Below are 69,544 nucleotides of genomic sequence, written 5' to 3'. Positions count from 1 at the left end.
AAATCACAAGAGAGAGCACAGGGAGTTGCAAGGAAAGGGGGAATCCTTTTCTAGCACTACAAATAAGACCTGCTATGTAACGTACAAATCACACCACACATAAACCAGTTCCTTGAAAGAAATTACCTTTTAAAACATTGCTAGACACTCAGAAATAAATGGACTGCTCCAAGCCCACCAGCACCATCAGCAGAAAGATAGAGAAAACAGAGAGTTGACAAGTGAATGGGAAGGGGGCTGTAAAGAAAACAAGGGAATATTGCCCTGAGAGCAAATTCTACTATCAGGAGATCAACAATGGGCTAGAAGCAAGGTGAGGGCTGTCACCTTAACATTAACCCAGGACCTTCAACAGAATATATATATCTGCCAACAGAGGCTAAAGTGATCCCAGGTTACTGGTATCCCTTGATCCCTAACAAAAGCAAATAAATCCTCTGAAGGACAGAATCCCCAAATTAGGCACTCAGGATTCCCAAAGAATACACATATAAACCCACTTTAAAAAAAAAATAATCAAATATACAAGGAGGTGAGAGTGAGCAGAAACAACAAACAGTAAATTTAAATGCCTAAGAATGTCAGACATTGTGATTGTTAAAATATATAAAATACTAATTGAATTTTTTTTTAAAAGATAAAATTATAAAAGTGGTCAAGTAATACAAAACAATAAAAACAGACTAGTCAGATCTGTAATAGGACAAACTAGAACTTTTGGAAATGAAAACAATAACTGTTGAATAGCATATTCGACACAATCTAAGAGACGAGTAGGTTAGAAGATAGAGCTGAAAAATTACATAGATTGCACCACAGAGGTAAGCAAATGGAAAACCTGAGAGAAATGAAAAGCTATGGTGGACAGAATGAAAGTTCCAGAAAGAGAATAGAGAAAGAATATTTTTTTAATTTAAATTCTTTATTGTTGAAAGTATTGCATATGTATCCTAATGGGAAGAGGCAATATTTGAAGAAATAATGGCTGAGAATTTTTCAGAACTGATGAAAGGCATGACTCCGCAGATACGGGGATCATAATCTATATCTAATGAGCTAAATAAAAAATAAAAGTCCACATCTAGTCACAGTATGATAAACTGAACTAACACCAAAGACAAAGATCTTAAAAGCAGCTGCATAGAAAAGACAAAGAAAAGATCATTAGCCATCAACACACCTCACCAAAGCATTTGTGAAAGCCAGAAGACAGAGACTACCTTCAGAGCCCTGAGAGAAAATAACTGCCAACCTAGAATTGTGAACTTAGCAAAACTGTCTTTCAAGGTTAGAGTGAAATTGAGATTTTTCTTTCTTTTTTTTTCTTTTTTTTTTTTTCAGAAAAACAAAAAGAGTTTGCTATTGGGAGATAATAGAATATATATATTTGCCATAGATTCCTAAGCAATAAGAGCATTAGAAGCATCTTTTGTTCTAATGAGGTGATTCTGGGTGAGCTCCTGGATGGTTCCTGGATGCAGATTGGCCACCAGAAAGATCGTGCCTGCATAAGGAAGCCTCCTGAAATCCCCAAAGTCCAGCATTCAGCGTTCGGAGCTTCCAGGTCTGTGGACACGTCCATGTGCCAGAGGGTGACACGCCCCAATTCCCGGGACAGAAGCTCCTGCACTCAAGACCCTCCCAGACCTCACCCTATGTATGTCTTCACCTGGCTGTTCATCTGTATCCTTTTATAAACCGATGAATGTAAGTACCTGTTTCCCTGAGTTCTGTGAACTGCTCTAGCAAATTAATTGAACCCAAGGAGGGGGGGTCCTAGGAACCTCCGATTTGTAGCCACATCGGACAGAAGTTGTGGGTAACCTGGGGATCTACTACTTGTGATTGGCATCTGAAGGGAGAGGTGCAGGTAGACTGAGCCCTTAAGCTGTGGGATCCGACATTATCTCCAAGTAGATAGTGTCAGAATTGAGTTAAATTGTAGCTGGTGTCATGGACAATTGCTTGGTTGGGGGCTGGGGGAACCTCCACACTTTTGGTGACCAGAAGTGTCCGAGTGAAGTGTTTGGTGTGAGTCGGAAAGAAAGACACAGGAGTAAGAAAGAAATGGGGTTTTCCCTGTGTAGGAGGGAAAACTGGGTGGTTTCCTACAGCCATCAACAAGTCTTTGCCAAAGGAACCTCCTGTGGGGAGCCGATATAGGATTAAGCCTCGGACTGACCTGTTAGCAAAGTCACAAACAAGTCCCAGCTTAGAGGGCACAGTCTTCTTAAGCATAATTAGGCTTGACCTTATGAAGCTCCCTAGATCTTATCTGGGAAGCTAATGGGCTGAGGGAAGTGCAGCAAGAACAAGAACAAAAACAAGTGAAACTTACAAGAACAAAAACAAGTGAAACTCACAAGAACAGTGTAATTATGGTCAAAACAAGCGAAACTCACAAGAACAGTGTAACTATGGAAACCACTACCTTGTTTACCTCTGACTATAAAATAAAGGCTCAGCTTGCCTCGTGGATCTTTCTCTGTGGCCTCAGCCAGGCACAGGAAGATCCACGGAGACTAAAGAGAGCTAGAGAGTTCTGAACACTGTCTCTGTGTAAAACATTCTTCGCTGACTCTGTCCACACCTTTGGGAACCCTTGGACTGCTGGGCCTGGACCCCAGCACCCCAATATTTCCAAATTATCTCTTGTCTCTTCTCTTTCATTTGTGTGCAGCTCCTCTTCCACATCCTGAACCCTGAACCACGCGGGACGTGGAGGGAAACATTTACAACAACCTCCGAAAGGTGTGCTATAAGAAAAAGTGAAATCAGACATCCCAGAAAAAGGTCTGGTGTGCAAGAAAGAATGGTGAGCACACAAATTGCTAAACAAGTAGACAACTCTACACAGGCATTGTATAAGATAATCACAACACGTGAGAACGGGAAAAAACTAAAATGCTGCACAAAAAGGGCATGCAAATCTGGAGAAGATCAAATTTAAAGGGTTCGAAAGTCAGTGAATGGTTTGGGAAGGGTTTTTAACATACCCATATCCTTAGACTTCATTAGGCATGCAGGACAGAGTTTCAAAAGCAACCATTAGAAGTATAGAAGTAAAGTATATAAACTCCAAAACAATAAAAAGGATAGGAGAGGACAGAATAAGAAAAGAAACAGACTCAGTAAATCCAAAGTGGGGAGAAGCAAGAAAGGAAGGGGAGAAGGCACTGGGGGTGGGGGCAGTGTAGATAGGATATATATAAGAAAACAAAAGCAGGTCAAAAATATCAATAATCACAATAAACTTAAAAGGACTCAATGTGCCATTTTAAAGACAGCGTTAAACTGGATATTTTTTAACCCAGCTCTTTCTTGTTTAAGTGGCACATCTAAAACATAAGGAGATGGGTGGAAAGACCACACAAACACTAATAGAAAGCTGGCAGCTACACTAAAGTCAGGAGGAAAAAAGACAAAAAGCATGATTTGGTATAGGAAAGGTCAGTGCATAAAGACCAAAAGTTCACTAGGAGACACAATCCTAGATCTGCATGTACCTAATAAAATAGTCTCAAAGATCAGAAAGCAGGGGAAATAGAAAAACCCACACTCATGGGAGTAGATTTGAATATTCACCTCTCCATTAGGTCAAATAGAAGAAAATTAGCCCAAGAGGATTTGAACACTATAACAAGCTAGGTTTAATGGAAATTTATGGAACTCTGCATCCAAGAATAGTGACCTAACTTCTCAAGCACACAATTTATTTATTTTTTAATTGATTTTTTTACAGAGAGGAAGGGAGAGAGATAGAGAGTTAGAAACATCGATGAGAGAGAAACATCGATCAGCTGCCTCCTGCACATCTCCCACTGGGGATGTGCCCGCAACCCAGGTACATGCCCTTGACCGGAATCGAACCCGGGCCCCTTGAGTCGGCAGGCCGACGCTCTATCCACTGAGCCAAACCGGTTTCGGCTCAAGCACACAATTTAATAAGTTATTTTAACTAGTCACATATGAGGTTATAAAGTAAGTCTTAATTACCAAGCATACTCACACAAGTCGTGTTCTCTGACTATAGTGCATTTAAATTAAAACTCAATAAGAAACAGGTCTATTTTAAATTCCCATACTTTCGGAAATTTTAAAGTTTTCTTCTGAGTAATTCATAAGTCAAAGAAGAAATCACAATAGAATTTAAAAACACTTAGAACCAAATAGTAATGAAGATAGTGCCTATCAGAACCATGGGACAGAGCCAAAATAGTACTTTCAGTAAAATGGACAGTTATGAAATTTCTGTTAGAAAAGATGAAATGACAAAAAAATTAATGAACTAAACAACCAACTTAAGTTATAAAAAGAACCATAGAATAAACCCAATGAAAACCCCCAAAAAGTAATAAAGCTAAGAAGAAAAATTCATTAAATTGAAGCAGAGACAGTAAAAAAATAAAGAGTCAAAAATTGGTTTCTCAAAAAGACTAATAAAAAGACAAATCTCTGGCAAGCTTGATCAAAAATAAAAAGAGAAGTCACCAAAATTTTGTATTAAAAATTTGTTTAAGGAATATATTTCGAAATTAGAAAGACAGAGATTAAAAGACAGAAAGTGAACACTATGAATGACTCTGTTAAAGATCAGATCATTCCAACTTATACAAAGTCTTTCAGAGAATAGAAAAAGACAGCACACTCCGCAGTCCATTCCATGAGGACAGTATAACCTGGATTCCGGTATCTAACAAAGAGAGTAGGAAAAAGGAAAATTATAGGCCAATTTTACTCAAGAGCATAGATGCAAAAAAATCCTAAACAAGGTAATAACATAGAGACTATAAAAATATTGTATCATTTTTCAGCACTGAATCCAGCAGTGCTGAAAAATTAGACTATATTATGACCAAGTTGGGTTTATCCTAAAATTGCAAGGCTGTTTTAATATTATAAACTAGAGGCCCAGCGCACAAAATCGTGCAGGATCCCCGACCCACCATGCTGCGAGATCCATCGATGCACCTCCTGGTGACCGGTCATTTGGTCATTATGGCATTACGGCCACTGGCCTTTTATAATATAGATCTATAAATGTTAACTTAGAGAAACCACATTATTTTTCCAATAGATGCAGAAGAAGCATTTGATAGGACTTAACACTTGATTTTTTTTTTATTTTTTTTTAGCTCTTAGCAAACTAGGAGTAGGAGTGAAATTTCTTAAATGATAAGGTTATCTATCTAAAACCTTTAGAAAACTTAATGGAAAATTTTAGTACTTCCTTTAAAATAACGAACAAGACAAAGATGCTCATTATCACTGCTTCCCTTCAAAGCCAAATGGGTAGTCCTAGCCAGTGCAATAAGACAAGAAAATGAAATAAAACATATGAAGATTAGAAGGGAAGAAATGTGCATCACTCACAGATATGTTTATTTACATAGAAAATTCAAAAATCTACAAATAAAGTGGTAGACTAAGAGATTTAACAAAGTTGCTTCATTTTTTAAAAAAATATATTTTATTGATTTTTTACAGAGAGGAAGGGAGAGGGATAGAGAGTTAGAAACATCGATGAGAGAGAAACATCGATCAGCTGCCTCCTGCAAACTCCCCACTGGGGATGTGCCCGCAACCAAGGTACATGCCCCTGACCGGAATCGAACCCGGGACCCTTCAGTCCGAAGGCCGACGCTCTATTCACTGAGCCAAACCAGTTAGGGCAGTTGCTTCATTTTTAAAACAATACTTAAGAAGGAAGGAGAAAGATATCTTTTCCTGTAGGGGAAAAAGGTCAATTATATTTAAGAGGTTAATTTTAAAATATGCATTCTTTTAAATTGCAACAAAAACATAAAGTGATCAGGACTAAAACACTTTCCTGAATAGGGAAACTTGGTATGTAAAGATGTCAATTCCTTCTATAAAAACAATACAATTCCAAACAAAAACACAAGAGGATTTTTGTGAATCTAGACAAGCTAATTCTAAAATACACTGGAATAGCAACAGCCCAAGAAAAGAAACTGCTGGCACAAAAATAACAATAATAATAAAATAATGGGACTTGCTCAACCAAATATCAAGACTTTACAAAGGTAAAGCAACTGAGATAGTGTGGCATTGGCACAGGGATGGTCAAATGGGCCAATGAAAAAGAATGGAAAAGCAAACCACAAATATATGAAAATTTTACACATAATATTACAGATCCCCAGGGAAAGGGAGAGCTAGTCAATAAGTGATAAATTTCACATCCACATAGAAAAAATTAAATAAGATCCTTTCCCCAATCATAAGTGATATCAGTCCCAGATGGATGAAAACCTTAAATATGAAAGGTAAAACTTTTAGATTCATTGAAAAAAATACAAGAGAATATCTTTATGATCTCAGAACGGGACAATCTTTTTTCAACAAAATAAGAAGCAGCAACCATGAAAGAAAAAATTCATAAATTCAATTACATTAAAATTAAACTTTTGTCCATAAAGACTTCACAAAGGAAATGAAAAGACAGGCCACCCACTGGGGAAGTTATTTGCAACATACACTACTGACAGCCCAGTTGAAAACATGAGCTAAAGACTTGAACAGGCATTTCTCAGAAGTGAAACATGAAAGACCAATCAATATATGAAAAGATCAACCTCATTAATGCAAATGCAGACAACAGGAGCTACAATTTTACACCATGTTGGCAAAAATGAAGAAGTTGGACACACTGGAGGTTTGTAAGGATCTCATCAACAGTAATTTTTACACTCAGCTGGGGGGAATGTAAATTAGTGCAAGCATTTTAGGAAACAAGATGGTACCACGTGCAAGTGTGAACATTTGCATATCCTATCTGCCCAGCAATTCTTCTAAAGAAACTCACGAACTTACACATCAAGAAAGATGTACAAGAGGGCCCTGGCTGGGAAGCTCAGTTGGTTAGAGCATCCACCAATACACCAATGTTGTGGGTTCAATCCCCGGTCAGGGCAGATACAAGAAGCAACCAATGAATGCATGAATAAATGGAACAACAACTGTTTCCCTCTCTTTCTCTTCCTCTCTCTTTCTAAAATAAATAAGGGGATAGATAGATAGGTAGATAATATACAAGAACACCAGTCATATTGGATACTTCAAATTAACTTAGTCACCTATCTCCAAACACAGTCCCTTTCTGCTGGAAGTTGGGACTTCACATAGGAATTTGCAGGAGGAACACAATTCAGCCCATAATAGATAGATCCATACATGATAAAAAGCAAATTTAGTAAAACATTAAGGATTTGGGTGAAGTGTAGACAGAAGTTTTCTGAACTATTGCAAGTTTTCTACAAACCTAAAATGATCTCAAAATTAAGAGCTTAAAAATACATAAATACAAAAAACAAAACACAAAACCCATACATACTAGTATATAGCTACATACACTTATATTAAGGCTGAAAACTATAATTACACGTTTCTTTTTTAAATATATTTTTATTGATTTCAGAGAGGAAGGGAGAGGTAGAGAGAGATAGAAACATCAATGATGAGAGAGAATCATTGACCAGCTGCCTCCTGCATGCTCCTCCCCAGCCCCATTCCCAGGGACAGAGCCTGCAACCCCAGCATGTGCCCTGACCAGGTTCATAGGTCAACGCTCAACCACTGAGCCACGCCGATAGGGCCAATTACAACTTTCTAATGATATACTTCAATACAAAGTTTCCCTTTAAAAATCCATTAAGTCAAAAGGAACAGGAGGTTGACTGGCAAATCCAGCAGCCAGCTGAGTAAGGACTGAGAAGAATGTGGTCATCAGAAGAGAAGGTGAGTAACCTGGAGAGACACGTTCCTATGGAGAGAGGTGGGGGGAGCCAGGTCAGATGGGGTGGCAAGGACGTGGAAATGGCAAATGCTGACAATTCTTCGCAGTAATTTGGCTGAATGGGAGGAAAAAGACAGGGCAGTACCTAAAAGGAAATTATGTTGAAGGAACGGAAGAACTGGATCAGGGCGAAATGCCGCAGCATGGGATAGACCCCATGGCTTTGCACAGAGAATCGGCGTCAAGCTGCCAGGGTTCAGAGCCAGGCTGTGCTGCTTTCCAGCTCTCTCAGTTTCCCATCTTTGTTATGGGATGACAACAGACCCTCCCCCATCGAGCAGCCATCAACAGTAAGTTTAGGAATGCAAAGGGCTCAAAGCAGTCCATAACACTCAGGAAGCGCTCAGTAGAGGAAGTTGTGATAGTTACCGTTAGTACAAAAGCAGAGGGAGAAATGATGGTGAAGATCGCTGGGGAGATGGGAGGTGATGGTGAGGTCCATGTTGTTACCACAGTATGGGTGTCTGAAGTGGAGAAGCCCCTGGAGATGACTGGGCAGAGCTGGACATCCAGGGTGTGGCGCCTTATCCATGTGGCTGATAAGGCCCCCAGCTGGTGTCAGGCTGATAGTGGAGAAGAAGACTATGGGGCAGACATCCAAGTCAAGAGAATGAAGCCAGCCCTGGCTGGTGTGTTCAGTGGTTAGAACATGGCTTGTACACCAAAGGGTCATGGGTTCAATTCCCAGTCAAGGGCAGGTACCTGGATTGCAGGTTTGATCCCCAGCCCTGGTCCAAGTGTGCAGGAGGCAACCAATCGATGAGTCTTTCTCACATGGATTTTTTTTTTCTCTCTCTCTCTCTCTCTCCTTCCTTCCCTCCCTTCTTCCCGCCCTCCCTCCCTTCTACTCTATCTGAAATCAATGGAAAAATATCCTCTGGTGAGAATTAACAAAAGAGAGAGAAACCATCACAATCTGGCTTCTTATTCACACACTCTCCTCATACCCAAGTGCAGGGTCTGATTGATAGGAGGCACTCAAAATTATTTGCTGGGTTTGATGAGTCGGTCATTGGATGGATGGGTGGCAGATGGATGAATGAGTGGGTGGTTGTGATGAATAGATAGATGGGTAGATGGATGATGGGTGAGTAGGTGGATAGATGGGTGAGTGGGTGGATGGATGGATGAGTGAGTGAGTGAGTGAGAAGATGAATGGAAAGAAGAGTGAGAAAGTGGGCAATGGGGTGGGTGAATAAGTAAATGAATACATTTAATAAACTGGACATTCCAGGAAACGTAGGAGAACAGCCTGGGAAGTCAGAGAGCTGATAGAGATAACATATCGGGCCTTGCCCCAGAAGTCTAACCCACTCATTAGAACAGCTATAACCACAAGGAGATTGCAAAACCCACCATCTCTCTGCTCCCCGGTGCCCCTCAGCCCAAAGGCTTATCTGTGGGCAGAAACCCCTATCTGTGGTCCCTGGATCTAGACTGGAGGGCAGGGGACATGGGACCGAGGGAGCACTGGCTACCTCTGGGGACCCCTTTCCTCTCAAGATCCGGGCTGGACACCTCAGGAGCTGGGGAGAATGCCAACCCCAGTCATCACAGAAGTTATGGACCTGCCTTGACCTCTCTTGCCTTAAGCAGGTCATTTGACTTCTGGCCACTACTCCTAGTGGGATTTTTAGGGACAATGCCCCTGTCTTCTCCCTCCCCCTGCCCACCTCAGTGCTATGGGGACATGAACCAGCTGCCTGGAGCCGGCTCCCTCACCAAAGGAAGCCCATGGTCAGGGCTGAGGCTGGCCTGGGCTGGGGACTCTCGCTTTATCGGCTGCCCCCCACCTCATCTGCCAGCCACAGGGTTGCAAGGGAGAGAGGCTTCCTCCAAGCCAAGATAAGCATCTGAGCTTTATCTCACTTCAGCCTCTGATCCCACCACCACCAGGACCATCCCCCTCTCCAGCCACACCTTGGCAGGCCAGGCCGGGGAGCAGAGATAAGGCCCTCCTGGCTAGCGGACCACAGATGGGGGTTGGGAGGTCTTCCCTTTTGCCCCCCGAAGCTAGGGCTCTGCTTCCTCCCCTAGCGGTAGGCCCGAGAGCACATCTGGGCAGCCAGTCCAGCCTCTTGGCAGCCTGGGGCCTGCTTTTCACCCTCCAGCATTCAGCATTGATTACACCCTAATTGACTCATCTCTCATTTGGGGGGCACCCATCAAAGAGAGAAAACCTGCCCGTCTGTGCACCAGGGAAGCAGGGGAGTGTGGTGCTGGCGGCCAGGGGTTGGAAGAGACTTCTCCAGACCTCCTGACAGGTAACCTGATGGCCCCTGGGGACCCCTCAGGCCTGAAGACCCAAGTCCAACATCCACATTGTTCAGCACCTTTCACAGAGACCTCCTCCACGCCAGGCACAGGGTACTGGGGCCACAGATCAAGTCCCTGGCTTCGCAGAGCACCTTGGAGCCCAAGCAAGCAACACCTAGCCCACCCTGGGAAATCCAGGGAGACTTCACAGAGGAGGTGGCATTCAGCTGGGTTTTTCGAGGATGAAAGACACAGAAGTAAGGAGAAGGGCACTCCAAGCAGAGGGAACAGTGTGGGAAAGACCTGAAGCCAGGAAAAGGAGCACATACATGATTGGACAGTGATGGTACACGGAATGGCCGGAGTGAAGGGGAAGGGGAGGCTGGGAAAGAGAGTGGGGAGAGAGGAGGCCCCAGCATCAGGAGGATTAGGGGCTGGTTTTGAAGGGCCCCAAGGCCACGAGGAAGGCCGGAACTTTATCCCATGGCAGCGAGGAACCAATGGAGGTTTTTCGGTTGGACAGTGACACGCTAGCACTTGTGTTTTGGAAGAAGCTCTCTGTTGAGTATAGTAAGGTGGTGTCCCAGGGACAAAGTCAGGGAGATCAGGAGGAGGGCCCTGGGTCATCGTGAAGAACACCAATGGCGGCCTGACTGCTGAGATGGCAGTGAGGTGGGAGAAGACGGGCAGCACCCACAGGGAGGGCGACGGGCGGGATGCGGGGCTTAGGGGCCGGGAGAAGTCCAGGTCAAGTCGAGGTTTCCGGATCCCGCTCGCCAGGACAGAAAAGCAGGTTTTCAGGAGAAAATGTGGAGGAGCTCAGTTGGGGGTCTGTTTGGGTTGGGTTATCTGTGGAGTACCAAGGGGGAGATGGGAATCCGAGAGGCAGGGCTGCCCAAGGTCGCGCAGGGTCAATGTCATCTCTGGGTCTGGAATGCAGGCTTGCCCCTACCTATCCCCACCCCACCTTCCCAGGCCTGTGCTTCCTCCTCCTGCCTCTTTAGTGGCCTCCATGCATACCCTTCCCATCCCGGCCTCCATGCCTTTTCTCCTGCTGTTCCTTTGCCCAGAATTCCCTTCCTTCCTCTGTACAAATCCCGCCCATCCCTCAGGTTCCAGCTGGAGTCCCAGCCCACCCCGGTGCCTGCAGTAAAGACCCAGGGTCAGAGGAGGCTGGGGTATAAGGGAGAGGTGGTGATTGCGACAGCAAGTGCAGGGGTCTGATTCACAGCCCAAGCTGCTGCAAGCTGGCTGTGTGACATGGGATAGGTCACTTTCCCTCTCGGGGCCTCAGTTTCCTACCCCTTCCAAGGAGAATAAAGGAAGACCCATGTCCTCAGGGAGCTCACAGCCTAGAAAGGGTCATAAGGTAAAACCTGACCAGTGACTTCAGGGGTGTATCAACGGCCTTGACTCTGCACCTGAGAAGAAGCTTATGGAGAAAGCCTTGAAGAATGGATAAAATTACAACCAGTAGAGATCGAGGCAGGGGAGAGCACCCCCGGCAGAGGAACCAGCCTGTGCTGGGAGGCAGAAAGTTCAGGGGGTGTTCGAGGAAGAATGAATGTCTAGATTCTGGTTTCTTTCTGAGTCAACAGCTCGGATGCTTTTTGTAAGCTGGCAGCCCAAGCCAGGCAGCCTCCAGTAAACACCTGTTTACACAATCGAGGTCATGCACAGGGACGTGTTTGCACAATGACCTGTTTGCACAATCTCAGCCGACAGAGTATCCCAGCCAGGCCAACCCCTGCTGGATGAGCACAGCCACCACTTCCGGGTACTCACCCTGGCTGACCCACCCCGCCCTGCCCTGGCCCGGCCCCCTCTAGAACAGGCGCCCCCCCACCCTTGACCCACCCAGCAGCCCCACACGTCAGGGCAATAACAGAAACTGAAACGATCTGACCCTCAGCAGGGCTGCTGAGAATGGGGCTCCCTCCCCAGGCCTCTCTGTGGGGTTTCCAACCCACAGAGGACACCCTGTCCAACGGAGGAGGGGGTGGGGCAGAAGAGGTGGAGGAGGAAGTATCCAGACTGGAGGGGTGTGGAGGGGATGACTCCACATCCGCCTCCTGCTTTTCAGCTCACCAGAGTAAACATTTATTGAGCATTTACTATGTACCTGGCTCTGTTCCACGGGGCCTCACCTGCATAATGTCACCGATTTCTCTCAAGAATCCCATGAAGTGGGTTTTATTATTGTCATTTTAAAAATGATGAAACTGAGGCTCGGAGAGGTTGAACAACTTGCTCAGGGTCACACAGCTCGTATGTGGCAAACCCAAGCAGACTGACTCCTTAGCCTCTGCTCTTAACCTTTCTACATACTAATGACGCTCCCTTTAAAAAGTCCTTCCTTACATCTAACTTTCACTTGAGCTGCTGCAGCTCCATTTCCTGGTGCAGGTCAGCAGTGGAGAATGAAGCACAGATGAGATCAGTAAAATTTCTTTCTGAAATATTGAACTATGTATGCAGGGGGTAAAAAAGAAAGACTTTTATTGAACACCTATTATGTGCTGGTTCATGTGCAAGGCTCCCGTAGCTCACTGAATTCTCACAAAACCCGCAGGAGGAGTTATTATCCCAGTGGCAGATAAGGAAATGGCTTAGAGAGGGCAAACAACTTCTCCAAGATTCCGCAGTCCGGTAGCCATGCACTGAGAGTCCCCCGTGTGGCCTGCACTGTGCGGAGGCTGGAGGCAGAGATGAGAATATGGTTTCTGCCTTCCGGGAGTTCACAGTCTAATGGAGGAGGCAGACGGCCCAGGCCCACTGCAGGCTCACGGGAAGGACGCTCAGCGCAGGCTGGATGTCTGAGCTGTGACAGAGGCAGGACTGGCTAGCCTGGCCGGAGGTGATGGGATCAGCAAGAACAAACAGTGTTCCAGAGCCTGAGGCAGGCAGGGAAACAAGCAAATTCGGCATGAAAAGCATGACAAGAGCATGAAGTGTCCACCTGGGGAGATGGAGTCAGATGAGGCAGCAGAGGGAGGCAGGGCTGGAGGAGCCCAGCGGGCAAGCTGGCACATCCAGGCGAAGGACACGGTGACCTGACAAAGGCAAAGAGGGGAGATGGACTCATGAGGTGGACAAGATAGAGCTCTATTAAGGCAGGAACCAGAGCTGCTTTTGTATATCACTGTACCCCTGCACCTGCTCTAGGCCATGCTTTCTGAATGATGAACAAAAAGGCCCACCCGTTCTCCTTCATTCTGAACTGATTGGATGTGGGACTATGGAGAAGAGGTGTGAGGAATGACTCCTGGGCCCCTGGTCAGGTGACTCGGGGAGATGGGGATACTGGACTAATTTACCAAAGTGAAGAGCGTGGGGGTTGGGAATAGGTTTGGTGAAGTAAAGGAAGGTTCATCCATTCAATCCATTCATTCAACAAATATGAACTGAGGGCTCACTGTGTGACAGGCAGTGTTGTATACCCAACAGATGATGTTTTAAACAAAACAGACTGAAACCCTTGCCTTCATGGAGCTTCCATTCTAATGGGAGATGAGGACAGGGGCAACCAATGTCAGATGTGAAAAGGGATACAGGGAGGAAAGAAGTAAGGAGTAGGGCTTGCAGTTTCGTGAAAGGGTGGTTGGAGAAACCCTTGATGTGAAAGTGATATTTGAGCAAAGACCTGTTGATGGGGGGGAGCGACCCATATCATTGTATTTTGGGGGGAAGAGTCCAGGCAGAAGAAACAGCAAGTGCAAAGGTCCTGGGGCGGGAGGGAGCCTAACCAGTTCAAGCAACAACAAGGGAAGCAGAATGGCTGAGCGGAGCAGAAAGGGAGAGAACTATAGGAGAGGGATCGGGGAGCAACTGGGGGTGCTCCAGGTAATGGGAACTTGCAGTTCATTGACAGGGGTTTGACTTTGACGCTGAGATGGGACCAATTGGGGATTTGGGCAGTGCATGCTGGGAACCAGCTTCTGTTTGATCAGCATCGCACTGGCTGCTGATGGACCTTTAATTAACAGGTGGAGGGACGAAGAAGAATGGAAGTAGGAGACCTGGGAGGGGGCCATGGCAATCATCTAGGTTTGTATGATATTTATATCCTCCAACTATTTATCATGAAAATATCCAAACAGAGCCACGTTGAACTTTACAGTGAGTATCTGTCTACCCAGGATGCTGGTTCTATTTCGAAAGAAGAATCAGTGGGATTCGCTGAGCCTGCAGGGGCCTATGGGACATCTCGGGGAAGTAACCGCAGACAGTTGGGTATTTCGATCTGGAACCAAAACTGCAGCCCAGGTCGACCCCCTCACCCCAGGCTCAGAGAGCCCATTTTTTTCTAAAAGGATTATATGTTAGGGACACTCTGCTAGTCAGGTGGGACCTAACCTTCCTGGGTCATAAATCCAATAAACTATGAACAGAAAAATGCACAGAAAATTATAAACAATTGCAGGGAAATCATGGATATAGACCAGTGATGGCGAACCTTTTGAGCTCGGCATGTCAGCATTTTGAAAAACCCTAACTTAACTCTGGTGCCATGTAACATATAGAAATTTTTTGATATTTGCAACCATAGTAAAACAAAGATTTATATTTTTGATATTTAGTTTATATATTTAAATGCCATTTAACAAAGAAAAATCAACCAAAAAAATGAGTTCGCGTGTCAGAGGTGTCATAGGTTCGCCATCACTGCTATAGACAATGAAAGACATAAGATGTAGTCTGTTCCACGCCCTCAAAAAATGCCCATTTAGCAGAATCCTTGTGAGTAAACATGACTAGTTTCTGCGGAGCCTCTGAAGACCCTGAACCTCACAGGTCTTCCCTCTGGGGTCCCAGAGTCCCCATTTCTCCTCTGCTTGGCCACAGGCAATGGTAGGGGATACTGTGGTGAACAGCGGAGCAGTGAGGAAGGTGCTGCATGACTAAATGCCTGTAACCTGGAGGCTGCCCCTGAGTATTGTGCGGATCAGGGCCCCAAGGCTGGTGCCAAAAAGAGGCTCAGAGCTGAGCGAAACTTCCAGCCAGGGTCTGTTCTGAGCGATGCTCCCCAAGGCAAGGGACCGGGGAATGGCACCCGGCTGGGTTGGAGCCTGGGCTTGGCCGGGCCTCAAAGCTTTGAGGTCAGGAAATCCGGAGACAGAGGAGGGGGACATCGTTGCCACATCCCCCAGCCCCTTTAAGACCCCCAGGGCAGGAAGGCTGCCCAGCCTCACCAGCTTCCCTCCCAGGCTCCTTCCTGGGAGGAAGGGGCTGCCTGCCCCGCAGCAACAGGGCAAGGGAGGGAAGGAGGCTGGGCAGGTGTTGCAATCCACAGCCCCTGGGTCTGTCAGAGGCCAGGAGCCACTAACGACAGGCTGGGGAGAGAAGTCAGAAGGCGCTGTTTTCAGGAACTTGCCTGCAGAAGAGAGCGGAGACCCGGAGACCCAGAGGCCAGGCGGCGGTGGGGGCTGGCTGCGGGGCTGCAGGCTCCAGGGTGAGTAGGGGAGCCTCAGGGAGAGCTGAGCCTTGGCCTTGATTGGGGCTTGGAGTGCCGAGGCCATCCCCTCCCGCCCACCCCGCCCCCACCCCCCAGCTCTGCCAAGTGCCAGTATTCAGGGCCGGAGGCCTGGGACCAGAGCTTCTGCCTTTAAGGTTTGTCCCTTGGACCAGGGACCCTAAACACTGAGTCTCTTTTCCCAGAGATGTCCCCGCTTGGGGTGGGCATCACAACCATCTGGGCTCAGGGAAGGGCCTCCCTGTTAGTCCTCTCAGGCCTCTGCCTCTCAGAGGTGTGTCTCCACCTCCGTCTATTTCACTCTCCATTTCTCTTCCCGCCCCCCGCCCCCCAGCCCCCCAGCCACTCTCTGGCTTGCCCGGGGCTCCGAGCCTCTCTCTGTCTGCCTCTCTCTGTCGCTCACGTTTCCCTGTCTTTAAATCTTAAACTCTCCTGGGTATCAGACTGCATCTCAGCCTCCAAGCGCCTCAGTCTCTCTGTGTCAACATCCTTGTCTCTCGGGCTCGTCTCTCCCTGACTCTCAGCGGCTCCCCTGCCTGACTTTATCTCCATCGTGTGGGTCTGCCCTGCGTAACTTCACTTTCTTACTCTTTCTGCCTCGATTTCTGCCTCGAACCACACCTGGGAAGGCCTCTCCCTCTGTTCGTTCCCAGCTCCCTCCTCCCTCTCATCCTCCTGCCATAGACGCACCTCCAGGTGAACTAGAGTAGAAAGAACAGGGAGAGGGGCGGGAACTGGAGAAGGTGGAGGGAGGGGAGAGGGAAGCGGAAAGAGGGGGTGTGATGCAGGGCTCCCGGGGGCAGCGGGTGTGCTGGGACTCAGAAAGAGCCAAAAGTGCCCAGCGGAGATGGCTGGAGCGAAAGGAAGACGTGGGGGGCCAAGGAGCTGGAAGTAGGGGACCCAGAAGGAGGCCTTGAAGCCATGCAGCATGACACAGACAAAGCAAGGTGGCCGTCCCAGGCGGCGGTGACCACGCAACCTGCAGGCGGGAGAGGCGCTGAGCCCTCCCGTGTTCCGTGAGGGGGTGAAAATAACTTGGTGATTGAGTTCTTTCTCCTGGCGGCTCCGGCTCCGCGCCAAGTGTTTTTATCAGGGTCGTCTTGTTTCATCCTCACCACAACCCTGAGAAGAGGATGCTGTTCGTATCCCTCCTTCACAGATGGGGAGACTGACGCTCAGAAAGTAACTTGTCCAAGGTCACCAGGCTGGTAAGTGGCCGAGCTGTGGCTCAGACCAGCTGGTCTACTCACAGCTGGGCTCCCAAGCTCTCTGCACACTGACCCCAGGAGAGGAGCCCATGTTCCCACAGGCCCCAGTTCTCACTCACCGGGGCTGGGAGGCACCCGGGCTGTCGTGGGGGACCAGGGGCCGATGCCAGGGTCCCAGTACCCAGCAGCCCAGGGGGGAGGATGACTGGCCTCTTGGGGTTTGGGGGTTGGTTGCCCACTCTGAGCATGAGCCAGTGGTGAAGTGGTCCCTCACCGGGCACAGGCTGGGCCTGAAGCTGCCCCTGCTAGGGCAGCAGGGCTGGGTAGCACATGGAGATGGACACCAGTGTCCCAAAACCTGGGCCAAAGAGGATAAATCTTCCCCCAACAAGTGTGGGGGGGGAAAGGGGGTAATCAAACCAATGTGCTCTAGGAAGAAGGTTGCCAACCACTGAGTGGGGCGCTCTGAGCAGCTGTACACAACGCTACAGGGCTGAGGGGCAGGCGGAGGCTGAAATCCAGCTTGTTCTCCAGTTACCAGGTCCTAGTGCGGGCTGCGTCCAGATTAGAGGGGGAAAAAAAGTAACTTATGGGCTAGCCACCTGGTATCCTGATACTGTGACTATGTGGGGATCCTGGGGTCTTAAGGCCCCTACAAGCGGAAAGAGCCTTGGGTATCTGGGCAGTTGTTAGTCACACCTCTGTGTGGGAGGGAGAGAAGCCCTCGCCCTCCTGAGCACAGAGGATCTGCTGGGCCACCACCTATGTTTTTATGAATGTACATGCTGGCTGGTCAGCGATTCCCACTGACCTGCCACCAAGTGTCAGTTGGTGCTGGAGGGTCAGGTGTCTGGCCCCCAGACCCCAACAGGACCAAGTGGAGGGTTAGGCTGGAAGCCCACCCCGGCATCCTTCCTGAGAGGGGAACTAATGCTCCCTCCACCCAGGCACTGTCGCCCGGGGAACATCTCCGACACTTCTGGCATGACTCACCCAGCAGAACCTGCCTCACACTCATGCATGTGCAACCTGGATGTGCCAGGCAGTTAATACCCCAAGGGACATCCCTTGACCAATGGGGACAGGAGTCGGTGCATAAGTGTTCCCATCCTCCCTCCCGTTCAAAGGGTAAACTGTCCCTTGGGTGGACAGTTCTGAGGCATGTACACGGCTCCTTGGAAAGTTCCAGCAGGATTGAGTCCTGGTTGTCCACAGAGGTGACATGTCCTTGTGTTGGCTTTCCTTTCTTACCTGTTTCATTCTCCCTACTCCCTTGCTCTGTTCCTGGGATCTTCCTAAAATAAACTGCCTGCATGCGAGCCTCATCGCAGGCTCCTCTTTGTGGGGGGAGGGGGAAACCCAGCTAAGAAAGAAGGGCAGGGGGAATGCTGTTCCTTTCTGCTCCCTTCCCTGCTCACTCTGGAAGACAGGACAATAATAACAGTGCCTGTCACTTACAGTCATTTCCCATGTGCCCTGTGGAGTAGTGTGGGCTGTTACCTCCATTTTACAGACGGAGAAACTGAGGCTCACAGAGGTCAAGTAACCTGGCCAAAGCCACACTGCGGCAGAAAAGCGTTAAGCTCCGCTCTGACTCCGAAGTCCAAGGCCTTAACCTCGCCCCTCTGCTTCCAGGTGAACAGCAAGTTGGCACGATGGTGGTGGGGCTGGGAACCTGGAGCCTGGCCAGAGCTGCTCTGATCATCCTACTGCTCCCCAGAAGTGAGTGCGGCCGGGGTGGGTGCTGTGGTGAGAGGGGAGCTACAGGGAGAGATTTCAGGGTTGGAGGAGAGAAGCATGTTCCTGCGCTGCCACGCGGCCCCTGGGGATCCTAGAGAATCCCCAGAGAATGAGACTGGGCCACAGGTGTGGGGTAGCTGGGCTCCCATCACGGACTTCTGCAAGCCGCCACCCAGGAGGAATGGTGAGGGGACCTGAGCTGGTCAGCCTGGAAAAGGCTGGGGGTCGGGGGTGGCAGATCTTTCTGCTAATCTCTGCCAGGCTGTCAGAGGAACCTCTGGCTTCTGTGCAGTCTTCACGGGCAACAAAGGGATCGGGTAGGTTTCCTCCTGAAATAAGGAAGCCCAGGCAGAGCCCTCCTACTACGGAAACTCTGTCTCGAGAGGTGAAGACCCTCCCATCTCTGGGGGCATCCAAGTCGAGGCCAGGATTGACAGGGACGCTGCACAGCAGGGCTTGGCAAACTTCATCCCACAGTAACGTTCAGGCTCTGCAGGCCACTGGCAGTGTCTGTTGCGTGTTCTTATTTGGTTTTGGTTTTGTTTGTTTTTAACCCTTTAAAAATGTAAAAACCCTTCCTAGCTGGCAGGCCATACCCAAACAGGGGACCCTGGCCCTGCTGTAGAAGACGTAGCATCAGGTGTTGCCTTGAAGTAAACAGTTTTGCAAGGCTCCTTCCAGTCTGAAATTCTGAGTCTGTGAAGTGCTAGGAGTCCCACAGATTTGCTCTGTGACCCTGGACAAATTGTTCCTGCTCTTAGGGCCTCAACATCCCCAACAGGAAAATGGGCCGAAGGACACCTGAGAGAGGAGAGAGGTTATGGCGGGCAAAGCACAACACTTTATTCAATACATGTTCACCGTGGGCTACTCTGCTAGGTGCTGGGAATACAGCAGTGAGCAAAACAGCAAGGTCTCTGGCCTCACGGAACCTCTGGTCTAGCTGGGGAGACAGACAAGCAAATAATCACCTGGCTATAAGTATGAAGGATAATAAGAGCTTTGGGAAAGTTCAAGGGGCTTGGCCTGGTCTGGTTACAACCAAGATGCCTAAATGTTAACCAGGCGAAAGAGAGGTGGGAGGAAAGGAGCCTCTCAAAAAGCAACAGCAGGTGCAAAGATCCCGAGATTGGAGAGGGCCTGGCATTTTCAAGGAATTGCAAGAAGCCAGGGTGATGGAGCTGAGAGAGGGAGGTCTGAGCTGGAAGTGGGAGGATTAGGCAGGAGCCAGGCCACGCGGGCTGCGAGTTGCTCTGGGTCTTTATCCTGGCAGCAAACACTCACTGTTCTAAGTGCCTTACACACGTGATCACACCTAATGCTTCCATACCAGGGTCACATAATTAATAAGCAGTAGGATCAGGCCCTAAACCCAGGCAGTCTAGTTGCAACAGCCTTGCTCCTACCTGTCAACCACACTGCCTTTCGGAGCAATAACGTGCCACTGCAGTGCTGAGATCAAGGTGCGGAAACCATCAGATCTGCATTCTGAAAAGACGGCTGTGGCTGCGGGGGCTCTTATCATTCTAATCACAGCTTTCTTTCACCACCCTGGGGGCTGCTGGTGAGCCGCAGCAGGCCTGTGGGAGCTAACTGTGCACAGCTCTCCCCAAGTTCCCCTTCAGGGATTTCAGGGATGTCACACTGGTAGCTTGCAGTCAGCCACGGAGGGAATATTCCACCAGGGAAAGCAGCCGTACTACTAATCAGGATGGGTTTTTCTCTGCACAGCCGGTTGATAAACTTTTATGCACACATCGCTGTCTCTGTCTCCTCCGCAAGAGCCTCTCACAGTCCCAAACGCGGCACCCCACTCCAGCTCCCACATCTTGGGAGTGGGGGAGGCCCTGAGTCTAAGTACAAAGGCCTAGCCCAGTGATGGCGAACCTTTTGAGCTCGGCATGTCAGCATTTTGAAAAACCCTAACTTAACTCTGGTGCCGTGTCACATATAGAAATTTTTTGATATTTGCAACCATAGTAAAACAAAGACTTATATTTTTGATATTTATTTTATATATTTAAATGCCATTTAACAAAGAAAAATCAACCAAAAAAATGAGTTCACGTGTCACCTCTGACACGCGTGTCATAGGTTCGCCATCACTGGCCTAGCATATAGCCTGGCTCTGCCAGGCAGAGGAGTCACCCGTGGCCCATTCTCTTCCCCCACCCCAGGCCTGGAGGAGTGCGGCCGCATCAGCGTCTCAGCCCCCATCGTCCACCTGGGAGATGCCATCACGGCCTCCTGCATCATCAACAGGACCTGCAGCCACCTGGATCCAGAGTCACAGATTGTGTGGAAACTGGGGACAGAGCTTCAGCCCAGGGGGAGGCAGCAGCGCTTGCCAGATGGGACCCAGGAATCCACCATCACCTTGCCCCACCTCAACGACTCTCGGGCCCTTCTCTCCTGCTGTCTGCGCTGGGGCAACAGCCTGCAGATCCTGGACCAGGCTGAGCTGCAGGCAGGCTGTAAGTCTCCTGCTCTGCCTCCAATGCCCCCCTGAGATACTAATAAGAACTCCTTTTCCTGGAGCTCTTGCTCAATAGCACTTTATGGGCTCGATATTAGGTCATCCTCCCTACCAGTGGGTAGTGCTGTTTGGCCCCATTTTACAGATGAGTAAACTGAGGTTCAGAGAGGGTAAGTAACGTACTGAATGAAGGTCCCAAACTAATAAGGATGGAGCGAAGATTTAAACCAGGCAGCGTGGCCTGAGAACCGGTGTAGTAACTGCTACTCTATATGGCCGCCAAGTAAGCCCAATTCCCCACTCTCAGGCTTCTGCACAAGCGGCAAAGAATGGAGTTTGTGCCAAGCCGATGCATAAGAAAAAACAAACAAAGACAGACCATGGTTCTTGTGTAAGAATCAACAATAGTGCTCTGAGCACTTTACATAGAAAGTCGTTCCGCCTTCACAATAACCTAGGCAGTGGTCGGCAAACTGTGGCTCGGCAAACCGCGGCTCACGAGCCACATGCGGCTCTTTGGCCCCTTGAGTGTGGCTCTTCCACAAAATACCGGCTCTTCCACAAAATACCGACTTCTGCACTTGGGCCACGAAGTTTCAATCGCACTGTATGTGCGCGCCCGCACGTGGTATTTTGTGGAAGAGCCACACTCAAGGGGCCAAAGAGCCGCATGTGGCTTGCGAGCCATGGTTTGCTGACCACGGACCTAGGGGACAGGTACATTACCATTACCCCCATTTTACAGATGAGGAAACAGAGCCCTTACGTGACTTCAAAATCACACAGCTAATGAGTGGCAGAACCAGTGAAACCCAGACACTACCTGTCACTGTTAAAGGGTTGGAGTTGAGGGGGTTTGAGGCTCTGTGAAGCCTGTCCCTGTGGGTGCCTGCAACTCGGTGTCCCCCGGGCTGCACGGAGACAGGCGAATAAACAAAGTGGCCCCAGAGGGAATGACCCAGAGCAGGGAAGCAAGCCGGATGGTCCCAGTGGGAGCTTTCTGAGTTTCCTACCCAAAGCCCTCACTCTCCTCACCCTGTGCACAGACCCTCCCGCCACACCCCACAACCTGTCCTGCCTCATGAACCTCACCATCGAGAGCCTCATCTGCCAGTGGGAGCCAGGACCTGACACCCACCTGTCTACCAGCTTCACCCTAAAAAGCTTCAAGTGAGTAGGGTCTCTATTCCAGCGCCATCCTGGGGGGGCAGGGCATAGGTAGGACTGTGGGGATGGGGGAGACAGAGGCAAAGATGGGAGGGAGAAGGGAGCCTTGCTTTCTTCCTCTGCTTGACACCCAAGCCTGGCCTATTGGCAGGAGCCGGGGCAACTGCCAGGACCAGGAGGAAGCCATCCCCGACTGCGTGCCTGAGGACGGGCAGAGCCGCTGCTCCATCCCACGCAAACACCTGCGGCTCTACCAGAGTATGGGCCTCTGGGTGCAGGCAGAGAACGTGCTGGGGACCAGCGTGTCCCCGCAGCTGTGTCTGGATCCCATGGACGTTGGTGGGTGATGCCCTGGGTATAGGGGAGGGAAGACGCTCCCACAAAGGGTAGACCCAGGGAGGCACAGAGAGGGAAACACAGACCCAGAGACAGACAGACAGACGCTGGAAGACCTAGGGATGGAGGAAGAGAGACAGAGACCAAGTGAGATGCAGTTGGAGACAGAGCTATGGAGACACAGGGACGTGGAAGAAACACAGACACAAGGAGACACATTCATTCCTTGGGCAGGTTTCTTGACGTGCCCACTGGGTGCCAGGCACTGTACTAGGTGCTAGGGATGCAGCAGTGAACAAAAGAGCAAAAACACTGCCCTGGAACGTTACCTTCTAGTGGGCAAAATAATTAAAATAGGCTGTCAGCTGGTGATCAGTGCGTTGGGGATGTTGAAGCGGGGAAGGGTGTGAGGGCTGGGGGTGGGGAGCAGCTGCTATTTCAGTAAGGTGGTCAGGGAGGCCTCACTGAGAAGGTGACATTTGAAAAGATCCTTGAAGGAAATGAAGGAGCAAGACACTGGGTCTGTGGAGGGACAGTGTTCCAGGCAACAACCAGTGCACCCTGGGGTGAGAGTATGAAACAGACCCAGAGAGAAACAGACACGTACACAGAGACAGACCCGCAGAAACGTGATAACACAGAGATGAAGAGACAGAGCAAGAAAGAAAGACACAAGACCCCACGGATGGAGACCCAGGGAGAAAAATGGAACCACAGACAGGGAGAAGAGGGAGCTAAGGCAGGGCCTATCAGATGGGGGAGGGAAAGGGTCTGACAACCCCTCTCCCTGCAGTAAAACTGGAGCCCCCCACCCTGTGGGCCCTGGACCCCAGCCCTGAGGTGGCCCCACCCCAGCCAGGCTGCCTACAGTTGCATTGGGAATCATGGAAGTCAACCCAGTACATAGACCAGAAGTGTGAGCTGCGCCACCAGCCACAGCCTGGAGGAGCCAACTGGACCCTGGTGAGGTGGAGGGCAACCTCGAGAGCCTGGGGTGGGGGTGGCTGAGGGGAGGGTACGTTGAGCTGGCCCTGAAGGGCACAGGAACCCAGGCTCAGAGCCACGCCTTCCTCCCCCAGGTGGGCCCCCTGCCCTCCAAGACCCTTCAGCATGAGCTCTGCGGGCTCCTCCCATCCACAGCCTACACCCTGCAGATGCGCTGCACCCGCTGGCCCCTGCCTGGCCACTGGAGCGACTGGAGCCCCAGCCTGGAGCTGACCAGCGCGCAACAGGGTAAGCGGGTGGTGAGGGGCTGGGATCGGCCGTCAGGACCCAGTCCCACCTCGAAAGCCCTCCCTGACCAGCACCCCCTCCTCTCACTCCATCCACAGCCCCCAATGTCAGACTGGACACATGGTGGCGGCAGAGGCAGCTGGACCGCAGGACAGTGGACATGCAGCTATTCTGGAAGGTGACCACCTCTGAAGCCACCTTCAACCCACACAGACCCCTGTGAGCTGGGGCTCAGGACTCCACCAGCTCTGAGTGGCTTGGATGCATTTGTGTGTGATCTGCATGCACTTTGCATGTGCTTTGGAGACTTCTGAAGAAGTCTCTGTTAGCAGACACCGAAGGGTCTACCTGGCTCATACTAAGGCAGAACTCACCGATGGCAAAGGGTTGGCTCTGTGGATAGTTAAGTGCCTGCTGCACACACCAACTCGCTCCTTCCTTCTCTCCCTCCTAGGACCTGGCACAGGGCAACAGAGGGAAGCAGGGAGGAAGGGAGGGAGGCTGGCCTTCCTGGGGGGGCTCCGCTCCTGCGGTCCATCCACCCCATCGAGAAGCTCTCCCCCACTCAAGATGAGATGTGCATCCCCCTATCTTTTTCCTCCTCTGCCCACCACAGCCAATGCCCGTGGAGGAAGACAGCGGGCAGATCCAAGGGTACCTGGTCTCCTGGAGACCCTCGGGCCAGGCTGGAGCAGCCCCACCCCTCTGCAACACCACCGAGCTAAACTGCACCTTCCACTTGCCTCCGGAAGTCCGGGAGGTGGTCCTTGTGGCCTACAACACCGCCGGGACCTCCAGCCCCACCCCAGTGGTCTTCTTGGAGAGCACAGGTAAAGGGCTGGCAGCTAGTAGAGCATGGTGGTTAAGCATGTACATTTGAAGGCTCGACTGCCTGGGTTCAAACCTAGTCCTGTCACTTGCTAACAGTGTGGCCTGGGCAAGTTACTTAACCTCCCTGGCCTCTGTTTACTCATCTAGCAACTGGGGGTGATACAGCACCTACCTCAAAGGGTTGTTGTGGAGATTACCAGTTAAGACATGTCCCTGGCACATAGTAACTGTTCAGTACGTGTTAGCTATTATTATCATGAGCCAGAACCAGGTTAAGCTATGGTGGTGCCTACACACACACACACACACACACACACACACACACACACAGTCCATTCTGCCAAGGAAGATGGTAGAGAAAGCCCTACGTTTTTCCAACTGGAACACGAGGATAGACTCACAGAAGGACTGGCAATGTGCTTCTGAATTGATTGGTCATTCTCCAGGGATAAGCCACCACCAACCCCAGGTTCCTCTGAACATGGGTCCTCACAAGATGTGACTAACAATAACAATAGCTAATATTCCCACTGTCTGGCTACATACCTCAGGTGTTACTTAACCTCTCTGTGTCTGTTTTCTCATTGATAAAACGGGGACAGTAGCAGTGCCCCTGTCATGGGACTGTTAGCAGACACCAAGGACTCTACCTGGCACATACCAAAAACTCCACAGTGTTAGCTTTTGTAGACTCTATAAGGGAAGAACTTTTATCATCATTTCCATTTCACAGATGAGGAAACTGAGGCTCAGATATTGACTTGTAAGGAGCAAAGCCAGGATGTGGACCCAGGCTTCTGGCTCTAGGGCCTGCATTCTTTTCACCTTCATCCCATCTTCTCCTACTCTGTCTCCAGGCCCACCACTGGGCAGACTCCATACCATGGCCCGAGACCCTCACAACCTCTGGGTGGGCTGGGAACCCCCCAGCCCTCGGCCTCGGGGCTATGTGATTGAATGGGGCCCGGGTCCCCCCAGCCCCAGCGGCAGCCATATGACTTGGAAAATGGAGCATAATGGAAGCATTGCAGGGACCCTGCTACAAGGTGAGGCAGGCCTGGGGGAGCAGGCAGGTGGGCAGGGCTGGGAGACGGGGAGGCAGTGGGCCAGGGGCAACCTGAACCACCCTGAACAAAGAGATTCCCAAGTCTTTCTTGATCCTTCACTGGTCTCACCTCATATCCGCAGAATCAGGAAGTTCCTCTTACAGTCTAACTGGATCCTCTCTTGCTACAGCTCTGACTCTGCCACCTTTCCAGCTCTCTCTCTCTTCCACTTGTTTCCCCTTACCCCCACCAAATGATCTGAAGAAGAAGCTAGGCCCAGGTTAGCCCCTACTAGAGGTCTGAGGTTAGCTCCTGATCATCAGCAGAGGTTGCCCCTAACCAGGGTGCCTCCCCATTTTCTCTCCACAGAGAACATCAGGCCCTTCCAGCTCTACGAGATCACTGTGACCGCCCTGTACCAAGACACCCTGGGACCCTCCCAGCGCATCTACGCCTACTCCCAAGAGACGGGTGGGTTCGTCAGCCACCAGGCCCCTCCTCAGAATCTCCTCGATCTCAAGGCCTGCATAGGCCCCACCCACCAGCACTAGGAGGAAGCATTTCCTTCTTCCCCAACCTCTGGCCCAAGGAGGGGTCCCCCCTCCCCCGAGTCCTAAGATCACCCCTGGCTTACACTGGACTCCTGTGGCTACAAAGAAGTCAGGTGGTGGGGTGATAGAAATTAGGCAGTGGGTTTGGCGGAATGCAGGGAGCAAGTCTGGCAAAACTCAGTCCATTGTCCTGACAGAAATAAGGTGTCACGTGTGATAGAAATAGAGAGAGGGCCTGGCATAGATTCAGAGAGTGAGGGGCAGAAATCGAATAGTGAGTAGGCCAAACTCAGGCCTGGGAGGAATCAGGGAGTGAGGCTTTGGAGTCAGAGAGAACCAGGTGCAGATCCTGACTGGGCCACTTATTAGAAGTAGATGGGATTCGGTCCAAGTTCCTGAGACAGTGAAGCTAGGATGGGCATCCCCTCGGACTCCCTGATGTCACCCACCTCTCAGTGTGTCCCAGTTCTTGGGTCTGAGGAGCCACGAGAAGTCCAGCCGGGCTCTCCACCCTGCCCCTGTCAACCTGCACCTCTCTCTTCCGGCAGCCCCCTCCTACACCCCGGAGCTGCATCTGAAGCACATTGGCAAGACGTGGGCCCAGCTGGAGTGGGTGCCCCCAACCCCCGAGCTGGGGAGGAGCCCTCTTACCCACTACACCATCTTCTGGACCAATGCTCAGGGCCAGTCCTTCTGTGAGTCTATCCTCAGCCCCAGGATGCCCGGGAGGGAGCAGCCTTGGCGGGAGCCTCGGCATTGGGGCCCAGCCGACCATTCTCTCTATTCCCAGCCACCATCCTTAATGCTTCCTCCCATGAGTTTGTCCTCCCCGGCCTGGAGCCTGCCAGCTTGTACCACGTCCACCTCATGGCTGCCAGCCAGGTGGGGGCCACCAACAGTACAAGCCTCACCCTGATGACCTTAGCCCCAGGTAAGAGGAGGAAGGGGCTGGCCAGACAAGGCTGTTGGGAAGGTGCCTCAGACAAAAGATCTCCGTTTTTAGAGTAGACGAGGCTGGCCTGGATCTCCTCCAGGTCCGAGGGAAGAGACCTAGCCTTGCGCTTGGATCCTAGTCAGAGAGAGGAGGACCAAACTTACTCACATGCACTCTAATCTCTCCTGGCTTTTCCCTCACCCCAGGGGAGTTCGAGCTGCACATCTTCCTGGGCCTGTTCGGCCTCCTGCTCTCGCTCATCTGCCTCTGTGCGGCTACCCGGTTCTGCTGCAGACCCAGGTGAATCCAGAGATCTGACACCCAGATACCCCTCCCCACAAGGAACTGCAGGCCCACCCCAGCCTTCTCAGGCCTCAGGGCCCGTTTCTGGGAGTCAGGCCCTCCACCTTCTCTCTGCACTAAGCAGCCATGCCTTCAGCTGTGGAGGGAGAGGGGGTTGAGGGGCGGGGGGCGGAGACAGGCTGGAAAGATGGGAGGGCACGCCTGGCCCTACCTTTACCTGCCCCCTTCTCCAGCAGGAAGAATTCCCTCTGGCCAAGTGTCCCGGACCCAGCCCACAGCAGCCTGGGCTCCTGGGTGCCTAGCATCCCTGCGGAGGTGAGAACCCTGGAGGAGGAGGGAAACGGGACTGGGGGTGTGGGCCCAGGTTCAAAGTGAAGAGCTGCCCCTCTGAGGATGAGCACTCAGGCCTCCCCTTCACTTCCTAGCAAGATGCACTCCCTTTGGAGTAAAGCAGACCTGAGTTTACCCAGTTTATCCCAGCTCTACCCATTTCAAAACCTCAGACATCCCCCTGTGAAATGAGACTAATCAGTCCCACACAGAACTGCTGGAGAGATTCACCAAGATGAGCCTGAACAGCACATAGCACATAACACGAACATATGAGGAGCTTCGCAGGTGCAAATCTTTGAGTTTCAACAGACAGCTGCAGAAAGGTCCCCACACTGACCCAGCTCAGGCAGGGACAGCGGCTGGGGCAGACATCTGAAATGAATCGTGCCCTCACCCCATGTCCTGTGTCCAGGAGATCTTCCAGCTGCCCAGCCTTTGGGACACCAGCATGCCACCCATCACCAAGATCACGGTGCTGGAGGAGGAAGAGAAGAAGCCTGGGCCCTGGGAGTCCCATGAGAGCTCAGGAACCTGTGGCCTTCCCGCCCTGGTCCAGGCCTATGTGCTCCAGGGGGACCCAAGGGCATCTACTATCCAGCCCCAGTCCCGGTCAGGCAACAGTGACCAGGTCCTTTACGGACAAGTGATGGGCAGCCCCTCCCGCTCAGGACCAGCGGACTACATCCGCTGCGACTCCACTCAGCCCCTCTTGGGGGGCCTCACCCCGAGCCCCAAGTCCTATGAGAACCTCTGGTTCCAGACCAGCCCACAAAGGACCCCAGAGCCTCTAGTCCCCAACCAGGAGGATGACTGCGTCTTTGGGCCACTGCTTGACTTCCCCCTCCTGCAGGGGCTCCAGGTCCATGGGGTAGAAGGGCTGGGGGGCTTCTAGGGCTTCCTGGGATGCCCCCGCTGGGTCTGCCTCTTGAAAGGCTGGGGCCATCAGAGAGGAGGCGAGGGTCAGAAGGCCCGTCACTAAAAAACCACCGTGCCCCAGGAAAGGCAGGAAGGCTCCCGGTTTCCCGCTGTCTGAGGCCCCCAGCACCCCTCCCCATGTGCCCAGTACCCATGGGCTGGGCCTCCCACCGCAAAGGTCAGAAACGGCTTCCCCCAGCCTGTCCACTACAGTGCCTTCTGTGCTTATTTCCTGTCATTTCCGTCTCTTAAACTGGTCCATGGTTCCGTTTGACTTGGTTTTATTTTAAGAAACTCTTCTGTGTGCCTGAGTCTCTGTTCTTTTCCTTTTCAGGGCCCTGGCAGTTGGGGGTGGGGGTCTGTACCTCTCAGAATTGTTGGTGGTTTGATTTTTTCCTTCATTCATTCAACCAGAACCCTACTGGCAGCAGGGACTAGAAAATGCCTTGGCTTAGTAGTCCATTCTCAGAGAGCTCCATTTTAGTGGAGAGTCGAAAACTGACCACTAGGACATAGTGGCCAGGGTTACCTAGAGGGAGTCACAGAGCGCAACATAGGGATACAGACCTCAGAAAAAAAGTAACTTCTGTTGGGGAAATATAATTCAAAACAAAATCTCCCACCAACCCAGAAAAACTTCTCTACAAAGGCAGAAAATGAAGAAACCAGTTTTATTACTGAATGAGCATTAAACCAGAATGTGATGTGCACCACAGGCAATTAGCTAACGGGCTTGCAAAGACGGGAAGAAATCATACTCTTGCCCGGCTGGTGTTGCTCAGTGTGTGAGCGTTGACCTATGTACCAGGAGGTCACAGTTGATTCCCAGTCAGGGCACATTCCCAGTGTGGGGCAGGCAGGAGTCAGCCAATCAATGACTCTCTCTCATCATTGATGTTTCTATCTTTCTCTCCCTCTCCCTTCCTCTCTGAAATCAATAAAAAAAAAATACATTTAAAAAGAAATTGTACTCTTGTATATAGCCAAGTGGATCTGACTTAATGCATATATTTTCTCAAGATAAACAATAACTAGTTCTTAAGCAAGAGGACCTGACAGCATCATTTGTCACACAGGGGTCATTCTAAAGTCACCTGATAAATGGGGTAGTCACCTGTATTTGCTAACTGCATTTATCCAAAAGAAAAATAAATTTCTCATCCTATATAATAAAAGCGTAACATGCAAACCTACCGAATGGTGGAACGACCGGTCGCTATGATGCATACTGACCACCAGGTGGCAGATGCTCAATGCAGGAGCTGCCCCCTGGTGGTCAGTGCGCTCCCACAGGGGGAATGCCCTCAGCGAGAAGCCGGGCTCACTGTTGGTGAGCACAGAGGCGGTGGCTGGAGCCTCTCCTGCCTCCCCTGCAGGCAGGCGGTAAGGAGCGAGGGGTCCCAAACTGCGAGAGCACTGGATTGCGAGAGGAAGCTGGCAGGTGGGCATCCTCCCCCCTCCCCCCGGCCCCCGGCGGGGTCCCTGACTGTGAAAGGGCACAGGCTGGGCTGAGGGACGCCCCTCCCCCCACCCCACCCCAGCTTTCCAAAGTGCACGAATCTTGTGCTCTGGGCCTCTAGTATCTTTATGAGAGGACGTAGGTTTGCAACTTGGAGCTAGGGCTAGGCACTAGCTGAAGTTAGGCTCCTAGCCTGCCTCCCACAGAAACTGGGAGGGAGATAGGAGCAGATCTTCCTTAATGACTGCATTTCAAAGAGATGGCTTCGAGGTCCTAGAGAAAGGCATTCCTGGGTTGTAAAACTGGCAAGAGGCTTACTTAGCTTTTAAAAAAAATGTACACACATTTCAAAAGGGCAGAAAGAATTCACAATTAACAAGTATTCTTTTCTCTTTTTTGCCACAGGGAGAATTAAGTTTTATTTTCCCTGCTTTTAATTTGGATTTGTCCTTACATTTCACAAATATTATCACAGCTACTACTTATTGAATGTTCACTAAATACCAGGTGCTTCGCACACAACTGCCTCAATTAATCCTCTAGCAACCTAAAGGATAGATACTGTTACTGCCATCCTCCTCTGATGGATGAGTACACCGTGGCCCAGAAAGGCTGGGTGGCTTGTCCACAGAATCACGTGGTGAGTGAAGGGCTGAGGTAGGATTCCAGCCCAGAGCTGTCTGACTCCAAAGTCAGCGACCTTACCCACCAGGCTACGAAGCTGCCAGAGAGAAGGCTGAAACCCAGGGCCTCATCCTGGACTGAAGGGGGGGGGGGGGAGGGGGGGGGTTGGAAGGAGTGAATATTAGGTTTGGGAGAGAAGGCTACAACAGACCCCACGGAAGCCCCCAAAATAATCGGGGCCGAGATGAGAAACGCAGAGTGGGATTCAGGGCGGGGTGCGCGCCCGAGAAAAAGGGGCATCTTAGAGTGTAGATGGCACCGCACCCCACTAACGCGGTCGGGCAACCACCAAGTCCCCCACCTCCAGCGACCACTAACCCCACCTCCCCGCTCGCGCCGGCCCGCGTCATCGCCGAGCCCCGCCCCTGCGATCAGCCGCTCGGTCCTCCTCTGCTCCGGTCTCGCGGCGGCACTCGATTGGTCGAGCCTGAGCCAGCATGGCGGCGCCCATGTAACCCGCTCCGCACCGCGAAGGCCACGGCGCCGCCACCCGCTGCGGTCAGAGGCCACCATGCTGAGGGCGGCGCGGAGGGTGCTGAGTGCCGTCCGGACCCAGGCCCCGGTCCTCGGGCTGCCGGGGGGAGGGTGCGCCCGGCTTCCTTCCGACCCCCGGGTCCTCCCTTCCCCTCCCCGCGGTGAGGAGCTGAGAAACGGGACTGCAGGAGTAGGGGAAGGGTTCGGCGGAGGTGGAGGCGGGTAGGGGAGAGAGGAAGGGTGGAGGGTGGGGAAGGAGTGAGACGGGGCGGGGTGGGGGGGGAGGCACAGGCAGCGGGGTGCAGGAGCCATGGACGGCATGTAGGCGCAGGGGTGCAGGAGCCGTGGGATGGCGTGTAGGCGCAGGGGGCAGGCACCTTGGAGGAAGGGCCGTAGGGAGGAATCGAGGCTGGACTATTAAGGCGATGGCCTAGCCTCTCTTTTCTGCACAGGTCTCCTCCCGGCCGCCCGCGGCTATGCCATCCAGAGACCAGGTAGGAGCTCTCGGACGGGACGCGGGCGGAACTTGGGGCGGAAGAGAGTGTGCCCCGAAGGCTTGGGGTGGCGGAGAGGCCGCAGGCGGCTAGGTAGCCACGAGGTGGAGTGGGCCCGAGGTCCTACAACAACCGCGTCCACCTTGTCGCAAAGCTTCGGCCTGAAGCCCGCGTGCGGGGCGGGAGGAGCCGGGGCGCGGGGAGCCGGGGCGCGGGAGCAGGAACCTTCCGCCGGGGTGAGAGTGGGAGGGAGCAAGGCAGGGGGGCCTACCTAGGAGACAGCCAGCCCTTGCCCTTCTGAGGTGCAGGGGGGTTTCCCCTCCGAGGCAGTCTGCACGTCGGTGAAGAGTTAGTGATACTGGGCAATCACTTCCTCGCCCAGTCTCGTTCTAAAATGAGTGGGGGTATCTATTTGAGCGGATCGTTGTTGGGACTCGATGATGACACATGAAAAGCATCCTTAGTACTGTGTGCAATAAACGGTAGTATGTATCTGTATTTATTGCTATTTACATAGCGGCAGAGTAGGTTCTGACCGGAGGGGACAGGTTGCTCTCCCCCATACCTCTCCCTCTCCCTCACCTCCAAGCGAAGACAGGGATGCACACACCAGGGCTCAGGGTTTCCTGTATTTGGTGCTTACAAGTGTCCTAAAGCTAGGGTTCCCTCCTCAACCCCCTTACTTCATTCACGCAGTGCGCGGGCAGTTGTTTTGTTGAGTGCCTGTTCTGTGCTGGGCTATGGATCAGACTGGGGGCAGGAGGGAGGGGGGATTCAAAGGAAGTTACATTCAATCCACATCCTGTTGGGGATGTGATAACTGTAGAGCCAGACAGGTGTAAGAGGTGACAATACAGGGTCTTGGGAAAGGCCATCTACTCCCAGCGTGAAATATCGGGGCAGGTGCCCAGGGCGTTTGCAGAGGAGAAACCGAGCCCACAGATGTCCACACGTTGCTGGAGACCCTGGGTGTCTCTGATAGAGCTGGTGAGAAGAGTGAGGTCTGGGAGGATGGGCAGTGAGAGTTAACTCTGGGTGTTTTCCATCCCTCCACTTGACAGTCCGTCCCAGCCAAGAAGATGACCCGCCCCCTTCCACGCTCCTCAAAGATTACCAGGACGTCCCTGGAATTGAGAAGTAAGCAGGGAAAAAATCTCTTCGGTGAAGCAGGGGGCCCTGGGAGGATTGGCGAGGAGAGGGGGAAGACAGTGGCTTCGAGGCCCAGCCTGATCTAGCTGAAGCTCAATTATAGAATGGGGCCGAGAACTGTAGCAGCCCAAGCATGGTGAGGGTGAGTGGGCAGCCGGGACAGGTGGAGCTTATGGGACTTAACTGATTACTCTTTTTGTGCTCTGGGTGAAGACCCTATACCAGTGGTCGGCAAACTGCGGCTCTCGGGCCACATGTGGCTCTTTGGCCCCTTGAGTGTGGCTCTTCCACAAAATACCGACTTCTGCGCATGGGCCACGAAGTTTCAATCGCACTATACATGCGCGCCCGCACGTGGTATTTTGTGGAAGAGCCACACTCAAGGGGCCAAAGAGCCACATGTGGCTCGCGAGCCGCAGTTTGCTGACCACTGCCCTATACTATTAGATACCAAGGAGGTAACATGCCTCAGGTTTTTTTAGAAATCTCTCATGTCTTGATCCTCTCAAAAATCTCTGTAAGGTAAGACATACTATCCTCATGTTATAGGTTATCAAGCTGCCCAATGTCATACAGCTCCAATGGGACAGAGCTAGGGTTTGAATCCCCGGCCAAACAACACCAAGGCCAGGGTCCTTCTGCTCTGCCCCTGTTGTACGGTGGTAGCTGGGCAGTCCCTCTTGCCCCTCCCACTGTGCAGTGTGACTTGAGAAAGAAACAATGATTATAGAATTGAAGTGTCTCAAAACAGATTGAACCATATTCTAGCTAAAATGGAAATCCTCCTTTACCCTCCCTATGACGATCCTGGAACACTCGAGCTGACAGCCTCAGTTTTCTGTAGTTATTACATCATTCCATGTTCTCAGCCCAGCAGGTCAGATGCGGGTTGACTTCTAATCTGTGGGAGATGGCTCCCGACTTCCAGAGAGACTCGTTTGTTGTAAAAGAAGTTTTTAATCATCCTTGCTTTGCCAACTAAAATGAAAACAGCATTGCTTCCCTTTTCTCCTCTACCCTAACGTCTCTCTCTCATTGCTATGACTTTTCCACAGGGTTGATGATGTCGTGAAAAGACTCTTGTCTTTGGAAATGGGGAATCAGGTGAGTGGCCTGTGCCAAACCTTGGCCTCCCTCAGTCCTCTCCTCTGGGACTCCCTCCTATCCTGATAACACCTCCCATCCCATGCTTTTCAGGTAGCAGCACTTACACCAGTGTCACTCTGTGTCTGCTTGTTAATACCTCGAGACTGAGCGCCTCAAGGGCAGGGACAGTCTTGTTCCCCATTATACCCCTAGCACCTGACAAACAGTAGGTGCCCAATAAAGATCTGATGTCTGAATGAATGAGCAAGCTTTAGGGACATTCATCCAACTAGCCATTTCTCCTGTCAGTAGCCTTGGCCTTGGGCTCACCTAGATGTGAATAGCCGAGTGGTTGGCAGAGGCCAGGCCCTGGTAGCAGAGTGAAGTCAGGCCCTGAGCTTATGGCCTCGTTGCTGTGACTGAAGCCCATGGCCTTGGGGGTGTGAGGACCAGTTCTTATGATGGGGTAGCAGACTTCATAGACTCTCTCTATCTTCAACAGAAGGAGAAGCTAAAAATCAAGAAAGAACAATTGATGAACAAAGTTGTGGCAAACCCTGAGGACACCAGATCCCTGGAGGCTCGAAGTTGGTTAGGGGGCCCTTGGGGAGTGTGGGTTAAGGGGGGCTGCTAGCTGGTACTTGATCCAGGGCCCTCATCTGCAAGTACATAGGGATTAGATGTGGCTTATTAAAGGAGAGACAGAAAGAACCATGGATAATGAAACTGGACTGTGTATCCTGAGCTGTATGATGTTGTAGTCCAGTGATTCCCAAAGTGGGCGCTACCGCCCCCCCCCCCCCCCTGCCGTGGGCGCTGCAGCGATCCAGGGGGGCGGTGATGGCCACAGGTGCATTTGAGGGCGATGAGTAACTGCTATTAAAATTTTTAAAAAATTAATTTCCAGGGGCTGAGTAATATTTTTTCTGGAAAGGGGGCGGTAGGCCAAATAAGTTTGGGAACCACTGTTGTAGTCACTGCCCAGATCCTGCTTCATAGCTCTATGTGAGCTCAGGCAGGATTCCTCAGGAGCCCAAGTTTCTGTTTCTCTCTCTCTCTCTCTCTCTCTTCTCTCTTCTCTCTCTCTCTCTCTCTCTCTCTCTCTCTCTCTCTCTCTCCCCACTTTGCAGCTAAGGTGGTGTGAAGGGACCGTGTGGCCAGAGCCAAGGTTCCCACTGCCCTGTCTGAGGGCTCCCAGAACTCAATGTGTGTACAGAAAGGGCCTACCATACTTACAACCTCTCCTTAGGGCCACCTTCTGCTTTTGCCTTTGCCCACCTTTGCAGGAATCAAACAAGAGGATACCTGAGGAAGGATATGCTGGGGCTTTAGGAGATGAGTGGGAGTTGATAATTCTGAAAACTCATTTGTTAAAAATAGAGATAAGGGTGGTAGCTGGAAGGGGAGAGGCAAGGAGCAGACCTTGGCAGTTCGGGAATTTCATCTTATTGCATCGGCTAGGACCTCCAGTGCAGTGTCGAATCATTAGCCATGATAGCATGCATCCTAAACTAATTCCTGAATTTAATAGGAATGCTCTAAAGTTTTACTGTAAAAATGCTATTTGCTATGGTTTGGGGATATAAGATTAAGGAGCTTCCCTTAGGCTTTGCTTGCTAAAGCAAAGATAATCCAAAATCTTTTGAGATCTTGGAATTACAGAGAGCTGTACAAAAGCCTTGGTGATTGTTATTCCTTGAGGTCTTAATACATAACCCAGGCCCCAGGCCCAGGCCGTTCCTTCCTCTGTGCCCAGCTCTCATCCTCTGTGGTTTCTGGTTTCAGTTGTTGCCTTGACTGTCAAGATCCGCAATTATGAAGAACACATGCAGAAACATCGAAAGGTAAGCCTTGAGCATCGCTCACAGCTAAACACCAGCAACTGGGCCAGAGGAGTCTAAGAGGTAAAGGGCTCTGGGTCCTAAGAGTCAGCTTGAGATGCCAGGAGGCTACAGCACCAGAGTACCCTCTCCTCAGGGAGGTAAACATTTCCTTTCTGTCTCCAGTAGAGAAATGGAAGCCTTTCAGGGCTGTGCTGAATGTCACCAGTGGTCACAGTGTCTGGCACCCAGTGGATGCTCAGTAAATATTCACTGAATGCATGAATAGGGTCAAATTGCTCTGGGTTCAAATCCAAGCGCTGCCACTTCCACTTAACTAGTTAGGTGATTCTGGGAACGTTACTTTACATGTCTGAACCTCAGTTCTGTCTGTAAAATGGGAATCATAATATCTACTGACAGGATTGCAAGGACTATATAAAATAAAAGCAGCCAGCATGATGCAAATACAGTATTTAGGCTTCTTCCTAAGTATTTTACATGCGTTAGCTCGTTTAATCCATCTTCCTGTCCCACTTCACAGAGGAATAATCTAGGCATGGAGAGGTTAAGTTATTCTCAAGGCTCAGCACTAGGAAGTGAGTGCTAGGACTTCAAACTAAGGGGTCTGACTCCAGGGCCCATATTCTTAACCATTATGCCATATCTCAGCACAGTGTCGGGCACAGAGCTGCTGTAATTAGGCAGTTGCTAGTATTTTTAATAAACACACAGTTTGTGAATACAGACCGGTCCAGCTCCAGGCTGGCATCTCAGTGTTCTCTGGAAGCTGGTTGAGCCTGTTCCTTGGAGGTCAGAGTTTTGTTCTAGAGTGTGGAACACCAGCCACACTGCAGAATTTTCTCATGGGGTCTCCAAGAAGAGTGTAAGTTCTTCCCTCCTCTCTACTCCATCTGAAAGTTTGCTGAGCTCTGGAGAGGCTGAGTGAGTAGTGTAGGGAAAGAGCATGAAATTTAGAGTGAGACGAGTATATCAATATTCAAGACCTGATAACATTGCTGACCCTTTATTTTCCCATCTGTAAAATAGGAATAACAATACCTACCTCAGAGTTGCACTAGTATTTGCAAGAGATTGTTGGAAGACTTCAGTGAGATGATGAAATTACTATCCTTTGTTACTATAAAGTGGCATACCACTTATTTATATAACACTGAAAGGGATACCAACCTTCTTCCAGGACAAAGCTCTCAAGCGCTATCTAATGATGAGCATTGACCAGAGGCAAAAGATGCTCAAAAACCTCCGTAAGACCAACTACAGTGTCTTTGAGAAGACGTGCAAGGACCTGGGGATTGAGTATATCTTCCCCCCTATGTACCACCGAAAAGCCCACCGCCGCTGGGTGACCAAGAAGGCTTTGTGCATTCGGGTATGAGTCCAAATTGCTGCTTTGGTTGGTCCCGTTCTGGGACTGTGGTGGAAAGAGCAAAAGGGAGGGGTTGTCTCTTTCTGATAAAGGCATGGAACTGGCGCCAAGGCCTTAACCCCCTGGAGAAAGGTCGTGTTGACCAGCTGAGGGGAGTCAGTTCCCAGCCCGTTTGCTCCCAGTCAGAGTTTTTACATAGAATTACAAAGTCTTTTTTTGTAATCTCCAGGTTTACAAGGAGGCTCAAAAGCTAAAGAAGCAAAAAAGGGCCTTAAAAGCAGCAGCAGCAGCCCAGAAACAACGCCTGATGAACCCAATAAGCTCTCCCAAAGCTGAACCAGAGGCAATCAAGGAAAACCAATAAATTTTGTTGAAGTTTTATCTTTCTGTCTTGAAGAATAATAGAAGGTGGGGCTCTTTGTGGCCTGAGGAGTTCATTCATTCATTGTCATTCAGCTCTGGGATCCACGGGTTGTCTGAGGCAGAGTCCCTGCCCTCACGCATCAGGCAGGACACACTCTCACAGCACCTCACACATCACAGCTCCCTGTCATCCAGGTGGTATTTCAGTGGAGGTGAGACCACAGCAGCAGAGGCAGCATGCTGGGTGAGAAGGCCAGGGAAGTGTAGATGACTCTAGAAAGGTAGTTGGAGTGCCCTGAAGGCCACCTATCAAATAGCAGGAAGCCGCTGAAGATATGTCATGTTGAAAGTGGTGTCTTCTGAAATTTAGCCTAGCAGCCAGTACGGCTGGAGGAGAGAAAGGAGCAGTAATATGGAGGACCTTAGCGATGCAGACAGAGAAATAGAGGAAAATAGGAGAAATATTTTGGTGAAAAAGCAGAACTTGGTGACTGATGATAGGACCCAGGGCAATAGAGTTGGAAGCCAAGGCTCAGGTGTCAAGTCTGAGTGGCTGGAAGGAAAGATGATTAGTAGGTTTTACAAATATTGAAATTTTACAGAAATGGTTGCTCATCAACTGAAAAATGTGCAGCAGATGAAGGAAAGGTGATCCTGGAAGGCAAGATGGGGGTGAAGGATGGGAAGCTGCTTAGCAGCTGGAAGGAGGAGCTCTTGGGGTCCCCAGCACAACCTCCAGGAGTGAGCAGACAGGATTGGGACATAGGCCAGTGGGGCTCCACTCCAAGTGGCATTAGGGAGGACATGCAAATAATTCGAGCACTTCTGGTCCTTGCCGCATCTAAAAGAAGAGTCAGTTTCATTAGTGCTTTCATGGCACTTGACATGATCTCACTGATTCTTCAGCAACCCGGTGAGCTGGGTGTCCTTTCCAATTTAAGAAAAAGGAAGCTCCTTACTAAATGGTTAAAATAGACTTGCAGGCCAATCTTAAATGGGGTGGGAGGGGCTGAGGGTGGGGTGGGCAAAGATGTTTTGATATAAACAAAACAAATGCACTTTGGGTGTGTTTTGGTATTTTCCTGGGGCTAGAGGGGTGGATTGGGATGTCCCTGTAGGTTAGTTCCAAACGGGCTGTCTGTATATATTGTAGTAATAGGCATGTTTGACTCTTGTGAAGGGACATTAGTAGCTGCTGCAGGTCCTGTTTGGAACCCCATGTACAGTTCCCAGTTTTTTGTAAATGTCAGTGCGGGAGGCATTTGACTCTTGTGTTTGTATCTCCTTTTTATGATTGCTGTACTGACCCATGTCTTTTTGGGGAGGGGTGAAAAGAGATTTGAAATAAAACTGTTTAGAAATTACTTCAAAGAAAAAGGAAGCTCCGCCTCTACATGGCTGCGCGGTCGCACCCTGGGCTCGGAGACTGCTCTAAAGATTCGCCTGGGTTGTCCTCGTTCTCGGGCACCTGCGCACGCGCCCGGGCTGGGTGAGGGTGTCCCGTTCCTCGGCGCCAGCCCCTGTCGCCCACCAGCCTGGCCCGACCCACGCCCCTCCGCGCAGCTGCCAAAGTCAAAACCAGCGCTCCCGCCAGGGGCCCGCCTCCGGCCCGGACCAATCCACCTCGTAGGTCTTGGGCACCCAGCCCAATAAGCGTCCTCCCCCGGGCGCCTCCCAACAAAGGGCCTGCTGGTTGGCTAGTTTTGCCGTCCGCTGCGTTGCCCTAGCAACCAGGTTACCGAGACGCGGTGGTTGGGCCTTCAGGTCTCCAGCGACCCAGCTTTGGGTCTCTTCGCCAGCTCTCCGCGCTTTCGGCATCATGTCGGTGCGGGCGCTACCGCTGCTCTTCTTGAACTTGGGCGGGGAGATGCTTTACATCCTGGACCAGCGGCTGCGGGCCCAGAACATCCCCGGAGACAAGGCCCGCAGAGGTGAGAGACGCCCTGCCTGCTCAGCCAGCCCCCTTATAGACTGACCAACACCCCTGCACACTGCGCTCTTATAACCTGGGACCCTTCTCACGACGTCCACAGGGCCCCTCAGGAGCCAAATTCCCCAAAAGGTCTTTTCACAGCAGAGGGGTTTAATACCCTCCTTGGATATTATTTCGGTACCTCATGCACCCCTCCCCCAACTCCCTCCTCCCCTAATTGGCGAAGTGATTTCCCAGTCTCTCCTGACAACCAGTCCCTCCCAAATACCTGGTGTCATCCTCTTTGCTAGTCCAAACACCCTCTTTCCCCGCATGGACAGGTTCTGACTCTCCATTTCTCTGTGTGGTATCCTCCTTTTTAAACTGGAAGCCAATCTTACTAATTTCAGAAGCTATTTCTGGAAAAGTGAGGTCCTGAGATAACATAGATAAATTAGAAAACATAAGAAAAGTGTGGTTCTTTCCCATCCCAATTGTTGGAAGAGAATATAATTATGGAAATAATTATGTGACAGCTTCTAAAATGTAAAATCTGTCTCCCATATACACCCCATCTAATCCCCAGAGAAAGGACCACCCAGAATTCTCTGCCATCCTTTTTCTCTCCCTCTTTTCCTCCCTTCTCAACCAACAATTGCTTTCACCAACTTTCCTGGCATTACATATTATATTTCAAGGTAGAGGAAGAAAAGTTGATATAAAGGTAACTGACATGGTCACAATTAAAACATTTATTCCCTTCAACAGTATCTGTATGCTGAGTTGACGTTAAGCATACATATTCAGATATTCACCATTGGGTCTGTGCAATTGAGTCCAAGTCCATTCATAAAGAGAGAAAAAGAGCTCCCTATAGCACACCCCTCCATCCGTTTCATACCCTGCTGCCAGTGCGCTTTTTGACATGTAACTCTGTCCATAGTCCCTGCTACTTAAAACCCTTTGTCAGCTTTCCACTGCTGTCTGAGCAGAGGCCAAGTCCTTGTCAGGACATTTCAGGACCCTTCCTGATCTAATTTCTGTCCACCTCTGAAGTCCCACCTTCCACCACTGCCTGCCTGCCTCCTACTTTGTCTATGAATACCAAACTGCCTGTGGGTCTCCATTTAAAGCATGTTCATTCCTGTTTCCATGCTAGTCATCTCCATTCTAACCCCAAATCTCCCACTTCTGTGCTAGTAAGTCTCCTTTTGTCCTGCATTATTCTGCTTAAGATTCATTTCCTTTCCCACATGGGAAAGAGCCCACACATACTCCCATAGCACCCATCCGTGTCCCTCTACCTTATCACTGACCATATTACCCTGTATTGGTCCATCTATGTGTCTCCCCCCACATGATTGTCTTATTCATCTTTGTACTCCAGCCCCTAGTATACCTAGACCAGAATAAATTGGTGCTCAGTAAATGTTGAACTGATTATTTAAATTCATTGTTTTTGTGTAACATTGCCACTTCTTCCTCTAGAACAGTGGTTCTCAACCTGTGGGTTGCAACCCCTTTGGGGGTCGAACAACCCTTTCACAGGGGTCGCCTAAGACCATCGGAAAACATATATAATTACATATTGTTTTGTGATTAATCACTATGCTTTAATTATGTTCAATTCGTAACAATGAAAATACATCCTGCATATCAGATATTTACATTACAATTCATAACTAGCAAAATTACAGTTATGAAGTAACAACGAAAATAATTTTATGGTTGGGGGTCACCACAACATGAGGAACTGTATTAAAGGGTCGAGGCATCAGGAAGGTTGAGAACCACTGCTCTAGAAGGTTCCGTTTTCCTTGGCGCCTATGTTGTGTGTTTTCATTTGGTTGAATGGCGTTAGTGAGCTGGCAGTCAGTTCTTAGATGGGCAGTCTACATCTTGGAAGGCAGTGTAAATTAGCAATTAAGAACATGCTCTCTAGAGTCATGCAGATATGGGTCCCAATTCCAGCTTTGCCATTTAACTAGTTGTACGACCTTAGAATGTAACCTCTATAAGCCTGTTTCTTTTTCCATAGAATGGGAATAATAATACATACTATTAGCAAAGTCGTAAGGATTGAATGAGATAATGTATGTATTCAATATATTTAGCATAAGAAGTAGCAGATGTTGTCTTTCAAGAGGAGGTCTGGGCAAGACCTTGTGAATACTGGGGGACTGGCTTCTTTGTCTTCAGGAGATGTAGTCCTTAGGGGTTCGCTAGATATAGCTTAAGGGAGTGTCAGCCATCTTTGGTCATTCACATTCACAGACTAATTCCTTCCACAGTTGGGATGAGTGTCAGACGACACTGAGATGCTGAGTGGAGCATGATCCAGCCCTTCTGCACATTCACTGGAGGTAGTGCTTCTGATCAGTCTGGTTCAGTAATTGACTCTAAAAGCTAGAGGACATAGCTTCTTCATGACAACAACAAACATTTATTAAGCACTTACCATGAAGTGAGGACTTCCCTGAATACCTTAATCCCCACAACTATCCTATCATGTAGGTAATACTACTATCCCCATTTTACAGATGGGGAAACTAAGGCTAATTTGCCCAGGGTTACATAGCTGGTAAGAGGAAGAGTAAAGAATTTGAACCTAGGCCATCAGGCTCTAGAGCTCATACTCTTAGGCACTGCACAATACTTCCATATCTGGTGGTTACTGTACCAGAATCGTGGGGGTTGGAAGGTCAGGAGGAAAGGGAGAGGTTTTGGAAAAAAATATATCCAATATACCAACTGATTTTTTCTTAAAGAAATGATAAAAAGTATCCTGGTTGGCTGATGGGGACTTGTAGAAGATAGAATGAAAAAGCAGGGTTGAGAGTTTGGGATTCAAAGTTGAGAAACACTCATCTATGCCACTATAGAGATGGTGCAGCTACAGGAAGCAGGAGCCACTGTGACAAATGCCTGTGCATGGAGACCTATAAAACACCCGACACAGTAAACTAGTCTTCGTTGAAGCTTTGAATGGAAACCATGTTTCTTCTAGACGTTTCCATTATCTTACACAACTAAGTGGTCTCCGGGAGGCCATCCTGCTCCCACAGGGCCAGTGCAGACAGTGCAGTTACACACACACACCCCGCATCGCAGCCTCTGGCTTAGCATTCAACAGAAAGGAAGTGCTCTCTCTATGGAGCAACTTCTGAGTGTTGCCTATTGAAAGTTGTCCCACATTTTAAGCAATAGTGAGAATAATAAAACCTGCCTTTGCCTCATTCCCATCCTCTTAAAAATGCTCATAAATAAGACCCTATTAAATTTTGTTTACATTCTTCATTTTACAGGAGGGGAAACTGAGGCATAGAGCCATTCATTGATTTTTCCAATAAGTGAAGATCACATATTGGATCCAAATGGTTGAGGTTCTATTTTTATTTTTCTAGTTCCAATGGAACAGGCAGCTCTGGATAGCCTTGGGCATGCCTCCCACTCAAAATATAACTAAAGTGGGATTGTCACAAGCAAGTCTTCTGGAGAAATGATGGAAAAATAGGACATGATTTCACTTCCCCCTGGATCTTCAAGTGGACAGGAGCCCGGAGCACACAGCACTGCAGAGACCTCTGCCGGAGCTGAGCTTCATTGCCTGTGGGAACGCCTCCTCCCCTGGGCATGCACTTGCCAGCTTCATTTCGTCAGCAGCCGTAGTCCCTGTCCCTGGGAGTAGATGAGCCCCTTGCAGCATCGTTGTTCCCTAACACACCTTCACGAGGGTCGAAACTCCACCTTTCTGAATTCCCACCAGCCTCTTAGGCAAGACCACCTGTAACATAAATGCCGCGGCAAGATAGCAGATGTGGGCATTATGCTACCGCAGCTGGTATCTGCTTTAAGAAGGCCTGACTCTTGGTGCTGCTTCCCCAGTGTTTTCTCTCCAAACACCTGTGACGGTGAATTTTCCCAGAGGAGACTGATCTTACAAAGGGAGCCCTTTGCAGCCAGTTAGGGCTCAGCATGCCTGTGCTTCCAGACTGGTCTCTTCGGAACTATTGTTATTGTGCATTGAAGACACATACATGTTTTTTTATTATAACTGCAGAAATTACCTTTGAAACAATCTAGTGGCAGATGTTTTCAAGGAGGACCATTAGTTATGTTTTTTTTAAATGTGGGTGTGTGTAGAATTCTGTTTATCTGGCAGTGGTTTTTCTAGATTGAAATCTCCCCAAAATATAAAGGGGGGAAAAAGTCATCTTTCATTCTTTATGGGTAGTGCCCAATGTCCTTCAGTAGAGAAAGAGGAACTAAAAGAGAAGCCAGCTAAGTACTTGATATTTCATATTTCATCCCCACAACCCTATGAGGTAGGCTCCATTATGATCCCATTTTACAGATGAAGAAACTGAGGTTAAACAAGTTGCTTGAAATTATATAGCTAGTAAATGATAGAGCCAGGTCTCAACCCATAAAGGTTCTTAGCTCTTACAGATTTCTCTAGACAAGTACATTTTCCCTTATTTGCTTTCCTTTTGACATCCCCTGATTGCTTTTGTCCTCAAGACTTTTCTTTACAGTGGCCCCATCATTACGCCCCTCTTTTTACCTGGAACTCACACGTCTCTGTATAAAAAGTAAGTCAGAAACAAATAGACATTTTTTTCTTTTTAATTCATGTTTTCTAATTTGAGCAGTTCCGTCTGTGCTCTAGAAAGGGAAATCTTACTTTATAAAAAAATCCAGCTATACGTAAAGGAACTCCTTTGTCTACCTGTTCTTGGAATTACTCTTCCTCGTGGAAGTTAGTGTGTTTTGAAAGCCTTATTTTGAATAATATGTATTCTCGTGGCATTAGAGAGGATGACTTCTTGAGCCTTTCAAGACAAAGCCCAGGGTAGCTAGTCGATCTGAGTTTCCTCTCCTCCTAGGCCACTCTCTGTAAGTTAGAGCCTCTACAGCTTTTTGGGAACGTCTTTATCCATCATCCCTTTAAAAGTTTCACATGGAAGGTAGAGTATTCACATTGATGCAAATATGACAACGTTTCATAGACCAGATAGAGCATTGGTATTTTTAAAGCCTCCTTGAAAATGATGTTTTTGCTTCATGAACTGGTGTTTTCTTTTTGTATGCTTCGTGTAGATGAATGGACAGAGGTGGACAGAAAACGAGGTATGCTATCTCTGGGTTGCATGTATTCAGTCTGCATCCACAGTTCAGCCAGTCCTCTATCAATTGGGTTTAAAGTGGGACCACTCTAAATATCTATACCATAAAAGGAACTGGAGAGCATTATGCTAAGTGAAACAAGCCAGTCAATGAAGGAAAAATACCACATGATCTCACTCATTCATGGATAATAAAGACCATTACAAACTTTTGAACAATAATAGATACAGAGGCAGAGCTGCCTCAAACTGATTGTCAAACTGCAGTGGGAAGGCCAGAGAGAGTTGGGGGGCAGGAGGGAGGGGAGTAAGAGATCAACCGAAGGACTTGTATGCATGCATATAAGCATAACTAATGGACATAAGACACTGGGGGGTAAGGGAGGGTAGGGGTTTGTCAAGGGTCGGGGGGGAAAAAGGACACTTATGTAATACCCTTTGTAATACTTTAAGCGAAAAATAAAAAAATAAATTAATTAATTAAAAAAAAAAAAAAAAAAAAAAGGCCTGTGGCCGTCACGCCATAACGGCGTCACGACCAAACTAGCAAACCGGCAGGATCAGGGCGTGGGAAGTGGTGCTGGCAGGCCAACCTCATGGCCCCTCCCCGCTGCCAGCCTGTCCCTGATAGGACTCTCCCACCCTGATCAAGAGCGGGGAGGCTGGCCAAACGCCCCTTCCCTTCCCCCCAGCCAGCCCCACCCCCAATCAGCCCTCCCCACCATGATAGGCCTGCAGACCCTCCCCCTGGCCAGCCTCTCCTGATCCCACCCCACCACCCCAGTAGGGGGTGGGCTGACGGGCCAACCTCCTGCAGCTCCTCCCCCTAGCCAGCCACACCCCCGATGGCCCCCACCAGCCTGATGGGCCTGTAGCCCCTCCCCCTGGCCAGCCCTGCCCCCTGTGGGCCCCCATCACCCCGATCAGGGGCAGGGCCAGCCAGCCCACCTCCCACAGCCCCTCCCCATGGCCAGCCCCGCCCCAATCGGCTCCCCAACCCCAATCGGGGGTGGGGCCCACCAGCCAATCACCCATGGCCCCTTCCCCCAGCTGGCCCAGCCCTGATCACCCAATCAGGGTGGGCTGGGTGGCCAACCTCCCATCAGGCCCAGCCCTGATCCTCCCCGATTAGGGCTGGGCCAGCTGGACCCCACCCATGCATGAATTTGTGCACTGGGCCTCTAGTTTTAAAGAAAATAGCCATGAGTTTCTCTTTAGCTAAGACATTGGCTATACTATATTTGAACCTCTTGTGGAAAAACAGCATGTAAGATAAAAACCAAGCAAACTTAGGCACAAGGCCATATTGCACCTGAGGTACTTTTTTCTCTCTTCATCTTCTAAGCTTTGTGGGGACCTCTGGGACAGTAGTTACACTTCTGGGTGGGTTGTCCTGTAGTGTAGTCCTTAAAGCAATTCTGTGATAGTATCATGTTACCAAAGAATTGTGGTTCAACATGAGTGACCTTCCTTGAACCATTCTCCTTAGCACACAGACATATCTGTTGAGCAACTGAGGAAAATGGAAGCATGTGGCTGCATGGCTGCCAGGGTTGTGGGCAGGAGGCATGATATCATGCATGCAGTATGGCCCTCTCATGCGAGATCTTCATTTTCTCCTTCACCTACAACCAGCAGCAAACCTGAAAAAGTTGCTAGTTCCTCAGAGCAAAGCCTTAGCCTTTCTCCTCTTTAAGTGTCATGAGTAGCTCTCATCATTCGGCATTTGGGTGCAATTTATGCATGTCATCCTCAGTATTTTAAATGCTCTCACCACACCTAGTATGCTGAGGAGATAACATAAAAGATGTAAGAGGAAGGGAAGTTGAATCAAACAGCCCCATTCTAATTTCAACTCCAGCACTAGCTGTGTGACCTTGGACTTTAACCTCTCTATAAGACTCAGTTTTCCTCCTTGATAGAATAAGGATAATAATCCAGAGTTGTCTTGGGGGGGCGTTAAATGAGATAATGCATGGAAGGTTCTAAGCCCAGTGCCTGGGACATGGTAAGAATTTGAAGCATTGTAACCATCCAGAAGTAATAGCTTCTCTCTTTTACCCTAGGTTCCAAATTGCATGTTCCCATAAACAACAGAGGTTTCAATTAACAGGGGTGTATTAAATACTCAGTTGCTTTCATCAGGCCAGGCTCAAAGAAAAGCCCGATAGGAGTGCTTGATATGCTTTTATTATATTTCACAACCATCTTTGGCCACTTCTCTTGAGCAGTTTTTGCCCACCTCTTGATGTGTGGCAGAATTCCAGATGGGAAGTGTGGGTTTTGAGGGCTTTTTGTATACATAACTGAATCACTGGAGTCAGTGTTAACTTAAGCATTCCAAAATAATGAGCAGGAACGAACTTCATAATCTGACCTCAGGATGCACCTGTGAAGTCACTTCACTCCCTGGCCTTCGTCTTTTCCTGATGGAGCCTGGCGCCTAGAACGTTCCTGCCTCATGTGACTGCTCAACACTCACTGAAATAGACTGACAGGTGTGGTCAGACCCATTTCTCAGGACTGGTTCTCCAGGTGAAGGACACCATGTCCTTCCTCTTTGCGCCCTGGTGTTTATCTCAGTGTCTGGTACGTAGTAGGCCTGCCTCATCCAAGTGCGAGGTGAAACGTTGTGAGATGTAGGCTTGTTCCCCATATTCTTTTGTCGCCCCCACATTCTTTCCAAAGAATTATATGAGAGGGGGAACCCTGGGTTCTGGGGCCCAACCATAGAACTGCCCTTTTCTCCTTGGGGACATGTGTGGTCCCTGCTCTGCCCACAGGGAGCGGGCCTGCTGTGCTCTCTCTCCAACCACTGAACTTCCTGGGCATTCCTGTGCAAACAGCCGTGGTGACATACGGCTTATTCCCTTCCCAGAGGGAAAGGCCTCGTTTTGCTTTTTACTTTGCCAGAGTGGCCAGCAGTCCCCTCGCGACTTTCTTTCTTCCAGCACTGACTTATTTGGGGGGAAGCTGTTTTCCTGGACCCTGCTAAGCGCTGAAAGACAGAAACGCTCAGCACCGAGGCGAATGGCAGCGGTCTGTAGCATTAACACCGTCAGAGCGGTGTGATTCTTTGAGTTCTTCCTCTTTGGACCTCCTCCCTGGCCTACAGGAATCTGTGGAAAGTTCAGACTCTCTCCTTTGAGGCCTTAGGTGTGGCTTTTCAGTTGCACCTGTTTCCTTGCCAATTCTGTGTTTCATATAGGCTGCAGGAAGGAAAAGGTTAGGAAACCCAGTTACCGCAGTCCTTGCTTGTTTAGGTCAAAGGTCAAAGGCTATCCATGAGGCAAGTCAGGGAGAGTTATGTCTCCAAGCTGTCCGCACTGGGGACAGGTTAGCGTGCATCAGGGCAAGCTGTGGTGGGTTGGAATGGTCGGATGTGAGGGGTGCCCTGCTTTGGAGTGGAGTCGGTTCTTCCTCACGAATAGGAAGGAGTCCAGCATAAAGTCCGAGGGCAAGTGTGAGTTCAGCACGTCAGTAACAAGTGTTAGTTCTTCTGTGTCAAGGTCCTTTTCCCCTCTCCCCTTCCTCCTCTCTCTGTAGTTCTTCCATTAAGATTTAAATACATATAGAATTGTATACCCGAAACCTATATAATGTTATCAACCGATGTTACCCCAATAAATTCAAAAATAAAAAAATAAAGATTTAAATACAACCAGCCCTGAGCTTCCCCTGCCCACCCCCAAAAAATGCTCTTGGACCTGCTTAAAAATGTCGGTCTGGGCCTTCAGGGTACTCCGATCAATTACTTAAAGGTAGAGAGCGGGCCTGAAGTCTTGACCTCAATGCTCACCTTGCCTTCACTCTCTTAGATTTATGGCCACAGCCAATGCCTGGTGTGTCCTTTTGTGGCAAAAGAAAGAGGCATTTGTATCTTTCAGTAACAATCACTTGTGATTAATAATTGACTTTGTGTAATTATTTTAATTAACCAGTTTTCTTTCAAATTTTAATTACTATGAATGTATATTTTTTAGGCAAGAATATACATGGTTTAATTAAGAATAATCTGTGTTCATCCATCCTTGTTTCTATTTCTTGTACCAGAGGGTTTTCTTAGCCCTCAACTAATGATATTAGAGTAGCAAAAATGTCTTAATGAATGAGTGAATGAAGGTCTAGATTTATAGACACTTTGGTTTGCACACATCTTAGGACCTTTTATTCTCACTAGATGAAAGTTTTCCATTTGAGCAATAATCTGAGACATAGCACTACAGTGTAATATCAACATTATAAATCAAATGTAAAAATTAAGACATTCTAAAATGGTACTGATCTGAAGTACATGTCTTGTAGAAATATTAGAAACATTTTAATTTCTAACCAGTGGGTAGACTTGTCAATTTCCATAAAATATTTTACCAAAAATAGTCAACTTACCATTATTGGTCCCATTTTTATAAAATGTAATTTTAAGTAAAATGTTATAGATTTGCTAAACAAACAAGAGTGATGCTGTTTCTCATGTTAAGGAAGAGATCTAATCTAAAATGTTTATAGGAACATTTTTTTAAAATATATTTTATTGATTTTTTACAGAGAGGAAGGGAGAGGGATAGAGAGTTAGAAACATCGATGAGATAGAAACATTGATCAGCTGCCTCCTGCACATCTCCTACTGGGGATGTGCCCGCAACCCAGGTACATGCCCTTGACCGGAATCGAACCTGGGACCCTTCAGTCCGCAGGCCGACGCTCTATCCACTGAGCCAAACCGGTTTCGGCACATTTTTTAAAGAAAGAAGGAACATTTCTCCTATCACCAAGTGAGAGAAGTATGTAAAAGTGATTTGTAACCTCTCACGACACATTTGTACATTGTCACATGTATGTTAGCCCTGAGATGGCCTCATCGGGCTCTCTGGACCCCGCCTTCGATTGGAACATCTGTGAGGTTTCTCCCCAGGGAGCAGATCTCACCAAGCACATCAGCATCCCACTCTGCGTAGGCTGCTCCTCCATCCCATTTGCACAGAGAGCATCTCCTGCATGAAGCTTCCTCCAGGACCCTGCTTAGCTGTATATTCTCTCTTGTCTCTACAGTTCTTCATGACATCATCTTAACCATGTTCAATAAAAGCTTTATAGAGGAATTGTTAAAACCCCAAGAGCTCTACTCCAAGAAGGCCCTCAGGACCATCTATGACCGCCTGGCTCATGCCTCCATCATGAAACTGAACCAGGCCAGCATGGATAAGGTGAGCAAACAGTTGCCTCTAGCCCCTTGATTGCATGTCGTGTATCTTTGGTGGATGATTGTAGACTGGAATCAAATGAGATGATGTAAGCAATGATGCCTTGTAAAAAAGATGGCCTTGTAAATATTAGTTGTTGAGTTTCGGAGTTGGAAAGGCCCTCAGATATCATCCACACCAGTCCCTCTATTGTTTATGTCACTCCACCTGCCCAAAGAGATGGTCTTCATGCCCATATTTATGAACACCTTAGCCCAACCCTAAAGGCTTTAAATCTGCTTCATTCTTGAATCTCAGCTCTGACAACCAGGAAGTTTTTGAAGCAAATTCAAAACTGCTCAGTCTTTACTTATAACAGGGACATATATATCTTTTGGGGGAACAAATTATTAGGGCACTCTGATTTTTTTAAGTTAAGTCCATACATTTTTAAAATGTGTTTTTATTGATTTGAGAGAGAGACAAACATCAATGTGAGAGTGAAACATCGATTGGCTGCCTCCCGCACAAACCCCAGCCTGGGATTGAGCCAAACCTACATAGATTGGGGTTGGCAACCTGGGCATGTGCCCAGACCAGGAATCGAACCAGCAATCTTTTGATGCATGGACAATGCTTCATCTGACTGAGCCACCCAGCCAGGACAAAAACCCTTTATTCGTTAATGTCTTTTCCACAGCTAGTTTTGTCATATCTTTTTGCCATTTTTAAATTAAGGTATAATTTATATGACATATAATTCACCCTTTCATAGTGTACAATTCAGTGGTTTTTAGTATACTCATAATGTTGTATCACCATCACCACTATCTAATTAGAGAACATTTCCATCAGTCAGTAGTAATGTCCTTTGTTTCATTTCTGATTTTAGTAATTTTAGTTTTCTCTCTTATTTTCTTGGTCAGCCTAAGTAAGTAATTGTCAATTATCTAGCTAAATGTTTGTTGATCTTTTCAAAGAACCAACTTTTGGTTTCATTGATTCTTATCTACTGTTTTTCAACTCTTCATTTCATTGGTTTCGGCTCCAAACTTTCTTTTCCTTCCTTCTCCTTGGTTTGAATTTAGTTTGACCTTCTTTTTCTAGTTTCTTAAGGTGAAAGGCTAGGTGTTGATTGGGGAAATGCAGGCATCCACTGCTGTAAATTTCCCTCTGAGCACTTGAGACTGTTTTGAGACTATTTTTAGCTGCATTTGAGACTGTTTTGTGTTTTGTTTTGTTTTAATATATTTTTACTGATTTTAGAGAGGAAGGGAGAGGGAGAGAGAGATAGAAACACCAACGATGAGAGAGAATCATTGATTGGCTGCCTCCTACATGCCCCCCACTAGGGATCAAACCCGCAACCCGGGCATGTGCCCTGACCGGGAATCAAACCCGGGACCCTTCAGTCCACAGGCTGACTCTCTATCCACTGAGCCACACCAGCTAGGGCTTGAGACTATTTTTTATGGATGTGAAAACTCAGGCTCAGAGAGATGAGAAGACTTCACCAGGCCCATTCACCTAGTCAGTGGCAATGAGGGCTTATTTTAGGGATTTTGCTCTCCAACTCCAGCACCCAGTCCAGGGCCCCCGAGCTGCCAATATTGTTTCAAACATGTTCCATCAGCAATAAGCCGACCAGAAATCCTGGTTTGCCCAGGAATGTCCTGGTCTAACCCTGTTGTTCTGGCTTAATTATTAATATCACCCCCCTTTTACTCTCAAAAGTATCTTGGTTTGCTCAGCTGGTGTGGCTCAGTTGGTTGAGCGTCATCCCATACAATGAGAGGTCACCAGTTCAATTCCCAGTTGCAGGCTCGATCCCCAGTACGGGATATGCAGGAGGCAGCCAATCGATAATTCTCTCTCATCGATGTTTCCGTCTCTCTCGCTCCCTCTCACTTCCTCTCTCTATAAAGTTAATAAAAACATATATATTTTTTAAAGTATCTTGGTTTGAGGGATAACTGATATAGTCACCTGAGCTGTATGATATACCCAGTACTGGTTTTCAGTAAACGCTTGCCTGCTTCGTTGTGCGAAGGTTCTGACATCTGCTTTTATGATCCCATGTATTTTGTCCGTGTATGGGTTGGCAGCTCTATGACCTGATGACTATGGCTTTGAAATATCAAGTACTGCTGTGTCCCCGTCCCAAGGATGTGCTGCTGGTCACTTTCAACCATTTAGACACCATCAAGGGACTAATCCAAGACAACCCAGCCCTCCTGCATCTGGTGGATGAGACTCTCCGGCAGCTGATTGAAGTAAGATACCATCGGTTTATCACCTCTCAGCCCCACACTTGCTCTCATTCCTCTGTTAAGAACGGAAAGATTCTATGGCAGAGAGAACAGGATGAGGAATCGCAAAACCTGCCACTCTCCCCGAAAACCCTCAAAATCTCCAGGTATCCATTTTGGTCACACAAGAGGCATGATCATCTTCGGACCTCTTAACTGTTGCCTTCGAAATTGGGAAAGCAACGATCCAGAGCCTGGCATTTTCTCCTAACTTTTCAGAAAGGGGTTGGTGGTGGATGTTCTGCTAAATCTTGGGGAACGGCTTCTCTGGGTCTGTGGGGGACAGGAGAGCTGGTGTGCCCTGCTCGGTGTGGCGTGCTGGGGTCCGTGGGGGGACAGTGCTGGCTCTCCTGCTGCCCTTCTCGCCCCAGCAGCCGAGTCCTCGCCTTGCTATGGCTCCCATCCCTGAGCACCCACCTACCCCTACCTGTCTGCACTTCTCACCTCACTACTGAAAGTGAATTGCTCCTTGCTGCTTTGCCTCTGCAGGTATACGGGGGCCTCTCTGCGGGGGAGTTCCAGCTGATCCGGCAGACGCTCCTCACCTTCTTCCAGGACCTGCACATCCGGGTGAGTGACGGCAGGCCCAGGAGCACCCTGCCACTGCTGTTCTAGGGAAATGGGGTGCCACGCAGTCAGGCAGACAAGGGCTGAGCTTGCCCAGTTAGTAGTGTCCTCATTGTTTGGCTCCATAAATGATCAACTTTTTTAAAAAATATAATTTTTATTGTTGGAAGTATTACATATGTCTCCTTTTTCCCCCCCATTGACTCCCTCCAGCCCATCCCCAGCCCAGGACCTCAGGCCCACTGTCTGTGTCCATGGGCCATGCATATACGCATACAAGGACCTTGGTTGGTTACCTCCCACCCTCCCCGCCTTCCCTCCGAGATTCCGCACTCTGTTCCATGTTTTGAGTCTCTGGATCCACTCCATTCATCAGTTTATTTTGTTACTTAGATTCCACATATGAGTGAGATTATGTGATACTTGTCTTTCTCTGACTAACTTATTTCACTTAGCACCGTGGTTGGCAAACTGCGGCTCGCGAGCCACATGCGGCTTTTTGGCCCCTTGAGTGTGGCTCTTCCACAAAATACCACGTGTGGGCGCATGTACAGTGCGATTGAAACTTCATGGCCCATGCGCAGAAGTCGGTTTTTGCCTGGGCGAGTCTATTTTGAAGAAGTACTGTTGGTATTTGGCTCTGTTGACTAATGAGTTTGCCGACCACTGACTTAGCACGATACTCTCCAGGTCCCTCCAGGTCCCTCCATGCTGTCTCAAATGATCAACTTTCTGATAGCAAATCTCAGCAGTTTTTAAATGGACCAAGGAAGACAGTGAGACTGCCACTCCTCCCGTTACCTGTGTTCCTTGGTGTCTTCCCTTCTCCAGAGGACATGTGCTCTCAGGGCCACCAGCCGGATCTGAATCGCACAGCCTCCCCCAGACCTCTCGTCTCGGGGACTCTCCAGTCCCTGAGGCTGTGCGAGGCTGCCCTCCTCCAGGAAGCTCTCGCCTTCCCTGGTGTCGGGCACCACGCCATCCTGGCCTTCCCTGACCCTTTCCATCTCTGCGCCTCTCACCCCTTCCTCTCCCTCTTCCTGTCTCCAAACCTTCTCCCCTCCACCCGCACCCTGCTCTTTAGGAATTGCTCCCCTCCCCACTTTCCAGCCCTTTCACCCGGAGTCTAACCTCCACCCCACCCTTGCCCCAGCCCTGCCCTCTAGACCAGCATCTCCACCTGAAACTCCCAGCGAGGATGCCCAGCCGTGCCTACAATTTCGTGTCTGTACCTAAACTCACCGCCATGAACTGGGAAAGACAAATAGATTTCAACTCTGAGGCCAATTTTATTATTAATCCTCATGAAAAGTTATATTTGCTATGGATGGAGCAATAATAGCATCCATATAAATTAAGATCTCTAATAGTCATTGATTAAAATAAAAATATGAAAGTACAAATATGATTAAGTTTTGCATTGCTTTAAACTATTGAAAACTCTGCATCATGTTATCAAGACTGTGCATGCTTGGGCGTTATTTTATGCATTGTAGTAACATAGCAGCCATAATGACTTCTCAAGTCTGACAAGATCAAATTAATTATAATGAAAAGACATTCCTAATAATAAGTCTATAACAAAATGATTAAAATATATTAAACCACAAAATGTATTAAGCTTTACTTGCTAAAATGGGCACGCAATAAAACATCAGAACATTCATTAAGAGAAATAGGACTTCCACCTCCTGGCAGAATTCAGCCACTGATTTGTAGCATTTGGCTGGTTTTCCAAGTCTGAATGGTATTCGGCTCAGCTGCAATTTGTGATTGCCTATGCCCTATACAGATTGTCTCTGTTTTCAGCCGTCTTGATAGTTTTTATATTTGCTAGCAAGACCAACCAACTAAACAAAGAAAACACAGCTCTGACTAACATTTCCTTGTTCATTGTTTAACCAAAACTCCTCATCTGATAACCAAAGCTTTCTGCAATATCACGAGTCACTGGAGTGCTCTGATGCGGCCCAGGCCCTGCCCTGCTCTGCTCTCGGGCCTGGCCAGAGACCACTTCCATTTGGAATCCTGAGCAACCCCTCTCAGCCCTCCAGAACTCCTCCAAGGCTGCCTCCTACAGGGTGGGCCCCTCAGGTCCCCCACCCTCTCCCGCTCTCCTTCCCATTCACACATCCTTCCACCGTGCACTTTCCTTGTGTTCTTTCCATTGCTTCCGTTGTTGGAAAATATCATCGCCTCGTCCTGGAATGTTCCTTATACCTCCACTCCACTATCCACCCCTCTTGGAAATGTTTCATGCCTGGAAAACCAGTCTAACAAATATTTCCTAAGTGCCTACTCTATGCCAGCACTGTTTTCAGTGTTGGAGATAAGTAAGTGAGTAAGGAGGCGGCCCCGCCTTAAGGGGGTTCTCTGCTGCGGGAAGAGACAGAGAGGACAAGTCAATAATATTCTGGTTCTGACCGCTTCTAGGAAGACGACAATGCAGGATAAAGTTATAGAGGGCAACTGGGATGGGATGCCGTCCAGTAGAGCTTTCTGTTGTGACGGAAAAGTCCTATGTCCCTGTTGTGCAGTATGGTTGCCTTTACCCGCACGTGGCTGGTGTGACTGAGAAACTGAATTTTCAATTTCATTTAATTTTAATTTTAATAGCCACACTTGACTAGTAGTTACTATACTGGATAGCACATCCTTAGATGATAGAGTCAATTACAGCCTTTCTGAGAACAGCCTTTTTTAAAACTATATTTTTATTGATTTCAGAAAGGAAAGGAGAGGCAGAGAGAGATAGAAACATCAATGATGAGAGAGAATCATTGATCGGCTGCCTCTTGCACGCCCCCCACTGGAGACGGAGCCCACAACCCTGGCATGTGCCCTGGAGCAGAATCAAACCCGTTACCCTTCAGTCCACAGGCCGATGCTCTATCCACTGACCCAAACCAACTAGGGCTGAGAGCAAACATTTTAATTGAGACTGTGACTAACAACAGAGATCTCAGGAAAGGGCATCTAAATGGAAGTGACAGCAAGTACGAAGGCCCTTGGATGGGAAAAAGCATAAAGTGTTCCTTGGACAAAGAGAAAGCCAATCTGAATGAACCATGTCGAGGCCGGAATGATGGTCCAGGTTTACAGCCTGTGCAGCATGGGCCTGCCTCATCATAGCAGGTGCCAGTTTTACACAAACTGGTCCCTACAGCTGACTTACCTTTAGACCCCAGTAAGGAGTTTATTCTAAGAGTGAAGAAAAGATTTGAAGCATTTTAGGGTGATCTGATTCGTGTTCTGGAAGATGAGCTATATGAGATCAGGGCAGAGGTAAGACAGCAGTTGGAAAACTGTTGCAGAAATTAGGTAAAAAACGAAAGTTCTTGGATTGGGTGCTACCAGTAAAGACAGTGAGACATGTTCACATTCAGGATATACCTTCAGAGCAAGATGAATAAGACTTACTAAGAGATCAGATGTGAATAGGGGGGATAAATTGTGATAGAGACTTGATTTGGAGTGGTGAACACACAGCACAATACAGTGTAGAGATGATGTGTAGTAGAATTGTGCACCTGAAACCTGTATAATTTTGTTAACCAATGCCACCCTGATAAATTCAATAAAGGCAGAGAGAGAGAGAGAGATAGAGAGATAGAGAGAGAGAGAGAGAGAGAGAGAGAGAGAGAGAGAGAGAGAGAAATGAGAGGAAGAAGAATAAAGAACGAATACTAAGTTTTTGTCCTGAGCAACTGTGGTGCCCATTAGGCATCCAAGTAGCAATATCAAATAGGCAGTTGGTTATGCTGCAAGCAGTTGAGTATGGCTGGAGCATGGGGTTCACGGAGGAGCATGGCTGTGGAGAAGATCGGGGGCCGACTGGAGGGTGTATAACTTACCAAAAACCCAGAGCCGGGGAGTGGCCCAGCTAAGATGTACCCTAGGCAGCCCACTGTCAGAGCCTAAACTGGCAGCTTACAAATTCTTGTCACTTTGCATTTTCACTGCCTGGCATACAACATCCTTGATGATATTACAAATATAAAGGATTTAATTTATTTCACACATAAGGAAGCTAAGATCCAACAAAATTGATTAACTGCTACAATGTTTATGGCATTTAGTCTGACCAAGACCTCAGTACAGAGTGCACAAACCCAGGAGTAGACATAAGCATATATGGTGTTTTCAGGCACATAAAGACCTTCAAACCATTGCCGGCTGGATTCTCCCTCTCCAGCCTCTTGTCACCAATCCTGCCCGGGCTAAGAGTTTGTGCTCCAGAGTCAGATACACAAGGGCCGGCTTGCATCCTCCGCTCTGGCCCTGTGAGCTGGCTGGCCTTGAGTGAGTGTCTTAATCTCTGAGCTGCTGATGCCTCACCTGTGAAGTGGAGATAGTGAGGTTCTTACAGCACCGTCGGGTTATAGCCTTTCTGAGAACAGACTTTATGGAAAGGTAACAGGGGACCAAGGAATGGGTGTGGCCTTCGGAGTCAGCTTTGGTTTCGAATCCTTGCCCTGTCTCTTATCGTTCTCTTTGGGCAAGTCACTTTACTCTGTGACCTCGGCTTTCTCATCTTTAAAACGGGGTAAGCCAGACTGTGTTGCTCAGTGGTTGAGTGTTGGCCCATGCACCAAGACAACACTGGTCCGACTCCCAGTCAGGGCACATGCCCAGGTTGTGGGTTGTGGGTTGTGGGCTCAACCCCCAGGGGGCTGGGGGTGTAAAAGGCAGCCGATCAGTGTTTCTCTCTCATCGATGTTTCTATATCTCTCTACCTCTCCCTTCTCTCTCTAAAAATCAATGGAAACATATTTTAAAATAATAATCGCTAAAAAGAGAGGGAGGGAGTAATGCACCTCACCTAGATTTTCTGTGAGGCTCAAAAGGAGTTTTGCTTGTAAAAAACACTGTTCTGCAGATGTTAGCTATGGTGAGTTTTCCTCTTATTGTTATAACTCACTAGGTAACATTCCCAACCCACTGCACGCTTTCCATCCTCACAGTGCTCACGTCTATGAAAATCTACCAGGAAAAATGATAATAAGTGTTTTGTGTGTTTTTTCAGGTGTCCCTATTTCTAAAGGACAAAGTTCAGAATTCTAATGGTCGCTTTGTGTTGCCAGTGTCTGGGCCTGTTCCCTGGGGAATTGAAGTTCCCGGACTCATCAGGTGAATTCTCAACAATAATGGTCAGACCAGGGTTGGGGGCTCCGGGAAGCCAGTATGTGGGCCTCCACACAGAATGCAGCTCCGTGGGCCCTCCTTTCCCCAGTGAAGCACAGGAGTTAGGAGGTCAGGTGCTAGTCCCAGCTCTGCCACTTGGCGGACACTCACGGCAAACCACCCCCTCCTCCAGCATCCATTTCCTCATCTGTTAAATGGGCTCATCCTTTGTCTTCCCAGACTGAGGATGAATAAGATAATGATGCTCTCAAATGCTTACATAGCACCTGGCACATAACAGGCACTCAATAAATATTGTTGCATCAATATTATTACCACCACCAGCACCTTTTCTTGAAAGGGCACATGAATTCCTTTTTGTCCCACAGTACAAAGAATAAAGACGCCTCCAGGACTACCCAGGCTTGGAGAACATTCCATCATGTCATACTTTGTATTGCAGAATGTTCGACAACAAAGGCGAAGAAGTGAGGAGGGTGGAATTCCCGCACGGTGGGAACTATGTCACTGCGCCAAAGGAAGGTTCTTTTGAAGTTTATGGAGACCGAGTCCTGAAACTAGGAACGAATATGTAAGCAAATCCTCCCTCCCTGAGTGAGTTCAAGCCCAAGGGAGTCACCTCGTTTAGAAAGCCAGCTTGACTTCGACCGTGAAATCCTGCTGGCACCTGCAGTGGTTTCCCCTCAGACACAATGCATGCCGCGCCTCCCACCTCCACAGGGCACCTAAGATTTCCAGACATCAGGTCACTCTACAGGTTTAAAAGATAAATAATTTTAAGTCCTGGCTGGTTTGGCTCAGTGGATAGAGCATCAGCCTGCAGACTGAAGGGTCCCGGGTTTGATTCTGGTCAAGGGCACATGCCCAGGTTGCATGCTCAATCCCCAATAGGGGGCATGCAGGAGGCAGCCGATCAATGATTCTCATCAGTGATGTTTCTCTCTCCCTCTCTCTCTCTCCCCCCTTTCCTCTCTAAAATCAATAAAAAATATATATTTTTTAAAAAGATATGCCGTAGCCGGTTTGGCTCAGTGGATAGAGCGTCGGCCTGTGGACTTAAGGGTCCCAGGTTCGATTCCGGTCAAGGGCATGTACCTTGGTTGCGGGCACATCCCCAGTGGGGGGTGTGCAGGAGGCAGCTGATCGATGTTTCTCTCTCATCGATGTTTCTAACTCTCTATCCCTCTTCCTTCCTCTCTGTAAAAAAATCAATAAAATGTATTTTAAAAAATAAATAAATAAATAAATAAATAAATAAAAAGATAAATAATTTTAAGTGGTCCTGGAGATTCAGAAAGGCGAGGTACTTCCACACAGCTTCCCAGGTATTTTTCTTCGGGGAAAAAGTAAAATTTGAGCAGTTGACAAACACTTGTACGTTTAACTCCCAGCACCTTTCTGGATGCTTTTAAACATCTCAAAAAAAAAGAAAAAGCCACGAGCTAGCCCAGCTGGCATGGCTCAGTGCTTCAGCATCCACTTAGGAACCAGGAGGTCACAGTTTGATTCCCGGTCAGGGCACACACCTGGGTTGCTGGCTCAATCCCCAATATGTGGCATGCAGGAGGCAGCCGATCAATGATTCTCTGTCATCATGGATGTTTCTATCTCTCTCCCTTCCTCTCTGAAATCAATAAAAATGTTATTTAAAAAAAAAAAAAGCCATGAGCTATACTTAGGTGTTAGAAGGAAGTCAGTTTAAAGGGCTAAACAACGTTTTCACAGTTTTCTGTTGACAACCAGGTACAGTGTGAACCGGCCTGTGGAAACCCATACATCTGGAACATCAAAGAACTTAGCTTCACAGACACAGGTGAGCCTCTGCCTCCTGTATTTATCTTCTGAGCTTACTTCTAGATACAAAAGTCCAGATGGGGAGAAGGGTGGGAACTCTGGATTTCAAAGCTAGCCAACATTTCCTTCATTGTTCGCAATCTTAAGTACTCAGGTTTTTAATTGTAGTTTCCCATGGAGACCTCCAGTGATCTGACTAATTAGGTAATTTTAGGCTTGGCTCAATCACCATAATTAAGTGGGAACCACACAGCAGGACATGTGAAATTAGCACGAAACCAGTGCCATCAGGTCCGGGGTCGCTGACCTCAGCACCTTATCATTAAAACGTCCCTTTTCAGTGCTCCCCTTATTGCGATAGCTAAGCTCAACATGGGGTTTTAGGTTCTCTGGATTCCATCTATACAAACTCTCACTTAACTAACTGCCAGCTAGCCACAGGACAAATCGTGGAATATTCCGTTACTCGGAAAACATTCGTTGAACTGCTTCTATGGGCTGGGTACCCAGGGACACAAAGCTGGCTTAGATGGGGTCTCATCCTGAAGGGGCTCATATAGTTGGGAAGACAGCGATAGAACAAACAACTTTCACACAGGAGAGGTTCTGAACAAAGGGCCGTGTGTTCTGTCCAGCGGGCTGGGAGCAGGGGACTGAATCAGGAAAGCTGTTCAGGGGGTGACATTCAAGTGGAGCTCTGGAGAGGATAAGGTACTCAGCAGCCGGAAGGAGAAATGGGGGTGCAGACCCAGGTGACAGTTTGGGCAAAGGCGCCAAGGGGCAGGAGAGCATAGTGTTTGGGGGAGCAGGGAGGCAGCACCTCTCCCCCATGACTAGGTCACGGCCTAATTGAGGCAGGTGGCCAGAGGTTCGGCTGTACAGGGACGCCCTTTGGGGCCTGATTAGGAAGGAGCGTAAACAGTTTGGACTTTGCCCTTTGGGCAGGAGACGGAGGGGTTTATTTCAAGCAAGGAAGAGGTGAGAAGAGAACTGTGTTTTAGATAACTGGCGACAGAGTGACCGAAGAGGCCGAGCAGGGGAAGGCCGGGTTAGAGAGCCATGTTAGAAGGTAAAGGTGGAAGTGGGCAAGACTGAGACGAGGGAATGGACGCAGGGTGTGTGCACCATGGTCACCACCAGAGGGCAGTGTGGTCGCTCCTACGCAGTGAGTGTCCTGGGACCGGGAGCCCTCAGTGTGAGGGAACCAAACTGCCTGAAGAGGAAGCAGTGTTCTTCTTCAAGGAGGGAGGTAGTTTGAGGACAATGGGTCCCTGGGGCCTTCCACTCATCCTGAAAGTGTGAAGGTCTCTGGTTTGCTGCCCTGCTAGAGTCCCTCTGCTTCTGACGCAGACTGTTTCTCTGTTGGTTAAGCCTGTTTTCTATGCTTTATTTGGACCCAGTTCTTCCCAGAAATAATTTAAATAGTTATTGCTTTGCCTGGGTTTATAATACCACCCTGGGTCTCTGGGTCTCAGCAGGAAACATGATCACTTTCATGTGGCTAAAAATCATGACATTTTTTTCTGCAGCAAAGCATTGCTCCAAACCCTCTTGCTAAAGAAGAGCTGAATTTCTTGGCCAAGCTGATGGGAGGAATGGAGATTAAGAAAACCAGTGGCCCTGAGCCAGGATTCCGGTTGAATCTCTTTACCACCGATGAAGAGGAAGAGTATGTTTTAAATCTGTTTCTTTAAAGACCTATAGAAAAATCCTGAGTGTGCTAAGCCAAAAAGGTGACCACCATAACCAGCGACACTTATAAATACACGTGTAAAGACCACAGATGATTGCCAGCCAATTCAATAACCTGGTTAAGAAGAGCCCCCGGTGTGAAACAGCCGGAACTCGCTGGATTCGTTCACAGCACAGCTGAACAAGAAGTATTAGAAGTCAAGATAATCAGCCAGAGGAGGGAGGTCAAAGAATGATATCTTTGAGATCAGATAGCCTCCCCAAAACCAGTAGCAGTAGTAACTGACTGAGATTTATAGTGCTTAACGGTTTACAGAGCACTTTTGCATTCATTATCTCATGTGGTCCTCCTCACAACCAAATATTTGGGGGTGGGGGTGCCTTCCATTTCCCTATCCATTGAACTGCCTTCTTTTGTTCATGTCTGTGTGGCAGGTACTGTGGTAAGTGCTGGGAACACAAAGATGGAGCATGTGACCAAGGGCCTGCCCTCGGGAGCTTCCCCAGCAGCAGGAGAATGAATGTGTACAGAGGTCATGTCAGTGCCAGGTCATAAATGTGCTAATGGAGGACACAGTGGTTACTTGCGCTGGCAGATTGAAAGAGTTGGCATCTGAGCTGGGTCTTGGAATGTGCCAAGCAGAGGAAGGGGGAAGCATTCTTGGCAGAGTTTAGTACGTGCAAAGGCACAGAGACATGAGAGAATGTGACTTTCTGGAGTGCGGGGGGCATTGGTTGGGCATGTAGGAAACAAAGTTGAAGGGAAATGGCAGGAGATGAGGCAGAAAAGAAATAGGTTGCCCAGTTATCAAGGGCCAGTTTGTCATGCTGGCAGGGAGAGAACTCTGACCTTTGACCTATTTCTCTCCCATCTCATGCAGACAAGCAGCGCTAACCAGGCCAGAGGAGTTATCCCATGAAGTTGTCAACATACAAGCTACTCAGGTGTGTCCAGGGGACTCCGTGTCAAATCTTATTCCCCTCCTCATCCTGTAATAACTTTGACCTTCCAAGGCCATACCTTCTCTCTGATCCAGCGGTTCTCAACCTGTGGGTCGCGACCCCTTTGGTGGTCGAATGACCCTTTCACAGGGGTCGCCTAAGACCATCCTGCATATCAGATATTTACATTACGATTCATAACAGTAGCAACATTACCGTTATGAAGTAGCAACGAAAATAATTTTATGGTTGGGTCCCAACATGAGCTGTATTTAAAGGGCCAGAAGGTTGAGAACCACTGCTCTAATCAGTATGATGAGCTGAAATGCATCACAGTGGTGGGATAAAAATGAAATACCAACTGCATGTCTCGTTTCTCGAACAGGACCAGCAAAGGAACCAAGAGCTGGCTCGGATCATGGGGGAGTTTGAGGTCATGGACCAGCCACGGTGGAGTGCCAGCAAGGGGGATGATTTGCTGGCCATGATGGACGAGTTATAGCTGTGCGGACCAGGCACACCCCCACTGTGGGAGAGGCTGCCTGGTGCGGACCCTGGGGGATGCAAAAGGATGCCGCTCACTCTCTGCTGAGTGAAGAAGCCATTACCTCTGGTTCCCGTTCGTGTTGGGACGGACTGCTCCAGTCTCTCAGGAAGCACACTCCCCGGAAGGCACACACATACACATCTACTCCCATTTTCCTTCTGCTTTAATGACAACCCTCCAAAGCATCCTGGGCCACAGGTTCAAGCCTCGGAGTTGGTAAGGGGCGCTTCCGTCCCTGCTTTCCTGTGGGGCCTACAGCTCACAGATGCCTGCGAATCGTCACCAAACTTCAGAGCTTTCCGGGATGGCTCCTGCCTTGTGAGTCTGAAATAAGTGGAAAAGGCAGTTGCCTCACGCAGTTGGGGCCCAGTTTAGACAGCCCTCCTCTCCCTGGCACCCTGGGAGCTGTGACCTCAGAGGCAGGGGAAGCAAGGCCGTGTGACGGGAGCACGCAGCCGGGCCCCCCACAGAGCACGTGGGCACCTGCAGTTCGCTGCACAGCTCTCCATCCCTACGTGGTGGGGGCTTCTCCCTCATGGAGACGCGCACCAAGGAAAGAGTGCTTCATCCCCAGAGCCTTCCGCGGCCACCTATTGCCCTTGCCTTCTAAACACACCCAGCACGGTGCGCCAGGACACCGTCTCCTCTGCCGCTCCACCAGGGGCCAAACAGAGCCTTAAGCTGGATTCATGGGAGGTGCACGTGGTGAGTCATTTTACCTTCCCTGTCCCAGATGCGCTGCCTCCCTGGCACGATGCCAAGTGTAGTTGGACTATCAGACTGGGGCTGCCTTCCCTGTTCCAGGAAGGCCTGGGACTGAGTAACTGGTGGGCTCAGGGCCACCTCATGTCGAGGTCCAGGCCCAGTCAGCCCCGTGGAAGGAACCTCCAGGACGGCAGAGGGCAGGAGAGAAACGGAGCTGCGTCGGTCATCGCCTGAGATTGGACCGACCACAGGGAACGCTCGGGCCCTCGCACCCTGGCAAGAGGGGAGGCCAACACTTCTGGAATCTGAGGGCCCGGGAAGCTGTCCCTTAGCTTGCCACGGCATAGTGTTTGATCGCAGACAGGTAAATCACCAAATAAATGTAATTTGCCGCCTTCCCGTGAAGTTACACTTCCTTGCCTACAGACGCCCCCAAAAGGTCCTTTGGGGAGGAGAAACGTTTGCTGTGAAATGCCTGTTACAGGCTTGCAAACTGCCTTCTCCTTTAGTCTCTTCCAAGCAATCCGGGTGCCAGAGGAAAGGGAAGGTTCTGTCCAGTTCTGGGTCTGGCTCCGCCGCGCTGCCACAAACCTGGACTTCGCTGTCTGCTCTGAGCATGTCCCGGGACCTTGGAGGTTGGTCACCAGCTGCTGAGAGGCAGCAGCCTCCTCCCTCCACCTACTCCAGAGCAATGCCGAGGGTTTCAAATGTATCTATCCTCTCGGTAAATAAACAAGATACGGATCTCTGGTAAGGCAGCCTAGTGATGAGGCAATCTGAGTTTCATGTCTCTAGACTTGCACAAATATTGAGACAAACAAGTTGATTGGCATGGTGGCTCAGGGCATCCAGAAAAAGCAGGGTTAGTCGGGAGGAGGCAAAGAAGAAAGGAGGTAGGGAAACTGGCCAGTGTGCGGACTGAGTACCAACAACACATCAGGTTCGTTTAAAACTTGGCCACGGGAGCCCGGCTGGCGTGGCTCAGTGGTTGAGCATCAACCTATGAACCAGGAGGTCATGGCATATGCCTGGGTTGTGGGCTTGATCCCCAGTAGGGGATGTGCAGGAAGTAGCAGATCAATGATTCTCTCTCGTCGGTGTTTCTATCTCTCTCTCCCTCTCCTTCTTCTCTGAAATCAATAAAAATATATTAAAAAGTAAATAAAACCAGGCCACGGGGAACAAGGGTGTCACACACAGTGCCCAGCGCGTTTCAAGGGGAGGCATGCCATGGGAAGCATGCCGTGGTCAGAGGCAGGACACTGGGTTCTGGTCCCGTTCCTGCCCCCAACTCCCCATGCGCCCTAGGCAGTTACCGTCCGGAGCCCCCATCCGTAAGAATGAGAAGGAACTAGCTCAGTGGCTGGGGCAGGCTCACCCACGCAAGTCACTGACTTTAGTTTCCTAGGCCCTGGCCCAGGGGGGACCTGGGAATTGGAATGTTTACCCGTGCTGGCCCCAGCTCCATGCTTCGGGGGTTTGTCTGCTCTCTCTCAGCTCTTCTGTGCTAATCTCTTCTCAACTAAGTTTCAAACTGTGACGCTCCGTGTCGGAATGCCCTACAGATTGCGCAGGCAAAACTCTAGAAAAGCCTTTGGAATAAAAGTTCTTTAATGATTCCCAGAAGAAAGATGTAATAAAAATTGAGACCGAAGAGGGAAGACAAAGGGGGGCAAAGTGTGTTTAGCCCTCAGTTGTAAGAGGCAAGTCACCCCATGGAGCCCATATTGGTATCTAACAATTTTTAAAGTGAACTCACTTTTTGCGTTGTACAGATCTGGATGCTGGTGGGCAAGGAACGAACAGTCACCAGACCCTGAGACCCCACGTCCAGCCAGGATCAGGCTCCCTCACCCACTCCATCTGGTTTATGGCTCTGGTTTGCATCCCGTGAGACTAACTCGAGCCACAGGAAACCTCAGGAAGAGAAATGCAAATTTTAGAAAAGATTGATCACAATAACTAATCATAAAGACCCAAATGAAAATCTGAAAACTCAGAGTACCATTACCTCCCCCTAACTCCCTTGACACAATGCCCTGGATAACTCCTCCTCAGCTGCTTACTTCCTGGACAGCTGATCAGAGTTCACAGGGAGTGGCCGGGAAGCCCCTCCACAGTGGAGGCTTCCCTGCACAGTTTCCGCATTTGGTGAGAAGTAGCTTCTCAGATCATAACTCGCCCCTTTCCAAACGAGAATGTCAAGATGCATTCCAAGGACCAAGGGAATTCCTTGAGTTATCTGATTACCTTAACCACCTCCCCACCTCCCACACACCCTCCTTCACCCTCCACCCCCTCCCCCCCCCCCCCCCCCCGCCACACACACACACACACACACACACACACACACACACTGCATTCTTTTTGTTTCTGGGCAGTGGTGCCTCTGCTGTCAAAAAGAACATTCCCTTCTCTGTTAGTTCCCCAAACTGCATGGACCGGCACCACTAGCACAGCCCAGGAGAGCAGGGGCAGAGCCCAGGGCTGCTCCTCTTTATAAAACTCCCTCACTTCCTTTCGAAGCTGGGCCTCCGCAGTTTCAGGTTTTCCCTCGGGGGAGTCCTGGTGTCAGCAGAGAACGTTTGACCAGGTGTCTGGATAGCCCTACGACCTGTCGGGTTCACTTATCATTGAGAAGATAAAACTTGTTTTGTATGACCTCCCTCATCTCTCTGCCTCCGCATTATGGTTTTTACACTCTTCCCCTCCTCAGTCGCACCAGCCTCCTTTCTGCACCTCAGATATTGACCCCAGTGGCTCCCATCCTCCCACCCCGCCCTCACCCGCACCTCCAACCTCTGCTTCTCCAGGGCCGCTCCTCCCCATCCTCACTCCTCTGGCTGCTCAGTGTTCCTCTCCCTCCGCTCACCAGCACTCCAGGCGTCCTTGCTCCCCCACCCCCACCCCACTCCCTCCTACACCCTAGAGCTCCTGTCACCACACAGACCCCAATTCTGTTGTCTCCAGGCCCTGGCTCTACTAGATCCCACAGCCTAACACCCTTGTCTTCCTAGAACCCTCTCCCCCTTCGGCCCTGGTGGCTCTAATCATACCACTTTCTGAATACACTTCCCCTCCCTTCCTCGGTGGCTTCTGAGTCGGGGTTGCCCTGTATGATACAGATGTTGACGCAGCCATTTTTAAAAGCCTGTCAAAAGGCCGGGTCATTTGCCAGATGGCCTTTATTTCATCCCTGGCATTCTTCCTGTTCCTCATCCTGATCTCATCTCTCACTCCATTTCTCACCCTCACCCTCTCCCTCACTCTGACCCCACTACTGCCCAGATGTTTTATGTGCCCCTCAGTGCTTCGTTTGCATTTTTCTGCAAATTGTTCTGCATTCCCCCCCAACCCCCCTCCCAGAGAGGCCATTACTTTCAACCATTACTATTGACTCACAAATCCCTGCACCCCCCTCACTTGGGCTGCAGGCTCACTTTCCCTGGGATGTCCCATATCACCTCACATATCAGTGTCATCTTTATTTAGTACATGTACTTCACTTTCAAAAGGCATTAAAGAACCTAAATATGAGAGGAAATATCACAGTCTTCCATTGAAAAGAACAGAAAATGAAGGATACCAAAGACTTCCTAACAATGGAGTCAATAACCCAGCAAAGAATCAAGTTGCTGGTCCCTGGAGTTGATCAGGTAGTGGTATCACGGGAGCTGTGGAGGGGATTTGGGCGCTGGGTGGCAAGTTGAAGCAGGAGACCTGGGAGCCTCCCTAATTCAGGATCCTGACCATTGGAAGCACCACTGAGTTCATATAAAGGGGACGAGAAATTCAGTCTCCCGAAGTGAACTTCGTTCAGGGGGGCCTTGTACTGGTCTGGGTGGCCAGTTACAAAAAATTGAAACCAATTCTGGCTACTGAAGTAGATAAGGAGTTTATGAAAAGGGGTCAGGCAACCCACAGAGTTGTTGGGGAGACTGGAGAACCATGAGAAAATGGCCAGGAACCTGGGAAGGGTAGGCAGGTGGGGAAGGACTCCAGCACGAGCAGCCCCCCTTCCCGGGATGAGGCCCTGAATGACGCAGACACCAGGACAGAGAGAGCCTAAACAGTCCCTGCTGGTTTGTGCCGCGTGCTCCAGATTTAAAGTCCAGATAACGTCTGAGTTTAGGTCACATGGCCTTGTTCACAAGAATCAGAGACAATATCTTACCTTTAAATCATCTGTAGTGGGAAGCCGATTCTCACCTGCCACCGAAATTCACAGAATGTCAGATTTCCTCAAACATGGGGAAAAGAATTCAGTGGCTGAGTAGCCAAAAAATGAGGTCTCCTCCACAGGCATGACGCCCATCCCACCCCAACCCTCTCCTATCAATGGGCCACCATCTCCTTGGATACCCAGTGTTACCATTTAAATCATTGATCCCTTCTCTTACCACCCACACTGATTAGCTGTTTTCAGGGTCTTTAACATTCACCCCTTTTTTCCATTCCCACTGCTGTCTTCATTCAGATCCCTATCTTCTCTCCACATTCATAAAACCAGGGTTCCTCATGCAACTGTGGTTGGTAGTATGAAGCACATCTGTGGGGCCTCCTCAGGCTTCTCTGTCCCAACACCCAGGACACCAGTAGGGAAGGTAAGATTTATGCAAATAACTATCAAGAATCTACATGCAACACGCAAACAGATAGCAAGCAATAAACTCTAGGGATCATAGGACAGATATCACTCCCAACTGGAGTAAGCAGTGAAGACTTCAGAAAAGTAGACCAATTGAGACAGGCGGGCTTTGAAGGAGGGATTGGACTTAAGATCCAAAGATAAATGAGAGAGGACTCGAGGCAGATGGAGGAGGCAGGACAGCAAAGGCAGAGACAAGAGTGTAGGGTCTGTCTGGGGGTTGCTGAGTGGCTGAGTCTGACTAGAAAGCAGGACAGTGGGTCTCAGATTTTTGTGCGTACTGTTAGATATGCAGATTCCCTGGGCTCCACTTCTGATTCTGTAGGTCTGGCATTGGGTTTAATAGGTTTTCCAGGTAACAATGAGGCAACTGGTTCCCAGACCACACTTTAAGAAACACTGGTTAAACCCAGCTGGTTGAGTCGACCTATGAACCAGGAAGTCACAGTTTGATTCCTGGTCAGGGCACATGCCCGGGTTACAGGCTGGATCCTCAGTAGGGGTCGTGCAGGAGGCAGCTAATCAGTGTTTCTCATCTCATCAATGTTTCTGTCTATCTCTCTCCTTCTCCCTTCTTCTCTCTAAAATCAATAAAAACATAATTTAAAAAGAAAAAAGAAAAACACTGGTTGGAGAGTTTGTGCAGAGAACCTGAAGCAGATCCAGCTGCAAGGTAGGGTGGAATCAAATCATGGAAAGCCTTACATGTCAGTATCAGAAGCTTTATTCTGCCGGCTGATAAATGATAAGATCATACCTATGTGTTTTGAATCTGTTGGCAAAGGATCATGAGACACAAAGGCCTGTAAGATGGTTTTTATAATGATCAAATGAGGAAAAAAAGGGTCTCAACTAGTATGGTGGCAGTCAGAATAAAAAGGCAGGTGAAGGGTGGGAGTCAGGCTTCAAAGAATCTGCAGGGTTCAATGGCTATAACAGGTGTGGGGGAATCAAAAACTGATAGAAGTTGTCAAGTTTATTCAAGGTGCCCAACGTGGGTAGCTGAAAAATGGTGGTAGCAATTATAAAGATAAAAAAAATCCAGAGCAGCAAGTGATTTGGGAAGGACTTGGTGAATTTGCCTGTGGACATGCTGAGTTTCAAGTACCAGTAAGACATATGGGAATAAGTAACAGACAGATGGAAAATGGAGCTCTGTGGAGCAGTCTGGGCTGGAGACCTAGACAAGGGACTCTGCATGTAGTAGTTAATGGCATGGAGATATATGTGACCATGAAGACATCTGGGCTGGGAATACAGCCCCAGAGAAAGCACATTTGGGAGCAGGAGAATGAAGTGGAGGGGAGTGGGGTAAAGAGAGAAAGAAATGGAGAAGAAAACATCAGAAAACATGGGGGAGGGAGGGGATGATATAATGCCCCAGAAAAAAAAATCAAGGAGGAGGAGAATGGGCAATAATGGTCAAGCAATGGG

The 69,544-nt window shown here is 49.1% G+C and overlaps 3 protein-coding genes and 1 long non-coding RNA gene across 5 annotated transcripts; 3 read left to right on the top strand and 1 right to left on the bottom strand.

The window, feature by feature from the left end:
- The first annotated feature begins 16,653 nt into the window (after positions 1 to 16,653).
- CSF3R (colony stimulating factor 3 receptor) lies at positions 16,654 to 29,549 on the top strand. Its single transcript, XM_070403249.1, has 16 exons — positions 16,654 to 16,756; positions 18,392 to 18,478; positions 20,674 to 20,970; positions 22,019 to 22,142; positions 22,291 to 22,478; positions 23,269 to 23,438; positions 23,555 to 23,708; positions 23,807 to 23,886; positions 24,325 to 24,538; positions 25,397 to 25,585; positions 25,955 to 26,056; positions 26,685 to 26,831; positions 26,927 to 27,067; positions 27,277 to 27,370; positions 27,607 to 27,688; positions 28,119 to 29,549. The coding sequence occupies exons 2-16, from the start codon at positions 18,412 to 18,414 to the stop codon at positions 28,596 to 28,598; spliced, it is 2,529 nt and encodes an 842-aa protein (XP_070259350.1). The 5' UTR covers positions 16,654 to 16,756; positions 18,392 to 18,411; the 3' UTR covers positions 28,599 to 29,549.
- Positions 29,550 to 31,182: 1,633 nt separating this feature from the next.
- On the top strand, positions 31,183 to 37,558 carry MRPS15 (mitochondrial ribosomal protein S15). Its single transcript, XM_070404739.1, has 8 exons — positions 31,183 to 31,399; positions 31,691 to 31,732; positions 32,794 to 32,869; positions 33,937 to 33,985; positions 34,470 to 34,554; positions 35,753 to 35,811; positions 36,989 to 37,180; positions 37,407 to 37,558. Exons 1-8 carry the CDS (start codon positions 31,276 to 31,278, stop codon positions 37,539 to 37,541), a joined length of 762 nt encoding a protein of 253 aa, XP_070260840.1. The 5' UTR covers positions 31,183 to 31,275; the 3' UTR covers positions 37,542 to 37,558.
- Positions 37,559 to 39,288: 1,730 nt separating this feature from the next.
- On the top strand, positions 39,289 to 64,554 carry OSCP1 (organic solute carrier partner 1). 2 transcript variants are annotated; one of them, XM_070403247.1, is made up of 11 exons: positions 39,289 to 39,471; positions 44,553 to 44,582; positions 49,631 to 49,785; positions 51,867 to 52,034; positions 52,560 to 52,640; positions 57,664 to 57,767; positions 58,225 to 58,353; positions 59,526 to 59,595; positions 61,106 to 61,245; positions 62,150 to 62,213; positions 62,596 to 64,554. In XM_070403247.1, the coding sequence occupies exons 1-11, from the start codon at positions 39,360 to 39,362 to the stop codon at positions 62,710 to 62,712; spliced, it is 1,170 nt and encodes a 389-aa protein (XP_070259348.1). In that variant the 5' UTR covers positions 39,289 to 39,359; the 3' UTR covers positions 62,713 to 64,554. The 2 variants fall into 2 exon arrangements, with proteins under 2 accessions (XP_070259348.1, XP_070259349.1); XM_070403248.1 differs by lacking the exon at positions 44,553 to 44,582.
- On the bottom strand, positions 62,910 to 65,494 carry LOC139001727 (uncharacterized). Its single transcript, XR_011470095.1, has 3 exons — positions 65,474 to 65,494; positions 65,222 to 65,379; positions 62,910 to 63,081 (listed from the first exon to the last, which is right to left on the bottom strand). It is a non-coding gene; the product is annotated as an uncharacterized lncRNA (long non-coding RNA).
- Positions 65,495 to 69,544: the final 4,050 nt, after the last annotated feature.

Source organism: Myotis yumanensis, unplaced genomic scaffold (assembly GCF_028538775.1).
Source record: "Myotis yumanensis isolate MYYU_CA2020_CCGP unplaced genomic scaffold, mMyoYum1.0.hap1 SCAF_2, whole genome shotgun sequence".
Lineage (NCBI taxonomy): Eukaryota > Metazoa > Chordata > Mammalia > Chiroptera > Vespertilionidae > Myotis > Myotis yumanensis.
The sequence above is the reverse complement of the archived record's forward strand: the minus strand, read 5'-3'. Positions and strand labels throughout refer to the sequence as shown.

Coding starts and splice junctions, on each gene's coding strand:
- OSCP1 (XM_070403247.1), top strand. CDS start 39,360: ATGTCGGTGCGGGCGCTACCGCTGCTCTTCTTGAACTTGGGCGGGGAG. Junction 39,472..44,552: donor CGGAGACAAGGCCCGCAGAG/GTGAGAGACGCC, acceptor TGCTTCGTGTAG/ATGAATGGACAGAGGTGGAC. Junction 52,035..52,559: donor CTCTCCGGCAGCTGATTGAA/GTAAGATACCAT, acceptor TTGCCTCTGCAG/GTATACGGGGGCCTCTCTGC.
- CSF3R (XM_070403249.1), top strand. CDS start 18,412: ATGGTGGTGGGGCTGGGAACCTGGAGCCTGGCCAGAGCTGCTCTGATC. Junction 20,971..22,018: donor GGCTGAGCTGCAGGCAGGCT/GTAAGTCTCCTG, acceptor CCCTGTGCACAG/ACCCTCCCGCCACACCCCAC. Junction 22,143..22,290: donor TTCACCCTAAAAAGCTTCAA/GTGAGTAGGGTC, acceptor GCCTATTGGCAG/GAGCCGGGGCAACTGCCAGG.
- MRPS15 (XM_070404739.1), top strand. CDS start 31,276: ATGCTGAGGGCGGCGCGGAGGGTGCTGAGTGCCGTCCGGACCCAGGCC. Junction 31,733..32,793: donor CTATGCCATCCAGAGACCAG/GTAGGAGCTCTC, acceptor TCCACTTGACAG/TCCGTCCCAGCCAAGAAGAT. Junction 37,181..37,406: donor AGAAGGCTTTGTGCATTCGG/GTATGAGTCCAA, acceptor TGTAATCTCCAG/GTTTACAAGGAGGCTCAAAA.